General features: G+C 42.6%; 2 protein-coding genes across 2 annotated transcripts; both read left to right on the top strand.

Annotated features, from left to right (window-relative positions):
* Positions 1-11,521: 11,521 nt before the first annotated feature.
* LOC115335232 lies at positions 11,522-22,442 on the top strand. Its single transcript, XM_030000621.1, has 10 exons — positions 11,522-11,866; positions 12,210-12,293; positions 13,034-13,077; positions 13,895-13,988; positions 15,115-15,184; positions 15,638-16,266; positions 17,639-17,765; positions 18,194-18,292; positions 21,486-21,614; positions 22,346-22,442. Exons 2-8 carry the CDS (start codon positions 12,251-12,253, stop codon positions 18,288-18,290), a joined length of 1,104 nt encoding a protein of 367 aa, XP_029856481.1. The 5' UTR covers positions 11,522-11,866; positions 12,210-12,250; the 3' UTR covers positions 18,291-18,292; positions 21,486-21,614; positions 22,346-22,442.
* Positions 22,443-22,491: 49 nt separating this feature from the next.
* On the top strand, positions 22,492-59,542 carry CCDC187 (coiled-coil domain containing 187). Its single transcript, XM_030000976.2, has 26 exons — positions 22,492-23,028; positions 23,396-23,487; positions 23,617-23,715; positions 23,980-24,659; positions 25,490-25,589; positions 30,479-30,669; positions 37,117-37,223; positions 37,632-37,742; positions 38,667-38,770; positions 39,415-39,548; positions 40,060-40,205; positions 40,340-40,527; positions 42,935-43,022; positions 43,817-43,993; positions 44,088-44,266; positions 47,400-47,584; positions 48,147-48,259; positions 48,789-48,957; positions 49,913-50,034; positions 50,296-50,423; positions 51,008-51,087; positions 51,552-54,448; positions 55,376-55,717; positions 56,404-56,547; positions 57,019-57,144; positions 57,443-59,542. Exons 1-26 carry the CDS (start codon positions 22,492-22,494, stop codon positions 57,596-57,598), a joined length of 7,395 nt encoding a protein of 2,464 aa, XP_029856836.2. The 3' UTR covers positions 57,599-59,542.
* Positions 59,543-60,337: the final 795 nt, after the last annotated feature.

Below are 60,337 nucleotides of genomic sequence, written 5' to 3' on the forward strand. Positions count from 1 at the left end.
CAATATCTTTCTTTGGGGAACAGAACCCTGCATGCATCTGGAAGATTTAACAGGTCTAAATAAAACTGCTGTGCTGTACAGCTTTTTTTCAGGACCTGGGAAGGAATTACAGTTTTCAAGGGCTTTTGCAATCCTTCTTTCCACTGAATCTGGTCCTAAGGCAACAAAACTCCTCTGTTCAGAGGGTGGGACTCAGTGAGGAACCATTATTTCCTCTCCAAAGTAGAAGCACAAAAGGTTATTACAATTTCCAGATAACCTGTAATAGCGACTCTCAGCCAGGAATATTATTCATACCTGAAATAAGGAGGATCATCTGAGAGTGAAGAGTTGCTTTGCTGACTGTGGTTGTCTTTTTTAAAACCTCTTGGAGCACAGAGACCCGGGAAAAGCTCTGAGTAACAAGCTTCTCTGAATAATTTAGTTGTATGCATGCATGCCTGAAACAGCCACAACTGCAAGGCAAAGCAACCCTCTCTGGGGCTTACATTCACACCCAGAGCTATGCTGCCCAGGCTAGCCAGTGGTGTGGTGGGCAAGATGCCCGTTGGGCAGTAAAGCTGGATGCAAACCCCTTCCCAGAACCTGGGTAGTAACACAGCAATAGTGCTCTTAGCTTTCGTTCCCTGCCCCAGGATAAGGCCCTCATGCCCACCCCTCTTCTTTTGGTACAGCATGAAAACACACATCAAGACCTTAACAGTTTTCACAAGTTACATTCCTTTATGTTTGGGCGCACACAGCAGTTGAAGATTTGTGCATATTTATATATCCTGTGTCTCTGATGTCCCTGAATTTCCTTTTCATTAATACCCCTCTTGGCCTCAGAAGAGACAAACAAAGAGGCAGAACTCATCCGTTTCCTCTAGCTTTCAAGCTTGACTGAAAATGCTTCATTAAATAAGTAGCAAGAGACCCCTAAAATTCCCTTGCCCTCAACTTCATAGCTTGTTTGATGAAATGAAGCCCCATGGCCTGGCACTGGCCTGCTTGGTAGATGGGGGTTTTTTAGGCAGGGCCAGAGGGGACTGTCCTGACTTCTTTGTGCTAATGCCATGTATGCCTTTTATCCAAAAAGCCAGCACCTCCTCTTCAGCTGAAATCTTACTCTCTACCTCAGAGCAGAATGACTGTTTGTACAGAGTGCCTGGGAAGGCTTTTGAACTCGGCAAGTTTTGAGTACAGGCAACTGATGCATGTTGTAACAGCGTTCTCCCTCATGCCAACCTCCTCCTCTGCCCTGGCATTGCTCTCCCTGGATGCAGCTTGCTGAGGGGAGACTGGCCCAGCTTGCCCTGGCACCGCAGCCCCAGTGCTGCTCTGACCCCAGTGCAGGGTGCTCAGGGGCTCTGCAGACACACTCATCTTCCTCCTTTCCTGGAATCAAAACTGGCTGCTGGTATGGTCCGCATTTCAGCTTGGCTTTGCCATAGCCATGAATTCCCTGAGACCCAATCTGACTAATGGGCCTAGAGGGAAAGCTGGAGCTGACAGCTATATCCAAGATGGATGATGTTAGGTAACCAGCTGGGGGGGATGTGAACTGCCTTGGCATTATTAATTGCCTCTCACACGTCCCCCCAGGCATCTCAGTGATGTTTGCAGCAAGCTGGACATGCTTGAGCAACACATGGATTTCTGCTTCCTTTTCATCTCTTGGTAAATTCCCATCGCTTCTCACTGCTTGGGGGCACGTGCTCTCGCTGTTCCTGCGGGACAATTTAACAGCCTGCAAGGTGCCTACTTCAAGAGATCTTCTTAGGACTTCAGCCAAAACCCCAAGAGGGTGATGGGAGTCTCGCTTGTGGTTCATCAGAAATATGCTGGCTTTTTTATGGGCTTGGAAGACTTGAATGGCAGTAACAGGGAGCTTTTCTTGGAGGCATTTTATCAAAGCTTTATTGCTCAGGCAAATACCCCAGAGCTCCTAGTCACAATCAGCTTGTATTTACAATGATGGCAATGGGTTTGTTTAACCACCTTCAATTTCCAGTAGTCAACAGACAAAAACCCAATTTCTCCCGCTGGAAGTCTGGGAAAACCTCCTTTTAGCATTAACTGAAATAACAAGTAATCTTTTGTTATACTTGAAAGCCAGGGGAAAATTACACACTTTCACCTTTGAAGGGGGCTTTATTTCCTTTTTAAATTGTAACTGTTGGTAATGACGTTAATTACAAGCAAGCATGTTTGGGTTTGTTTTTAAAACAGATTGCTAATATTTACACTTTAATTGCATTGTTTAGTCAAGCTTCTGCAAGTGCTTTCCAAACACTCACCATGTAACTGACAGGGTTTATTTCTATTTAACTGACCAACAACTCAGAGAATCAGAGAGAGAAGGAGCAGAAGGAGCTGGCAAAGTGACTCTGTGTCACCAACCACACTGCAAGGTCACAGAGGCTCTGGCAGTAGCACCAGACTGCATCGCCCCTCGCAGTCCCCAAACCAGCTCTTTTGTGACAGGAAGCACATTCTGGTTGTAACCAAAGCTGCAGTCTAACCACATAGGCTTAGGTCTAAACCCATCAATTTCTTAATCAGCTATGAAAGGCAATGCAAAAATATCACCATTTACAGCTCAACTCTGCTAAGTGTTTATCGCAGGATATACAAATTTTTTTTCTACATTTCTTCCACTTGAAGATAAGTCTGTTCTTATCAGTCTAATAGAATATTAAGACAATATTATAGCAACATTCAGCAGAATTTTCTGAAAGTAATAATTCTCATTTGGGGACTGATAACTGGCAAACACTCTCTGCACCATTAATGCTGGGTTTTGAGCAAATAACAGAATACAAGAAAAGTTTCAAAGGTCTGAAAAGAGACTAATAGCGAACCGAAATATTTTAGAAAAGTAGCTGGAATGACCCAAGTAACTTTAGCCTCATGAGTCCAATACTGTTGCCATGCTAATGCAGGACACAGTCAAAAGGGCTGTGGAATGTCAATCCATTGCTCCAGAAAACTGCTTATCAAAGAAGCAATCTTTCTTTTGAGGAGATTATAAATTCAGTTAATAAAGGTAATTCTGCTGACATAATAGACTTAGACTTCCGCAAAGCAGTTGACTTAATCTTGCATGACATTCTTTTAAAAATAGTACTCAACAAAATCAATGTAGCTTATATTAAATGAATGGAAAATTTGCTAACATGCATCTAAAAGTAATTATCTGACGGAGGAATTTCTAATGTGTCCAGAAGGATTTACTCTTGGTACAGTGTTATCCAACATTTTTATGAATGATCTAGACAAGAAGTATAAAGACATTGCTGGTAAAGTTTGTGTTAAAAAATGAAATTTAGAAGAACAGCAACAATTAATTGGAGAGGTGGGATTGGTTTGTTTGGTAGGGTGGGACGCTTTGGGGCTTGCATTCCAGAACAGCCAAACATCACTGCATATACAGTTCTGATTACAAAAACAAGATGAAAATGTACATGCTGAAATGAAGGGGCTGTGAAAAGGCTACCAGGGTGCTGAGAGCTAACAAACCAAGTGCAAGACCACAAAGCAACACTGTAGCAAACACCGTAAATATCAGCTACAGGAGTGATGCAAAATTAGCAGGTCAATTGATTTAGCTCGCTTAAGTGAATTTTAAGGTATGACTTAATCTTAGGTGACAGTTAACTTTATAGACAAGAAAATTTCTGGGAATAGAAAGCTTTCTAGTCTAGTAGAAAGTGGCACATCCACAACTTGCAGCTAGGCAAATTCAGACTGGAAATAAGATGTGATGTTTAAATGTAAGCAATTAAACAGTGGAACAGCTAACTTCTTAGGAACAGAGCGCACCCTGCATTAGCTGATACCTAGAAGAATGGTGTTTAAATATGCTGCAGTTCAAGCACAAGTTCTGGGCCTCATGCAGAATTCACCAAGTGAGAGTGTTTACTCTGCATTATGTCAGAACTCTAATTAGACAATCTGCTCTGTTATCTGTAAAACCACTCTTCTTGTTTTACCTATTGATCAGTTTTATCTACTGATATTTGATATTTTTCCTGGGTTGGCAAATCTCAACATTATGGTTGACATGATAGTGGTGTTTTTAGTGTAACATGTACTGCAGTATTGATCACACTATGTGATTAACAGCCTGTATTGCCTAAGGGATGAAATGAATATTAACGTTTGCTCAAGTTGTCTATTGAGATCAAATATTTGTGTCCTTTGTTGATTGCAGCCTGAAGGCTCCGTTGGCCTCTTGGAAAAGATCAGAGTCCTGATTCTGAGTGAAAGGTTTGGGAGTGGCAAAGCACAGTGTTAGTCTACGTTTACAATGCCATCCCCTCACTTTTCCTTGGAAAAGCAAAGGGAGGGAAGGTAGTGGCTTTGCTCCTCAGAACCATGTGTCTACCTCCAGGCTGCTGCTTTTGACTTTCACTCGAGAGCCGCTAAATGATGTTGTCATAGAAACACAAAAGGGGCATCTGGGAACCTTTCCAGTCTGGGCTACGCACAGGACAGCACGTATCTAGATCTTTACAAATGTAATACCTTTTTACCAGACAGCACAATGTCCACGTTTTCCTACCAAACTCTTGCGTAGTGGTGGCGCTCCTTGCTCACAGTGGCTCAGCCCCTAAATAACCATCATTTCCAGGTGTCCAGGATCTGTTCTTTCTCTCAGTGAAGCAACATGTCCACCAACTTTGCTGCAAGCAAACAGAAATTCCTCACTGTCAGCTTCTCTACTTACATAAGCTGGGATAGCTCTGTTTACTGGCACAGGGCTGCACCACTTTACATCAGCAGAGAATTTAGCCTTCAAACATATGCTATGTTTATTTTCCATTGGAGATGGGTATGCAGCTAGTATCTATTTTCCTTTGCACTTAGCTCCATATAGATTAATTTTGTCAATAATAAGGCAATATTTTTGCTGGTTTACAATATTATCCAAAGAGACGGGGGGGGGGGGGGGGGGGAAGCCCAGACAAACAAATTCTGGTCACAGTCATAAATGGTCTTGGGTTAAATAACTGTGCTGTGTAGCATCCCAGGGGATACCAGCAATGAAACTCTGGCAAATCTGAGAGCAACCTGACTTGACAGAGCATAACAATACAAAAGACAGTCTGTTGTGGTAGCTTACCCTGCTGCTTCTCCATTGACAATATTTTGGATTGGCACTTAGTGGTAAAACATATATAATCAAGGAGAAATCGGGTGAATTTATGAGCAGAGGGTCAATGGCCCCAGGGGCTGTTCTTAGTAAGTGGAATGTATAAAGCTCTTCTGCTCTCATAACCTCTTGTAGTTACCCGTGCTGGGGTCCCAACCAGGGCTGAGCAGATCAGCTCTGATGGAAGACAGATGTTGTGCATCACACATGAGCTGTCATGGTGCATCTGTACACACCACTATGTACTAGCCTGCCCAAGAGTTTCTACCTAGGTAATTAGATAAGCTTCTCACTATGTCATTTGCAAATGCTGCAGGTCTGAGATTAATGGCCTGCAAATCACTGAGTGGAGATAAAGACCTGCAAGGTGGCAGGAGGGATTTTTAAAGGATTTTTAAAACATGCAATAGGGAAGTGGAACTCTGGCTGGCAACATCTGCTGTGTGGGCAGGACTCTGGCAAAGAAACAGGCAGCAGCAGAGGTAGTACACAGGAGGACCCGACTCCCAGATTTTGATTGGACTATTTGGATTTTGAACATATAACTCTTCTTGAAGGAAGAGGCTGAAATCTTGCCATTCTTGGTAGCTTTTTGATGCTTTGTTGAAAGGTTGAAGCAGAACAAAGTAACATTTGAAGAAAAAGCTGTGGAGCACAGTAAAACATGCTTACAGAGTGTACAGAGCTTTGAGTCTTTGCTGCCAAGGTCTCTGCATTCTCCAGCTCAAAAGGAATTTTAGGAATTTTACTTCTTATATTTAATGTCACAAATATACCCAGGTGTGTACTAAACTGCATAATTAAATTCAGTCACACTAAGCCCAGGATACATGGTAAGTCAGGAGATTTTGAGCGTTGTTACTAGATATGACAACAAGGCAAGTTACTTAAAAGCATGCAGTTCTACAGGAGCTAATGACCACACTGGCCATGTGGTGTTTCCATGTGAGTTAGATTTAACCACTGCCCTTAGCTGGGAGCAGGATCAGGCAGGTGTGTGGTGTCTGGTCCAGGGGAAGATTGCGTGGCACTGTCATTCAGGTCTTGGTAATGTATGGTGATGAAGGCAGCACTGAAAAAATAATGTTGTTGCTGTCTCACACCACTCCATATATCACTGTGCTTGAATGTCAATAAATGGGAGAATCTGAAACCAGTAAATCATTCCCCACTCATCTGATCCCTTGTTACAGAAGCACTGTTTGTGGCTTATAGCATACTTTGTCTCACTTACAGGTATAACAAGCTGTGTTGGGGGCCTTTACCAGATGGACTCTTCCCCAGCTCCAAACCAAAAGCACAAACCGGGCAGCATTCCTGAGCTGTGGGGTCTACCATCTGGAGGGTTGTGCAAGCAGGGAATAGACTCTGCTACTTCTGTTTGAGTTTGTTGGGCACAGGTACGGTGCACCCTTGTGCCTACAGCTCTCTTTTGGTGCACAGGGAACATAAGCCTGCTCATTGCATGCCTAGTCCAGCCTCCATGAAAAGCTGCAAGAGTCTTTGCATCAGCTTCTGCAGGTTTTAGGTCAGGCTTTAAGACACCTCATAACTTTGTACTCCTGTAATTCTCCCCACCCTCCTACCCTTCCTTTTTCATTTTACAGTGCATGGAGACAATGTGCAAGGAAATGTGCCATTTTACCTGTAGACTGTTGATTTAAATTGCCTAGTCCCAGCCCGGCACTATAAATCCTCTCATGCAGCTGGAGAGCCCCGTTTACTGTAGCGGGTTTCCATGGCAATCCTGCGCTCTCCCACGTTCAGCTGCACAGTGCAGGCAGCTCCCCCCCTTCTTCACTTCAGATTCCATTCACATAGTCTTCTATTGATAGGAAAAAAACCCAAATGGGCCATGGATACCTATTTCCTCTCTTAACACACTTTCCCCCAATAACTGCATGATAGATATGTATTTTAGCACATAAAGAGAACACTTGCCCTTTTCCAGACATCATTTGGCATGCAGCATAACATCCAGATATTCCGAAGGTCTAGTTCTTTCCCAACACACATTACTCTCGTTATTTCAGAACATCAATAGGAGAATACAAGCTTAACATTTCCTTCTGTTTCTGGCTGTAATCACTGCAAAGGAATTGTATCTCTCTATTGCAGCAGATCCCTCCCTAGGCTTGGGGCAGCCTCACAGTACCCTCCCATCTGCATTTGAGCAGTTCTTTGTATAGCACTCAGTACAACTCAGTAACTGAGTGTATGGCACAGACCTTGGGAAAGTATCTGCTTATTTCTAACAACATGGGAAACAGCATGAGCTGCTAGGATTAAAAAAAAAAGAAAAGAAAGAAGACCAGTGGTACCCACAAAAATTCTGCAGGCAGGGTCAGACTCTTCTCTCTGTATCTCTGAATGTTTTACATGAATATCGCTATTCTACAACGTTACCTGTGGAGGAAGAAAATTGTGCTTTATCTCAGGAACTGTGACAAGGCATCGTTAATGGGGCAGCCCATTTATCTCAGTCTTATTATGCTGCTGATTTGAGAGACGATAAGTACCCTTAAGAATTACTTCAATATGTAGTGGTCAACCCTAAGCTCTTTGCAGGTTCAAATCAAATCCCAATTTATTAAGTGTCTTTATCTTTGTCCTTTTTAACTTCAGCTTGTGTTCTGTCACAGATTTCAGTGGGTGCAGGATTGGCCACTTGGCTGTCAGACTTCAGAGCAGTACACTTTTGGTTTTTTATCAGCTGCCTCTTCCCCACTATATGCTTACTACAAAATTCATATCACATCCAGCTTGCAATCGAAGTCTAGATTTGTGCTTTGATTGTTTGCTAACTGAGAATTGCTGTGAAAAGTAGTTTACAATGTAAATTGCTTAGTAAGGCACTGCAAAAAAAACAACAAACAAGTACCATTTCCTTTCCTTTTAGCTGGACATATTTCCCTAAAGTGGGGGAACTCACAACACTCTCACAAAGCTAGGCACACAGAGAAAACCAGCAAGAGAAATAAAGGAGCGTGTCTGCCAGAGCTGTGAATTATTGCTTATAAGATCCTAGGAGTGTATCTGGTGGGCACAAAAGTACAGCTGCATGATATGCAGCTCTTTCAAAACACAGAGACTTAGGAGGAATTTCTGAATTCAGTACTTCCTGAATTTTGCTAGGCCTTGTGGGTTATTGGTTTAAATATTTCCTAAACAGTGACTGTGCATAACAGTGGAAACTGAAGCCTCTGGGAGGTGAGCCTGCAGCCTGAATGGTGTCAAACAATCCTCCAGACTCCAAAGAGCCTTGTACATGGTTGAGCAATTACCAAGCCCGCTTGCCTTTGCCTTGCAAAAACACCAGAAAACCACGCTGAAACTCAGAGTGCCACAGTGTGGCAGAGCTGGGCCCTTCTTGTCCCACTTCATCATTGTGCATCCAAGTGTAATGGTAGTGGAAGCTGCTGGTTGGGAAAGAGCAGAGACTCGTATCTGGACAATATGCTCTCTGTGGGATAATCCCATGCAATGGGTTAGCAGCATCTCTCTTGGCAGATTCTTAGCTACAAGAAACTTTGCAATATCCTTTCCAGAAAAAGCCTAAAATGACTTTTGTAAAACCTCCACTGAGTACGTGAGAGCCTGTAGTCTAATTTGCTAAAACAAGTAGGTGGTAGTCTGAGTACCTCTGTAAGGGAAATTCAGTGTTTGAGGGCTGATGCATCATAAACGCCATATGAGTGAAAACACGGGGCCTAATTCTGTCTTAGTTCCATGTGACAGGAGCTGTGGAGTGAGCAGGCCAGAACCGTACATGACTGGCTCATTTTGCTCATACAGATCTAAAAAACAAATCCAAATGGATTTGCTCCTGTCTGCCTCGGCTCACACTTGGCTCCCTGACTTGGGACTTTCACACACTGCAGAAGTGGGATTTGGCCCAATGATAGGTTTCACTTCATCTCTCAGCAGATTTGTGGTCTAACACTCCAAGATGTGCAGCATAACATGCTGGCAATCTGTCACTCTCCTGGCTCTCGTCAGCTCCAACAGCTTGCTGAGAAAAAACAGTGCCAAAATAGATGCCAGTCCGACCTGAGGGACTTGGGAAGCATAGCCTGTGCGTAGCCAGAACTCCGCCTGTCACAGCACGTGCTCCTCCATCAACCCAGCAGGCTGGGACCAGCCCTGGGCTTTGCTGGTTCCCGTCGCAGTTTCCCATCTTACCAAATCTTCACTGAAAGTTGCCCTCCTGCTGCTGAGGTTTCACATTACTGTTCTCACCCTTCGGTGGACCAGTTCACTTGGCATGGTGGCTGCCTGTGAACCCGGAGACTGCAGTTAGGGCTCTTATCACTTGCGTACCCTGAATAGCTGTGGCTCCCCTCTTGGATGAGCTCTGCATTCCTAGCACTGAAACCTCTAATCAGGCCAAAATGTTGGCTTGGAACAGCTTGAAATGGGAACTTCGTGACTCCAGTCTGCAGCTCAGGAATTCCTTGTTTGGTTAGACTTAAGAAGCTGAAATGCTGGGGATATCTGAGCACAGACTGCAGTGACATTTATTAGATTAGCAGTCTGAGTCTGTTTCTTCAAGGGAACTTCTCTAGAGACCACAGGGACCCATATACATGAAAGGATGTGGTGTCGGTGTCTTGCTTCACCATCTGAATACTTTCCAGTAATAACGAACACTTACAATACTGACATTGCTGCTTAAAGCAAATCTGTAGAATTATAAAGCATGAACAAATAATTGAGGACATAAACCAGAAAAAAAAAGCCAGATTGAATATAAGCCAAAATGCTGATGAGACAGTACATCAGTCTCTGCTTTATAGTGAGGTGGGACCCAGAAGAGGATACAGAGCCTCTTCTCAGGGGACTTACTGAAATTCAACCCATGACAGCAGTGATTGCCACTGCTGTAGGGTAACAAGAAATGTGCTTTATCTCTATTTGTTTGTCTGTCTTGTATTCACACACCTTCCACGAATAGCTGAGGCAATGGCAAGTATAGCCTTGGGACCTGCAGAACTTCAGCATATATGAGAGGATATTTGTGGGAAGCAAATTTACAATTCAGAAATGGAAAAATTTCACAGGAAACCAATGTCTAAGGACCATCCAACCAAGGAAGAGAAGCAGCATTGAATTATCAGCCTAGTCTTGGCCATTATATGTTGATTGTAGTAGTTTTGGTTGTAACCACAGATCCAGGAATTAGCTGTGAGTAACTCTGGGGCAAAGAGTTGCAGAAACCAAGTCTCCCAAAGCAATGCATGGGCAACATGCAAACAGAAGGCAAATTCGCCAACTGAGATACACCTTAAGGGATGCTTAGCCTTCTGCAGCCATAATCTCGGGAGGGTTTAAGAAATGCCCTGGCAGGCCTCAGTCCAGGATGTCACTGCCCATTGAAGCCCATCAGAAAGATGATCTGTGAAAAGTATGAGAACGAAGAGGAGAGTGAATCACTGCTATAGCAAAAGTTTTTCTGCTGCTACCCATTCCAGGTTGTCTTTGACCAAGGTGGCAGCTGCCATTCTCCTGGGCTGTCCAGGCAGAAACTGGGGCCCAGAGCCTCCCAGCACTGAGAGTGCTTCATCTCCTGTCTGCGAGCTCAGTTTGCCCTCTGCTGTTTGCTGAATAAACTGTTCCCTCTGGTTAATCCAAAATGGGAGGGTAAGAACAGCAGGACTTGAACAACCAGAATGGTTACCCCCAGATTTCAAATACTTAAACTTAAAAACTGTGACACTTAAAAAAAGTGACAAAGGGGGGGAAAGCCTTATCTGAGACTTTAGCATACACTGACTTTATATTCTCAAACTTTTCTTTACAATCACAAAGACCAGAAACCCTTTTTTTCATTTCCCCCTAAATAAAAGGCAATATTCAGAATTAAACCCCCTTCTCTCTTGAGACCAGGGATTCAGGTGTGACAGAGAGTGCTTCTGAGAGCAGGATCAAAGGCTGATGAACCCACAGAGGAAGGTGTGAGGAGAGGTGCCCTAGGATGACAAGAGGTGCTCTGCAACGAGGAAAGGTGCCCTGTGATGAGGACTCAGATAGGTCTGGTTTCTCCCCCTGCTCTGGCACCATATTCTCTCCCCATCCCAGAATTGCAGAGCTGCTTCCACCTGGGCCCCAGGTTGGTTGCCCTGCTCCTCTGCTGCCCTGCCCTCTCCTCAGCAGCCATCCAGCCCTGGGAGCGGTCATCGCCAGGATGCCGGACGCCCTGGAAAGGACGCAAGGGCTTGTCAAGAAAGCTGCTGGCATCTTGCCACATGTTTGCAAGCTGAGATCAGCCTTCAGGCTCCTTTTGCTGCTGTTTGTTTTCTGCTCTGTTCCTAACAGCCTCTCCCTGTGCTGTCGCTACTGTCGCCCTGCACAGAGGGGCTCAAACAAAGGTGTGGCGACGGTTGATGGCAGGCTGGGCTGGTGGGACTCCTCTGGACGTCGTCCCACGCCTCCCAGCACTCATGGGCAGGGCAGGGACTGACCTGGTGCTTGTCTCGGAGGAACTTCTGCATTCCCAGCTGGTGCCGGGGAGCTGGTTCCTGTGGATGGCTCAGCCCAGGGAAGGAGCAGCAAATGGGATGTTCAGTGCTGACATCTTTCTTATACCTCCCTTTGGAAGTAGCTTCTGGGATTAGCCACTGCAGAAAGACTGCAGCCCTCTCACAGATCATCTCTAAAGTGCTTCTCTACATGCTTTTGCACAGCTCCTAAGTGGAAACTTTGTTCCATGCATGGATAAGGCTTCGAAAGGTAAGTGTTCATCAGGCAGTAACGGGGACATGATCATACAGTCATTACCTCAAGTGAGTGCACTAGACTCCCGAGCTCCCAGGGCAGTTCTTCAAGGTGTATTGGTCCAGAGCAGGACATTTACCAAGTGTGTCATATCCCTGTCTCTCCCCAAGACTCCTTCACAAGGCTGAGGAAATTAATAACAACAGGTAACATTTGCAAACACCACAGAAATGTAAATGATGAGGGTCTTTATGGGCAGTCAGCAATTATAGATGAGAAAAAACATATATAGGCATAAAAATTGACCTAGGCTTCTCAAAGGGCAGCAATGACTAGTCCTTTTGCATGGTTATTTCAGACATGGCTATCCAGTAAGCAGAGCTCTAGCACAGCTGGAAGATGGATAACAGTTTCGCATCTGGAGAATCAGATCGTCTAGCTGGTACGTGGCTAATGAGATTCCATTTTCCTCTGTACAGTCATAGCAGAGACTTGAATAACTTTATTTTAAACCAAGGATTTATTGCTTATTGAAAGACTTTAGTGCTTAGTTTAATCTGGATTGCATGACTTCAAACACAATGGAGCAAATATTTTGAAGTTTGGAGAGTGCTGGACAGTTTTGTAACTGTGCTTGTAGCTCCTACAGCAACACCAAAACTCCCCATTTCATGCTGCTTTCTAACAAAAACCTGCTCTATGAATCTTCCTCAGCCTGAAGTCGTCAAGACTCAGTTACTGTTGGATGTATGCAAAAAGTTCACACTAGGAGCTTCTCTATATCTGATGTGTTGCTTTGTTTTTTCTGTAAAAAGACATGAGCCATTCTTACTCTCACAAATAATCCTGTATGGGTCTTTTTTTGTAAGTAACCACTACCAAATAGGACTGAATTGGGAAATTCAGCTCAGTCTTTCTTAAATACATGCAAAACCACCAGCTAATATCAGTGAGGATTTTGCTGAATAAGCACTAACATAGCTTAAAGAGCATTAGCTCTGACAGAACTAAGAACACACTGACAGCAAGCTGTATATAAAAGCAGTCCAGACACAAGTTTTCAGGAGCAGTTCTGTGTTTCAGCCACCAGCTCTATAATTTGTTCTGGCTTGGGGATGAGGGGAAATTGTCTATATGCGTGAAGAGATGCTAAAACGTGTCTTTCATCTCTTGCTTCCACAGATGTGGCCTTGGCTTGGAAGAGTCTTCAGAAAGCCAAAGCAGTGGTACGTGCGGTTCGGGGAACACTTGCTGTCACATACTTTTATCACTTCCTGTCAGCTACCTGTGCATCACCTCCACAGAGTTTTCTTTCACGGAAACAGTGTTACTGAAAGCAATGTAAACGTGCCATTTTGTTTGTTCTTTTGCAATGAACATATAACCCCTTTAATCATTTGCTAAATGACAAAAAGAGGATAAGGAGAAAAGCAAGAAATCTTAACAAATTTCACAACACTCTTCAAAATTAATGACAAGAACAGATAAAGGTTTGCCTTGCTTGTGATTGAAGCCCTGAGCAGAATAATAGCTGACACACACTGAGCTGGGACACCCTCTGAATTCTCCCTGTCTTATTGTCCTCTTAGTAGGAAACATAATAATGCTTATGCCAGGCACAGCAGCTGCAATTGTAATAGTGAAATTGCTTGGATGAATATATAATATCCAAATGCATGCAGTGTTGCTTGCGCAGTCAAGATGTGACACTAGTATCACACTGTTGAAGTTGCTATTGGCTGGGGTTATTCCCAGCTTATGCTGTTTTTAAAAACATCAGAGCAGCTCTGGTAAAAATCTGAGGCACACATACATGCAAAGTGTAAATAATGGAGAGAGGTGATTTCATCTCTTATCTTCCCAGTCAACTGCATTCTTTCCAACTGTAGGAAATACCACATGGAACATGCTCAGACATGCCAGTATTTACAGAGTAACTAGGAGCTGCAAAATTAATCAGAGAAACAGTGTATGCCAGCAAAAGGCTACCACAGAAAAAAAACCATATGTCTCCCTTCAAAAGAAAAATCTGCCTTTTCACAGCTACAAAGGATTGAAAACAAATTTTATCATCAAACGTGGAGTTGTGCCAAATCACAGGCAGCCAGAAGAAAGCTTTGGCATGAAAAAAGCTTTGGTGAGTTCTGAGCTACTGGGAAACTGCTGAGACAGGGGGACTGCTTTGGTGCTGGAGGGAAGGGAAGGTGACAAGAGATAGTGAAAGGCTCTCTTTATTGATGAAAATCAATCAGCTTTCTACTAATGTTCCCAGAAGAATATCACAATGCACAAGGAGTCACACCTTGCTGGAGAGAGCTCAGGCAAAAGATGCAGCATTAATACCCAGCAGCTACAGAAAAGTAAAAGCTACTTGTGCTTGTCCTCTGAAGTTTTTTTTCCTAGACATAACTGAAGTGATGTAAATACAGCATTTTGTTTGTTTACTTTGCAGGAAATACATAATGTGTTTAAAATCATCTCTAAAAGACAAAATGGGATAAGAAAAAAGCAGGAAATTTAACCAAATTCCAGAAGACTCTTAAAAACTAATAACAAGAACAGACTTCACTTGTTATTTTTGCATCTGCTAGGTATTTGGTTTTGAGATGGCTTATTGGCTGGGAACAGTTTAAGCTGCCAGCCTTTAATATTTATGGATGCTATTTCCTCCCTAAGCAGTAGGGCTTTGCACCATGCTCATGGAGATGGCTCACTGCCTGGGCCCCAGTCTCAGTAACAAGGATAGCAAGAGAGGTGTGTTGAGCAGATCTGTTAAAAGCTTTTCTGGAGCTTGTGGTTTTGCATGTGAATCTTTTTTCTTGCTCCCAAGCCATTTGAACAAGGGAAGGAAAGAGGAGATGAATGTTTCTCACTGGGTTTAAATGACGGGGCATGATGTGACCTGGTGGAGCACACTTTAACACCATATACTGTGGTACTCAAGTAGCTGGGACACAGGGTACTAAAGGTAACATGGGTTTCTGTGCAAGCTAGTAACCAAATACTCAGTCTGCCCTGCAGACCAGGGTGGCATGGAGACAGTGTACACAGAGATTTTTACACCAAAGAACAAACTCTCACTTTTCCATCCCAGAACTGCAATGCTGGCAGGCTCATTACCAAGTACAAATGAAATCGTACCCAGGTATCCAAAGGGCCAGATTAGGTTGGGGAATAGTCCCCAGTAAAAGGAACTGTTTTAATTTAAAGGTTAAGGAACATTTTTGACATTTTGACATTGACATAATTTTGCTATGGTGTAGATGGCAAGAAGAACAAAGATGAAACAGCCTCAAATGAGAAAAAGAGCAATGAGATTCCTCCAGCCTGCAGGTAAATAATAACCTTAACGTACAGCATTTGGTGGATGAAAAGACGAAGGCACACGTGAAGGGGTTTAACATTCTGGGATGTAGGACTTCAGAAAAAGTTTAGCACCTTACTATTTATTAGAAAAAAAGAAAAAGTCACCAAACAATTTCACCCTTGGAAATGCTGACCAACAAGACAGTGGAAAAGCCAATGCCCTGACATGAATTCTCTGTGTTAGTCTATCTGCCCATTCTTGTAATAACTCTTGTCAGACCACTGTTTGCTTTGCACTTCCCCAAATATTATCTTCATTTGCCAAACTGTTGGTAACTGGGAAAATGCTGATCCTTTGGAGACACTGAGATCACCATCGGAGCATGTTGCAGAAATTCAGCTGTCATTCATATTAGCAGTATATTGAACAATTTCATAATACACCCCTACATATTCAGTCTTGTTTTTCTTTTTCTTAAGAAAGGGAAACTGTGCTGCTCTCTCCTCTGCTTGGTCACAGACCTGTTTCCTCGAGAGCCCTGCTGTGAGCTCTGACCCATCCAGAATGATCCCTCTGTTCCCCAGGGAGGACTCACACTCATCACCTTGCAGCCCTGCCAGGAGGGAGGCTGCAGATGGCAAAGGCACACTTGGGACACAATCACCTGCAAAGAGCCTGTACCGACCAAGAGGGGACAATTTCAGGGAGCAGGCAGATTCAAGAGGTCACACAGTACAAAAGGAAAAATCTCCCTGCTCTCTGCATCACCCACCTCACTCCCCTGCAGGGAGCAGTCCATTCTCAGCTGTCCCACCTGGCAGCAGGAGCAACACTCCTGTGCCCACGGCTGTCTTGCTTCCTACATGCCACCTTTCATCAGCCAGCAAGCCCAGTGATCAGGAACTGGAAGAGTTGGGGAAAAAAACACCTCAAAATAAATTAGAGCAACTCAAGAAGAGAATCCAGGAGCAGAAGCAAAAGCAGCAAGTAGCATCTCAGGAGCAGAAGTGCCTGATTTCTGCCTACGCTAAAGAGCCACTGCAAAAAAGACCCCTGAAGAGAAAGGTGTGCAAAGTGGCGTCTGCTCCTCCTCCTCCAGTTTACAGAGGTCAGTAGTAGTCTGGCATCTATGGAGAAACTGTGTATTACCTAGCAGTGCTTTGGCACAGCTGAATAACTAACCACACAGCTACCACCCCACACTTTGGTATATGTGGGGCAGCAACCATGTTCATGTGATAAATTCATTTACTTCTGCAGCCCTTGGGGGAGCTATAAACATCCCTGTGCTATACATATCAACCTGCTTACTAAGTTCACTTCTCCACTGGATTTACTCCCCAGCATGCACAAATTTATAAATTTCTTTCCACAAAATAGTAAAGAATTTGCTGCAAATATATTATTTTCTCCCCTTTCCTCCCACATTCTTCCTTTTGCCACATATAAAGCATGAAATGGAAAACAGCAGCACAGTACTGTGGAGAGGCACCACAGGTATTTAAAGCAGGAATTGTGTAGTTCAGAGGCATTACAGGGGATTTAACAGTTCATTCAGTGGAACTAGTGTGGATCTGAAAGCAAATATTATTAGACTTCCTTATCCTGCTTTGCTGCTAAATTTGGGCCTGAAGAACCATTCATCTACAGCTGTCACTTTAGTTTAGTGTGATTTAAGATCTCAGATTGGTGTGAGTAATGCATGGACTCAAGAGCAAGGACTGCCTACGGCTAGCCCAGTTAGCCTGCCCGCTTGGCAATCTTTTCAGCCAACGGGGGATTACTGAGGGTATATTAGACTAGAGAAGACGAGCTGAAAAGCTGTACATAATAAATCTTATTGCTATAATGGCATTAGTGTTAATTCATTGGGCACTATGATCCCTGTCACACACCACAAGCTTCCACGGGCGTTTCCCTTAGATTTGCTCCAAATCACCTTTTACAGCGATGTATGGATGTATTTTATGGTGCTTACCTTGGGTCTGTGGGAGCACACATCTGTGCTGCCGTCTCCTCCTTTCAGCTGAATCAGGCAGTGCTTTCTGTCATCACTGCACAGCGTTACCCCTCCTAATACCCAGAAGCCAAAGCCACAATCCCTGCCGAGCCTCTTTTGAACATTCTCAGGGGGAAGGCTAGTTTAGTTTGTTTTTAACCCGGATCATTTTATGTAACTGAGATAGGGAACTACCAGACAAACAGTTCAACTTGCAGAACAGAGGCAGAACAGAGGCTGAAGATTAACAGCTCCAGATGCTCGGTTCAGATGCAGGTTGTTCAGTTTGTCTGACTGTACTCTACCACTGAAAAAAGTGTGTCACAGCTGCTTTGCCAGATACTACCTCTGTCAGATACCTGCAGTCTGGCCTAGGAAGCCTGCTTCTGCTTTTCACACGTACAGGTGCTCAGTGCTATTGGATACCAGCATTTGCACTGCTCCTTATAGCCTAACAGGTTTAAAGTATCTGTTTTTCTAGGTTTTAGTGCTGTGAACCTGAGGTCTGTTCTCTCCTTGCCTGATGAAGTTCACAGAATACCAGGCAGAGAAGACTTTACCATCCCTGGACAAGGGAGGGGTTATAACCCCCCCCCCCAAGATCCCAGGTTAGCAATACTCTATCATAACAGTTTGTTACAGGCAACTTGCCCAAGCATGCAGTGTTTGTGTACTCTGCAGAGGAAGGTTAGTCTGGATCTCCAGAGAGATGCCAAGGGTAAAGGTGTCCCATTGCACCCACTGGATGTGCCAGTTAGGTTAGGGCTGTTTGCATGGTACGCTGTTGTACGGGTAGATGGTGTCACGGACGTAACCTCAGGGATCCAAGCCAATGTTTGCTTTGCTGGGACATTTCCAGTGCCACCAGAAAATGTGTCCTGCTTGTTCAGTGACCAGTGTCATTAAAGACACTCCCACTTTTGCATTCCAACTGAATGGGGCTGGGTTTGGTTTGTTGTTGACAGCAGTCATGGCTGAAGTTTTATTTTAACTGCACACTAAAACTTTTCTGTGGGTTTTTTCCTCCTGATTAAAGACCAAAGAGAGAGAAGATCAGCACAGAGAATTCAAACACAAAGCCAGAGACAGCCTTCACCCAAGTCCTTTGTTCTGGAGAGAGCAGCAACAGGTAAAGGTAAGGATGAAAATCATGAGAAATTACACAGACCAATGGACAAAACTGCTGGAGGTCAGTGGCATCTGGGCACTCACCTGCCAAAATCTTTAGCTGGTTATTAAAACAATACCAAATCCTAGGATTCCACAGTCAAGGACCAGAGCCCAGTTATACCAAGCAGGTAACAAAGAAAACCACTGAAGGAACAGACAAAAATCAGTATTTGTTCAAGGAGGCAGAAGATGACCACCAGCAGTACAAGGACACAAGGCTTAATTTCTGGGTTAGCTGCTGGTGAATCATGCTGAGGCCCCCAGGTTGGGGTATCAGACTGGCCACTTTCTGTCACTGGATTTTTGGGTAAAGCTTGGCAAGTCACTGCCATACACCCCCCCACTGCCGGGCACTCCATGTGCAAAGGATTTGCTGGATGCTTCGTGCCTGTGCCCACAGGCATTACCCAAGAACCCACCTTTGTCCAAGAACCCACCTTTGTTACCTTTGACAATTTGTCACACCATTGCCTGCAGCAGTTGAATTCCAGACCTGCCAGGATTAAAAATCATCAGAAATGAAAAATAAGCCATATGGCCTAGGTGGGAAGAGCTGTCTGTCACCTGTTCAGTTCTGTGTTCCCTAATGAATTAAGAGTGCCACCAGAAGGCAGGGATTTCCTGGCCGCAAAATGGGGACCAAATCAAACTAGTGAAAAGTCAGATGAATTATCCACAACCTTACTACAAAGTCAACAGCAGGAACAGGAGTCCCAGTCACTAGTTCTCAGTTTTCTTTGACCCGTATGTCTAAGTGCACATTTGAATTACTGGAGTAATTTTGCCCATTTAGTGCTATTACTTTGCCTAGGAAATGGTTGTATTCAGACTTTGTGGGGAACAGGGCAGATAGTGGAAGTGCTACCTGTGCTGCTCACTCAAAGCAGTTGTATTTTACACTAGCCAAGGTACTAGGTATGTAACTTGTGTGAAACAGAAAGAAAAAAATCCAAGCTATCTAATACCATGCAGATGAAATTATGAGCATAGTGGCATCGTGTGCTCTACTACCTAAGTGCTATTTAAAATGCATGAAATATATAATAATTTCATTCTCCCTCCTTTTTTTTTTTTTTGTTTTAATGGATTGTTTGAAAAATGGCTTGATCTTCCTCTGAGAGTGGGTCATAATAAGACCATGCCACATGAAGCATTCATCATTGTAACTGCCAGTGTCATGGTATCTTTATTGGCTATTAGTTTCTGTCAGTGAAAGAGCCAAGGCAGGGCTATGAAGAGATGAATGAGGGGCAGGGGTCAGAGCTAGAGTACTCAGGAATTTGATGAATTATAAATTTGCTGTAGTTAACAAAAAATTAAGTCACAACAGCTATAAAATATTCATCTGTTCATAGGTAGAAAAAAACCACGAGAATATTTATATCAAAAGATTTTCTTCTAGCAACTGTTTTCATCAGAAATGCAGGCTGCTCTTGAACTTTAGCATAATAGTTTCTGTAGTTAATAAACACTGTGTAGATAAAAAAGATTTAATTGAAATCAGACAACATGGTGAAGTAAAGGTTGTTAGATCTACATATTACTTTGTCAGTTGCATTCAGCAAACCTAAGACAGCATACCAAATAAATGCATCCTGCATTTTTAATACTGCTAAACTAGAAAACAAAGTAATACAGCAAGGTGTTTCATTAAAGACACTGATGGATCTTAGCCCTCCTAAGCCCAACAGATTCTGGCAATGCCATCCATGGTTCCTCCTGTCAGACACTGAACAAACTGCATAGATCTAGTGAATAATTCCTCCGAAGACTTCCCAAGTAAATCCACATGATTATAGGAAGTGGCTTCAGCCCCACAGAGAGCGAAGCTCTTCCTTGTCTGAAAAACATCATTCCCTTGTGACACGGCCTAAACTGCATGATTAAGATGCGCCTCCAGAGCATCTCAGAGTCTGCTGCAAATTCAGCTGATGTAAGTGGCTGTGACTCTATCAGTGGCGATGGTACAGAGCCCAGGACTGTTAGCTGAGAAGATGTTGCCTTATAGCTGTTGTTCACAAAGCAAAGGGGAATCTCAGGACAACCCCATTAACCAGTCAGTCTCTGAAAGTGCTTCGTGTCCAACAGATGATTCTCAGAGGTGCTGCACACAGTCAGCTCAGCACATAGACAAGTTTACTGAACAGAAGCTGGAAAAGCCTGACACAGTCAGTTGACTGAACCACATCTTTGAACTGAGGCTGATACTGACTTAAGAGTAAAATCTTTTCTTTAAGAAAAAGCTTTAATTTTTTCATTGGGGGAGAATTTGGTGGGGACGATTTCCATGCAAAAACCAAGTAAGTACTTGTTTAGTCACCTTCTGCTGGAGAAGTGGTTGCAATAAATACATAATTATGCCAGTGCAAGTATTGGCATCCTGTGAATGCAATCTGAAATTATGAAGTAAAACAGTGATAAATGTTGTCTATTATGTGACACCACCTATTAAGCAAGAATAATTTGTTTGTGCTGCATACTGCATCGTTTATTTTTGCATTATACATTGTCCCTCGTCCTGTATCGTTCATTGATTCTTTCACACTGCATCCTGCTGATTCTTACCAGTTTAAAAATGAATTATTTTACTCTAGTGAGTTTGAAGTAATCACAAGGAAAATAATATTTTCACTATCCCCCTCCCTCCAGGTCTCAAATCTGTTGGCACCCAGCAAGTACCAGCTGTCTGCAGCTGCTATCATAGAAGGATGCTCTCAGATGCTCTCAGGTCGATGTCCCGACCTCTTCTTAGTGTTCTTGAGGACTCTGGGAGTCAAGGGTTTCTCAGTAAAACTTGTAAGAACCGTGTGAACATGCTACAAGTGTTAAATTATATAAATGCTAATGGTAATGCCTTAGGAAATCACTTAACCTTCATTTGTTGCCCTCATCTGATTCATGAACCGGCTCTCTGTCAGTTGGTGAATAGACCCTAGCAGAGTTACAGCCTCCAAAGTTCGAGTGCTTTAAAACCTTTTTGTTATCAAAGTAGCATCAACTTTTTTTTTAAACCTGCTCTGACTGAAACTTTTTAGATCTACCCACACCTTGAGTCTGATTCCTGGAAAACACCATCAAAAAGATTTATAATACAGTTACAACTTTCTTTCAAAGAACATGTGAGGGTTTAATAATTAAATACAAATCCTCTGTTTCAGGTGTGAAGGTACCTGGTGCTTCTGCATGGAGAGAAGGTCAGAAGTTAGCTAGAAAGTTGCTTGGTCCACTCCCTACATTTCCAAATCTGAGGAGCACAGCTGAAGAGCAGACCACAGCAAATGGCTTTGGTACAGTTGCCTCTCTACAACACTAGTAGTTCTGGCACACAAACAAAAAAGTGGTTTATTAAAACTAGTTGAAACAAGACGTTTCAAGGGCCTATCTTTAATGACTTTGCAATAGCTCACTTGTCAGGTTAACAACCCCCCAGAACAATTACTAAAGCTGTTGTCCATGGTCAGCTGGCACATTGAATCCATTGTGGTTTTGAAGAGACAATGCAAATGTACTGTGTCCTTAAAATAAGACTTGTCTGGATCATATCACAGGTTATGTCTCCCCAGCAGAGATACAGCATCAGCTCCATATCCCACACATACTAGCATACTCTGCTTTTTAGCTGTGTCGGTTTGCCAGACGCAGCTGTAGAGCTTCCTGGGGTCTACCAACAGCTGAGGCTGGCCACTGAGTTCTCACTGTGCTACACTGACAAGCATAAGAGGTTTATGAGATAAATGGTTTCACTGCCCATGTATATTAAATTCTATTTGTATTGAAGGGCCACAAAGTACACATAATTTGTATAACTGGCCACTGCAACTTCAAATTTCACCCTTACAGATTTATCTTCTTCCTAGAACATTGCAGATTTTACAACAGACGTACAAGCCTGGGCTACACATGCAAATAGTCCTCAGACCTATAGTAGGAAGCATGTTTTGAGATCACATGATAGATACAGGAATTGGTACATCTCTGAAGTAATAACACCACTGTTGTTTCCAAATGCTTTCCACAGAACCTGGTAAAGGATTTGAATTCAAAAGCTGTGTGGTTACCCCCAGCAACACTATTGAAAGGGGCAGCAATGCACCAACCAAGGATACAAAACAAATACTCAGGAATTTACACTTGCAAAGCCAGTATCATGATGAACACAGACATATGAGGCTCCCAAAAGATACTGCAAAAGGAAAGGTAGAAGTTCTGCAGCAATACCTCAGGATCCATTCTCCTTCACCTGGACCTCGAGGCATAACTCCCTCTGCCTTCAGTGGGGAAAAGATACAGTCTTCATTAATGAAAGATGGGGCCAAGCCCAGCACCTCAGGAAACTGCAGCAGAGGAAAAAGCACATCTTCTCAGAGACAGAAAGGCTCAAGCAGCTCTGCACAGAAAGGATCTGAAAAAGAAAACCTTAAGCACCCTTCAAAGAGGAGGGTAAACATTAAAAAACATCACTCCTACAGCCCTGAAATTGTTCAGGAATTTATGTATCGAAAGAATCAAGAAAGAAAGAAAAAAAGCCTAGAAGAGAAAAAGTCTTTGGTGCAGGCCACAGAGATGAGAAATAAGAGATTGCAAGAAGTATACAGGAAACAGAAAGAAGCTGTTGGAAGGAAAACATGTTCTGACCAGATGCGCAAGTTCATGGGGGAAACAGCTTCTGCCAAAGGAAGTCCTCAGTGTAAACTTAAGCAAGTAAGTCATAAAGAAGTGGCAGATTGAAAACCCTCCAATCTTGATCAGTACAGCACCATGCAGGAGATGAAACACTTCATACAAATGCTCTGAAGTGTCAGGGAGAAAAAGTTTTATCTGGAAAAATAGAGCAAATATCTTCTAATTATGGCAAGAACTGCTGGGCTCATTAGTAAGGCTGGAACCCTTGACTTCAGGGCCAAAAGCCTGGAAATCTCCATTGCTTAAGCTAAAAGAGCAGGTTTGTTGTTTGGTGCATGCAGTTTTCCAGTTACATGAACCAATTATTAAGTGGAACAAAAGCCAGATATTACCCTCATGTTGCCTAGCTATTTAGTGCTTACACTAATGGTCACTTCTGTTTCAGGAACAAACCAGTGGTGGAATCCTGGAGAGGAGTTTCATGGCCTGGGTGGATAAAACATCCTGTACTCTATTAAGTAAAGATCACGGAGGCAGGTACTCAGACATAAAAAGCATCCTAGAAAGCTTCTTTCTCAGGACACTCTGCAGACTTTTCACAGTATTCTGTTGTAAACCATACATAATAGAGCAATGGACTAATGTACTGTCATATCTCACCTTAAGGTCAGCCTCACTGCACCGTGGTCCAGAGAGGTTACAGAACCTGGGAGCACCTGGGAGCGCTTTCGAACATGGAAGGACACCGATGCTCTGGCTCTCCAGGTTGAGGCAAACTTTTCAGCCTACTTTTATGTTTTCTGTTTTTAAATAATAATTATTCCTTGCCAGCCCCAGGCTGATTTTTCTCCACATCTGTCAGCAGTTCATGTTCCATCCTGAATCTATCATTTGACAAATGTATCTATAGACAGAGAAATCTATTTCTTTTTCTTTTGAGAAGCGCTTGAGCTGAGGATACTGGTCTGTGCAGAAAGCTACTGTTACTTTGTCTTTATAACGTGACATTTTTCCTTTTTGTTTAAACAGGAATCAACTTCTAGAAACAGTTCAATCACCTAAAAAAAGAGAGGCATTAGCTTCTCCAGCACCACTGGAATCCGAATGCTGGTTTCTCAGTCCTCTGAAATGTCAAGACTTGAGGGACTGCTCTCCCCCAGCTCTGCATACACCTCCTCTGAGCTTTTCCCTTCCTCAGAAAGATGCAAAACCTTACTCCAAGGACTTGACTTCTGGTCTTTCTCCATACAGAATTAAACATGAGCGAGTGAAAGCCATACGTAGTCTATCTAAGGAACTTGCAGAAAAGATTGAGATGGCAACTAAGAGACTGAATGCAGCAAGCTGGATTAAAGAGTCTGCTGACAAAACATTGACAGAGACAACTTTGGACATTTACAATGAGTCTTCTTCTGTCCCAGAGCCTGAGACATCCAAGGATGAGCAAGACAGGACAATGACTATACAAATGCTTCTGGACACCCCAGATCCTGATGTGTTATGTGTGTCATCAGATAGAGAATCTCAGGGACTGGGCAGGATTAGCCTTGTGGATAGCACTGAGGGAGCAACAGCCTTGGACAGACAGAAGGAAATACCCGCTCCTTTGCCTGGCAGGAGTGCTGCAAGCAAAGAATTACCATGGATCTTTCGTAGCGCAGGACAGAGGCATCTCAACGCTGGGGAAGACCTGAGCAACACATTGCAAGGTAGATCATATTGACACAATGCAACAGTGAGACTCAGATGCCATAGCCCAAGTCTTCCAAAGCTACAAAGCAGTGTTTAAGCCTGATCTCCCCTTGGCTATTGAAAGCATTGTGTCTTGGAAAATTCCTGAGCAGTGGGTCTTCTAGGCTGTATCCATACTGCTCAGAGGGAGCAGTTGCTGGAGCCTTGAGTGTTTGCAGGCTTGTTCTCTGCACAGCTCACAAATGTACTGCCAAGAAGAGTTGCAGGTGCCCTCAGCAAGCAGCACAGGCAGCCTAGGGACCCTCTGGCAGCAGCAAGTACGAGCGCCACTCCATATGCTGTTCAGTATCTTTAGATCAGTAGGGCAGAACCATGAAATTCCAGCAAATCTCCTCAGATTGGACAGTTGCCAGGATGTTAGTAGCGACTGACTTTTCTTATATGTCCCTTTGGTTAGCCCTGAAAAGTCCGTCAGTCCCCCTGTGAAAGGAGAGATTGGACTGAAGTAGAGGCTATCACATTGAGAAGTAATGATCTAACTTGAGTAATGATCTAATTACTTTCTTCTCCTCTCATTGCACCTGTGAAACTACATCTCTTAATTTTATCTGTGGTTTTGCCACTGATTTTGGACACCTCGCTTCACCTTCTGGTGCCTAGGCTTTCCCAGAAGTAAGAAAGGAATTATAAGCCTAACCCCATGTACTTAGAAATCTGTGGATAAGAAGAGCTATATGGAAGTTAAGTGCTCACATATAAGTAGGCAGAGAATAGATGCCAAAGATTGGGCCATTTCATTTCTACAAAGAGCATATCTATTAAATGCCCTCATTTGTCTTTTTAAAAGGTTTTCCTGTGAATAAGGGCTCTGAGGTGGACACAAGCCTATTGCATGAAAAGCCAATAACCAGCCCAGCCTCTCCATCTCACAGATTCCTCACTAGAAGGTAAACAAATTTGGATATATTATTCTCTGCTAAACGCGCCGCACACACACGTAGTTAAAATAAATAGCGCCAATTCAGCACGGAGCCAGACTGCTCTTTACTCCTTACCCAGCGAATTGCCAAGTAGGCAGATTTTTGACACAAGATATACTGAAAGAGGGAACCACCTATTTGTAGAGAGCTGGAAGATCAATAGGAAAGGTTCAGCCGGGGTTTTTTGGAGCCGTGGAGCTCCCCTACAGTACTTTTGCCCTGGCTGCAACCTCCCGGCAGCCCGAGGAGCCTGGGAGCTGAGGGGGGGGAGGTTTCTCGCCACGCAGCCCAGCCCTGCCCCGCTTGCCCGAGGGAGCTCTGGCTCTCCGCCCCTCTCCGGAGCGGGGGCAGCCCCGGGCGGGGTGGGCGGCGGCGGCGGCGGGGCTGACCGCCAGGGGGCGCCGCGAGCCCGCCGCCAGGGGCGCCCCTCCGCGCCTGCGGGGCCGCTCGCTGCGCCCGCCGCCGCCCGCCGGCCCCCGGGAGCGGGAGGAGCGGGAGCGGGAGCGGGAGGGCGGCCGAACCCCCCCGGGTCAGACCTCCGTGTCTGGCACCTAACAGGCAGCCCGTGCCTCCCTCCCCGCCCCGGTAGAACAAAACCCTCAGTGTTTTAACGTGTGGCGTTGGCGGGAGGAGAAATTGATTGTGAGTACCTAGTTAAGTCTCCACTGATCTCCTTTTTGCAGGGGATTAAAGAGTGATTTAATCAACTGAATACTAGAAATCCATTTTGAGTAATTGTTTTCACTCACTTTGCCCCAAAAGTGGGTGAAAAATTCCAATTGCTGCAGCTCTGCAGGTTGTGTGTATGTGGAGCAACACCTACTCACAAACATCAAGTTCCCATGAACAGGACGCACGTTGGAGCGTGGTGATCATTACGGAAAATAGGCTTTGAAGCAGGAAGTTTAGAAAAAAGGGATTACATTAACGCAGGTTGGTTTTGGTCAGCCTACGTTAATTAAATATTTAATGTAGATGGCAGTCGATAGAAAACCCTCTGCGTTTAGCCTGTATCTTAGAGTGCAAAGACATATTTGTGTAACTACCCCAGGTGGGTCATCTCTGGTCACAGGGAGGACCACGAAGGGACCCGTTAGTTCAGACACAATCGCTAACTGCAGACCAGACTGTGCCCCTGTCCAGCCACAGAGAAGGACAAAGCTGGAGTCCCCGCAGGGGCCGCATGTCTCTGCAGAGAGGTCTTCCCTTAGAGAATAAATCCCCTGAGCCCTAGATTAAATATGACCTGGACAGGCATTACCAAAGAAAGGACATATGTGCAGCAAACTGGCCACTGCGTCCCCAAATTCCCGTTCAGAGCGAAGGAGGAGGTGTTGGTGCTGCAGGATCCCTGCCCAGGCGGGGATGGAGTAGCTCTGCTTAACGGGCAGTTCATCAGATCCTGGGACCAAGCAGGCTGTGCCAAACTGCTTGCAGTTAAACTGCAGAAAGCTCTAATGGGAAGAGCGGTTTGTTTAATTGAAGGCAGGAAAGGCACAGCATTCTTTTTAAGAAGATTGTTTACAGCTTTACAGTGCAAAGTAAACAAGAGGAAAATGAAAATTGGAGAGATAAGTCCAGACAGCTCAGCTTACCAAAGTTATGAAGAGTAATTACTGGAATTACTGAGAGTTAAAACCCTGTTCTTTGTGCGCAACTACCACATTCACAAAGGCTGGGCTGATTTCTGCTCTGAGAGATCAGTTGCAAGGATTATGGAGCTGTTCTGTCACAGAAGATGGCAAATGTATAAAACATGAGCACTCGGCACTCAGAGCGTGCAGTGAGGTGTCAGAGCTGCGTACGCACTGCACCTTAGAGAGCACAGCCCACCAGTCTGGAGAAAATGGTGGGGTCCATTACTCTTGTCTTGAAGCGTGCGTGTTTATAGGCAACTCTAATTCACGGTAATGGAAGGTAGGTGCAGAACCCCCTTGGGGCCCGAAGGGAATAGCCCCTCCGCTGTAATGGACAAGCATCAGACAAAGTAGAAATAAGACAGATTGCACTGATCTCCTGAACAATGCAATTACTGAGAAAGCAAAGCTCCCGTGTGTTTGAGCAGTGGAGTCAAAGTCCTCAGAGTATCACAGAAAGAAAAAGAGCAATAAAACCTCCCAAACAATAAATCGCAACCCTGTTGCGAATGCTGTTTCAAAAGATGAGGAGAGCTACTTGCAGATAAAATATCACTGTATTTAGAGATTAGAAGTGGAAAGTGTTGCTATGTTGTGAACAACTCCAGACTCATCTCCTTGGGGGTTGAGGGCTCCCTCTAATGCAGCAGTAGTGACAGTAAGGGGACGATACAAAGGAAAGACCACCCCATGTCTGACCCTTTCTTAGCCTTTAGTAAAATAGATAATACAAAGGTTCAGTGTAAAAGCCTGTCTTTGAGTTGTCTTCAGCTTTTATTTGCATATGGTCTAGATTCTAATTTTGCACCTAGTCCTGAAGCCTGCACTCTCACTCATGGGAAGCAAAAGTGGATGAGAGTCCTTCTGTACACACCAGTAGGCAGCACATGCCAGTAAGGACAACATGAGGCTTCCATGACCAAGCTGTTCCTGAAGTTGCTCCGGTACCAACTGATTCACATGCCTGCTGAGGGCATACATCTATGATCTGATCAGAGAGAAAGCCACGTGGTAGAGGAGCACCAGTGTGTTAAGGAGGTGGCTGAGGAACATGTTTTCCAGGGTCATAATTCCTCCTGCTGCAGACACATTTGCACTGTGAGTGCATGAACTCCATATGGGGGACTGTTAGTAGGGAGTGAAGGAAGCGTGTCTCTTCAAAACTTTACAGGACTTGGCTACCAGGTGGGGATAGTGCTGTGTCTTAGCCCTTGGTAAATCCATGCCTGTGTAGCTCATCACCGGTGTAGCTAGAGCTAGGTTAGAAAATATGATAGTGAAAGCAGCTGAATTGGGTCTATGCTCTGACTTCCACTGTTGCTACCAGCAATAATGAGTTATGAGTCCACAGTTGGCTACAATGGATGTTCTCTTCAAGAGTTCATCTAAACCAAGCCACCTGTTAAAAACTGACTGTTTGCTGGCCTCATTCACAAATACGAAACATCCAGTGTTACAAAATCAGCACTCTTGAACATGATCTTATCCACAGCCAGTTTCGACAACACAGTTTTGTGTTTACATGTTTAATTATAGCTGTGAAAACAGTGAGTCATGTTCATGCAAGAGATCCTGCAGGTGCCTCTTTCCATAAGAAATGTTCCCATTTCATGCACGGCTGCTCTGCAGTCCACAGGGGTGGCTGACGGAGATTTGTTGCTAATGCAAATGACACACTGATGGGAATTCTCCAAACTGCCAGAAAATGCGTATGCAATTTCCTTATTTTGATTCAGTTACCCATATAAGTGGATTTCTGTTACACTCTTGAGAGTCAAAAAGACCATAACACTTTTGCCATAAGTTCAGTTTTGAAAGTGCACTTTCAAAAGGGCAGCCTCACAGGCTAGGGCAGAGCAAGCAGCTGCCAGGCAGAGGCCTGATGTGCTGAGACAGTTAGCTGTTAGATCACAGCTCTGCCTCCTACTGTGGACCCAATAATGCTTTCTCTTTAGCCAGTGCAAATCCAAAGAGCCTCATCTGGGAATTGTGATGGTTTATGCCCACTGCAGAGCTGGCTGTGTCTGGAAGAAAGGGGTTGCTGGCCACTCCTGTGTAATCCCAGTATTTTCTGTAGAATCTGCATTGACTTTCACTGATGTTGGCAATAGCCTTCCCAGAAAACAAGCAGGGTTGGATTTGGACCTTGGCATCAGTCTCTCCAAACAGAAGTAGGCACTTCTCAAGAGCCAAAGAAAACAGTGGCATTGACTAAAAAACTATCACAACACAAATGCAGAGACAATACTCAGTGCATTTGCCCAATGGATATTAGAACTGCTTCTTAAGAAATCTCTGCTACCTCTTCTCTTTCTCTCTCATCCACCTCTGCTTCCACTTTCTGAAGACTACCTCCAAGACATGTTAGTGGAAGCTGTTCTAATCGTTTTAGCAGTTTCTGGGTCATGAAAAACAAAGAAAAGCTTATTAACGAGAAAAATGAGATAAGATTTCCCTAAGCTGATTGCCAACAAAAAAAATTTTCCACATTCATTTTTCTGTATAAAAAAGAAAACATCTGTCACCATTTCAATGTGTCTCAGTGTCCCTGCATGTGTTTCAGCTGAGGCTTGATCAATAAATGCCCATTTTCACACCTTCCTTCCTAATCTTTTTAGTTAAGCTCAGATAGTTAACAGATCAAAACAAAGTAAAACCAGTTAGCTGTGATCTTCATCAGGACTGCGGGACTTGGTGCTGACATTGTTTTGAAATATTAAAGTATATATATCAATAGCAAATGTTAGTTGGGCCACAGCCATGCTCAGCACAAGTCCCAGAAACACTGGAACAGAGATCAGTACTTTGTGTTTCTAAAAAGATTTCAGATAACTTTGCCAAGGTTCAGAGCTAGATTGTGCAACAAAGTCCTAACAATGGCACGGATTGTACAATGCAGCCCTCATAAATTAAGCTTCAAAACTGCAAGGTGGTTGTTTCTATTTGCCACTAGGTTGAAAAATATCCAGTTCTTCAGAGCAGTAATTAGAGTAGGTGAAGACAAGTGTTGTGAGCTTTCCTGACAACATCAAGGTACAAGAAAGGGGATTTTGTACATTGGCAGGTATGACTTTTCAGTCAGTCTTTTGTTTCCATTTAACAAAATTTAATAAATGATAGCTTTGTTAAAATGAAATAACCATTTTTTTGTTTAAGAGATTGCTTACGCACATGCAAGATCTCAAAAACTCTCTAATTGTTTTTGTTACCTTGACACAGTCCGCAGAGAGAACTCACAGCTTGGAGGAATCACTACCCATGTAAGACTATTTTGAAAGTTCAGAATCAAGAGGAGATTGCCAACCAGTGTCCCAGAGAGAGCCTGAGGACACCGAACAGCCTCATATTACAGCCCTCTGATGCTCTGAGCCCTGGAGCTGAGACTCACGACACCTTTGAGCGGGACTTTGGTAAGGTGGCATTCCCCAAAGTGTCACAGGGCGGTGGTTACTCAGTGCCCTCCCAAGGTGCTTCTTATTGTATTGCAAAAGAATGAATAGTGCTTCCTTGCAAGAGAATTCTTGCCAAAGGTTCTGACTAGGACTGAAAAGACTTCTAGGGTGAGGGGGAATTTCAAATAGCTGGTTCATGTTCCAAATTTCGAAGGTGAAGAACAAATGTATGAAAAAATGTCCCCTCAATTTTCATGTCCAATTTAACAGATACATCCCACTAAAAAGTGCAATAGAAATGCTTTGCCTTTTCCACGCAGTGCTGTGCTGTTTCACAGGTGTGAATTCAGCAGAGCGACACCTCACAGGTTGCTCCTGTGCTGAGTTACACACGCAGCAGCTACAGACGGCCCCGATGGAACAAACTCCCTTCAAATCAGAGACATTTTCAGCACCCTGCAGCTTCATCTGAAGGTCTCAAGGAGCCTTGCAATTAATTCTTCATAATTACCACATCAGATAAGTGTTAGATATTATCCTACGGATCCTGCAGGGCTGGACAAGGCAAGAGTGGGGTGCAGGGCATCACCACTTCTGCTCAGAACAAATGTTTGCATAGAAATAAGGGAAAGTTTGTGGCTGAAAGGGTTAAATGGCAAACAGTAGCATGCAGGCTGCTCTGTCTGAAGAGATCTCTGCTTGCTTCCACCAAACAGTAGCAGATGGTGCATTGTTTTAAGGGCTTTTCCGAGACAAAAGAACAAGATCAGATAACCTGTCCTCAAAGAGGGTACTTAAAAAAAGCCTTTGCTCTTATTAAGGATTCTTATTGTTTTCCCCACAAAATTTTATACATACTGGATTTTGAGGTGGTCGAGAAGCCAACCTTGTTTACTATGCTTCTCCCCACCCCCCAGGGACTAGAAGGGCATCTTACATGATTGGACAGTAAGTCTGTTGTCTGAAGTGTTTACCATAAGCAGAAGACAATGTATTTATTTAATATTAAATAACTAAGGGCCCCAATTCTGGACACTATCTGGCAAAAAGACCCTGCCGTCTACTATTCACCACATGAACAACAGCAACTGCTGCCTCTTGTGTATGCCAGGAGAAACCTTTACCTTCTCTGAGCATTTGCAGGAGCTGACAGCTTTTGAGTGTGCCCAAGCCCAAGGTTTGACTGTAAGCCAGCAGTTCTACTATGGGCCATGTTGCTGCAGATGAGGCACAGAACTGTCATGCTGAAGACAATGTGGTTTTGAAATATGGGTCACAAGTGGATCCGTTCACCACTCTTATCAGGAAAAGGGCATTCAGACGCAAGGCTGTATTGTCTGCTATAAAGCATCACACCAGCAGTTGATTCTGTTCTCTTTCACAGAACACAGAAGTCACCGTGCACATGCAGCATAATGATGTGCAATTATACAACTGCTGCAAAATATAAATATTAATATAAAATATAAATATTTACCTTTGAAAGATACATGCATCCCCATAGCTAATTGCTATGCCAAAGACATGACAAATTTTCTGTAGTAAACATACTTGGCAAAATAACAAATTTCATTTTCAAACACAATAAAGCACAGTATAAGAAGCAGATATTCACAAAATATTTGTAATTACTGCCTGGAGGAAGACAGTGAATCTGTCCTGAACTGTTGAATTTTCTTTTTAAACACAGCCAGTATAAAATCCAGAATTGCAAATGCTATAAGAACATACTGTGATGAACACAAATTGTCTCCACAGGCATCACTGGAAAGTATTTCATGTAGCTCTTATATGCATCTCTAATTGGTTTAGGCACAAAACTTGCTATAACCAAGTGAGCTGACGAGGAAGTGGTTTGCACATTCTGCTTATCTCGGAGACACAACTACATAAAATCTTTCCATCATTCCTGCCAGACCACCAGGTCTCTTCCACAGGGAGCTGAGAAGATGAGCTATACTTCCCTTGGTACTGCAGCACACCCTCTGAATATAGCCCACAGTACCCAAGTTTCTGTATTGCTATTAAATAAGGGAACTAGGTGATTTGAAAAAACATTTTGCCTGTGCCCCTTCGTACAGCCTTGTGATTGGACTATGAGCCAGATTGGACTAAATGAGCCAGAAAGCTCATTTCATCGGGCCAGGCTTTTGTTTCGTTTTTGTATTTGAGAGCTAACAAGGTTTAAGCTGAAATTAATTGTTAAAAAAGTATTTTCTAAATGTTGAAGCTTAAGCATGACTACTGGTTTAAAGTAATTTGCGTTAGGAAAGCAAACTGAGTGCTCTTCATTATTCTTAAAATGCAGAATTTTAACATGGATTACAAAGAAAATATACATAACATCTTTCCTCTTGACTGCTGATTGACATATTCTCTCGTATCACTAGAGGGAGCTGCCTTCTTGCTTCTAGCAGAGGGAGAAATTATTACATTAGTGGAATCAGCAAAGTAGTGTGACAGCATGGTTTCAGCTAATTGTCCTCTGATTGATAGTTTTGAGATAAGACAGCTCTTCGTGTTTCACTTCAAAATCCTACACTGTCTTTCGTATTTTACAAAGCTTCTGCCTGGTGAAGCTTCAGTGAGCTCCATCATCAGCCTTCAAACATCTCTAAAGTAGCCTGCAATGATGGCAGCGTTGAAGCATAGCATGCTTCTTGACTCTGTGACAGGCAACACGAGAATTGCTCTTGAGAATTGCTCTCATTTCCTTTGATACCAGTTTTCTTCCTCTGAACTAGTTTCTTTCCATACCCACAGAGACTGTGTTTGCACTGCTTATTAGCTGGCTGATAAATCATCCTATTGCCTGTGTGTGCACAAGAAATGAGGACTTTTTCCCTCTCCATGCTACTACCCCATAGTGTGCTGTTACTCGTAAAATAGCACTGCAAAGCATGTGGACAAGTGTGCATTTCTTACTCTGTGGAGTCCAGTGTTGCTTTGCCACATGGGTTGGGGCTTTGGTTTCCATACTGCAAGCGTAGTGGATTGAGGGAATTTAGTATAATTGGTGAGCTACAGAAGGAGCATTCCATGGAAATTTAGGGTTCTGGTTAGGTCCAGACTCAGGCCTAGCTCTCTCTTGCTAGCCTGTGGCAAGAGCTGCTCTGCTGCTCTGCATGTGCTATGCCACACGTGGAAGGGTCAGCAGCAGGGTGAGGTATTGCCATGTGCTGCAACATCTGGCTGGAAGCTGAACTCTAGCCAACCCTCCGCACTAAAGGATTTAGACATAAATACAAAATATGCGGAGGACAGGAGCAGCACAGACCACATTAATCCCCTTGTTTAGCAAGCAGCTACTCTTCAATGACAAGTGGGATACCAGATGTATTCATAGAGGAGAGAAGAAACTGATTCAGCAGTCATGGAAATACAGATTCTCCAAGGTACTCAAGAATGCAGATCAGCCCCTTGGCTTTCCTGAGTAAACAAGTATAACCTTCAAGTTCAGAGTCTCTTGCGTAGGGATTGCTCTTGGCTCACAGGTCTTGCTGAAGAAGGGCCAAACAGCCATCCTGTTCGCCCATGCTGCATATCTCAGCTGGGATCAGGAGTTAGCAAACCTCTCTTCTGTATCTTCAGTTACTTGTCATCACTACAGCTCAGTTCCTGCATGCTAACAAAGTACTGAAATGCCTGGGTGGTATTTCACCCATCCCTTCACTTACCTGAAGAGCATCCTAAAATAATAAAGCAAATGAGCTAGCCCAGTAATTCTGGAGGGGAAGGATTCCCCTGCCCTGGGTATCAAATGGGTCAACTCCTTCTGGGTCTGCTGCACCATTTTACAGCAACATTTCAGGACTCTTTACACCCCATCTTCATACACCTCCAGGCAATAATGTAGTCAAAGTTATGCTTACATCTGAAGTTGCAAGTATGTATTTTTGTAATAACTGGTTTGGACTGATTGCTGACATGGGCAGAAAGAGAAAAAGCTGTCCTTGAGTAAAGCAGCAGTAAGTGCTTCTGCCTAGCTTCAAGTGATTAGAAAAATGAGACTTTTAGCCTGGCTTTTTTAATTATATGTCACAGAGATTCTACAGGGCTTTACTGAGATTCTGCAGGTGCAGCGGAAAGTGATTTAATAAATAGCATTTTTTTTAAAAAGACTGAGTGTATGTACATTGAAGCTATCTGGGTATGCAGTAAAATGCCATTCATCATAACATAAGAGGACGTGAAATTTAGCCAGATGGTATTTTCTTTAACGCAGGATACTGCAACACAAGAAATGCATCTGGAAATAGCCACAATTAGGAAAACTATGTTCAAAAGGAGTGAAAACAGAACAGAACAAACTTTTTATTCACTTTGAGATCAATACCACTGGTCAGGCTTTGAGCAGAGCAATAACATTTTTCAGTTTGAGGCACAAATTGAAAATACTTGTCAGTTTTAAACTATATCCTAATACATTACCATACTTCAGAATGGCCCAGATATTAGTATTAAAAGCTACTCAGACAACTTAGTGTCAATACATTTAGCTTGTAAATTTTTTTAATAAAATGACCTTATTTGTTAGTATTGAAGGAGGCATCCTCATCTGGCTTTTGAAAGTGATGAACTGTCTATATACCCGCTGAAGAACTGTTCATTTGTCTTTTTTCTATTACATTGCTTAAAAACAGTAATAAAACTTCCCTGTAGAAACAACAGCTGTTTCACCCACAGCATTTTCCTAAATATACCATTTCACAAAATCATCTCTGGTAACTACAAGTGTTAAAGAGTCTGAATCAGTCACCAAATTAGAAAGATTGGGGCAAAACCAAGACTCTCTTAAAATGGATGAACTCTTTATTGGGCATGTGATTTCTAGGTAATTCAGTATGATTTTGCCTTTTCAAAGAACCCTCCAGAACCAGGAGATAGGCATTACAGAAATAAGATGGGATTTTCATCCAGTCTCTTGATTCGGAAAAGCAGGGGGTTAAGAAAAGCCTCCTATAGTAACACTGTAAGCGGTAAGTGAAATTTGCAAGCAGGTCCTTTATAAAAACACAGCAGCATTCTAATAGAAAATCTTCGTTGGGCTTGAAGCATTAACATTTTATTTCATTCACAACCACATAAACAAAAAAAGCATCCTGGCATGCAAAGAAGCCCACATCTCTGATCCTTCCATGTTAAAGATCCTTCAGTATTTAAAGCGAAAACAAACTGTGCATGTTGTGGGCTTATCCTGAGGCATGGGGTAATATGCATTCAGACAATCTGGATAGGGATACAGATTTTATCTCAAGTTTCCAAGTCAAACCTATTTCTATTTATGACCCACACTTCAATTCATTTATAACTCTGGTTGCTGTGACAGTGGCACAGCACAGAGTAAACACGCAACCTGTTTGCATAAGCTTTGCAATTCATCTGAGAAGCTCAAAGCAGCCAAGAACATATCACTGGTAAACATTACATCACCTATACTGTAAAAGACAGACAGGAGAGTTACAATAAGAAAGTAGCAGTGAAATAGGTGCACCTGGAACAAGAGTTGTTTTCCCCACTTAAAAGCGAAAGCTTTTTTTTCACGGGTTTGTCTCCCTGTGACAAAAGAGAGAAATCAAGCCTGCACCCCTGTACAGGGAGAAGCTGCAAGATGGAGGGGGCACACTCGATGCTGCTGGAGTTCCCAAAGAAGTGACCAGGTTGGGAAGCTTTTCTTATTTTGTAACCAGTGGGTCTGACCCTGTTGATGCAGTAAAGGACCCGTGGTAACAAGAGTGACCATAACCCATGCTCTGGACTTCGGGCTTGGAATGGGAATCACTCCGCAGTCCTCCTCTTTCCTGGCATAGGCCCTCTTAAGTCCTACCTCTTCCCCTCTCCCCAGTACTTGCAGGACTTTACGGTAACAGATTTCTTGACAGGATGTAGGTAGTGACATTTTCCTCCTTCAGATATGGTAGAAGAAGTAAATGTATGCAGAGAAGTTATTCCAGGAATAAAGGCAGATGTCAGATTTGGGAGGCTTCCAAAAATAGGCCCAGGAAGGATTCAAAAGGAAAAAGCAGTTAGGAACAATGTACATATATCCCCTTCCCCTTTTGGTGATCCCTTGTTTAAGTCTATATATTAGGATTCAGGCGTGTTTTGAGAAGTACAGTCAGGCCTGAAACACTGCAAAGAATGCTGAGAAGCAGATGCCCTGGTACCCTACTGAAAATACTATGATACTGTTAGATTATTTACAAGGTATACTGGCCTCAATGGTGATCCAACAAGGCAGCCCTGCTGGCAAAACACTTAGCAAATGCTTAAATCCCAAAGGACACTGGCAGTGTAGAAACACATTTTCAGGGCAGCAACGAATCTGAAGAAACCTGTCTCCACTACCTCCCTCTGGTTAACTCTGATACTTTCTTCAGCTGGCATCTATTAAGTGGAGTACAGATTTTTTTTTTTTCTTTTTTTAAAGTAAGAAATGGTGACTGTTAACATCTATTTCCTAAGCTTCTGCAGGTGAGGGAGACCCTAGCTGCACAGAACTGGAAGACAAACACAGGAGCCATCTGAACAATTTGAGGCAAACCTCCCTACTACTGGCTCACAGACTGAAGGTACAGTAAGCAACCTATGCAACAAGCAAAGAGCAATTCAAGTTCTGCTATCCCAGGTAAAAAGGTAATAGCTATCCCTGGATTCAGGTGTGTTTAGGCTATAATCAGCTGGCATCAGCTGACTCTGCATCAGGTTTATAAACCCCAAGTAGCTGTAAAGGAGAGGTGTCAGCCTTAGTTTGTTATTTGGAGGTCCTAGTCTAGCACTAGTGGGCAAGAATGCATTGCTCTGCTGCAGCCAAAGCAAGCAGTTGTACTGCCTTCCAAAGGTAGCAGGATGAGACAGGAGTTGGCTGCGCAATACCGTGCTGCCTCCTCTTGGAGTTTGCTGCCCTTTGCCCCCCACCTCTGAGGAATCATGTGACTTGGTTAAAAATATAATTTATAGCGTGTCATTTGCTAATGCAGGTCCATCAGCTCCAGCAGAAACAGCAGCTTACAGTGCTGAGGGAGAAAGCAAAGCTAGAAGTTGAAGAAAGCCAGAGGTTTTTGACTGACCTGCTTCAGCACAATTTAGAGGTAAGTTATCATTTCAGATCCTGTGCTACTGCTTCTGGATTTAGCAAAATGTTCGTCCAAACCCCACTGGTCTTTTTTTTTCTTACTCAGAATCCCTTAATCAAAAGGAGTTTTTTAACTGATAAAAACTGTAGATCAGGGTATCTTTCTGGAAGGGCCCAGGTCTCCCAGGTAATGAAGTCCCTTAGGCTGTCATTTGGGTTGTTGATCTGCAATCACTTAGGTACTGCAGCTTTTGGTGTCTATGGCTGGTTTTGCTGTAAAATCAAGAGATGGGTTTTTAAGTCCTCAGGAGATAATTACTGTGATACTTCCTCAGACATGAGAGCCTAGTGAGATGCTAATCTTGACCAAAAAGTACCCTTTCAAAAAAAACAAACAAAAAAAAAGTAGCAAGCTGTTTATTTGTTGGTTGCCTTCCAGCCTCAGATTTTGAAGTCAGCTAGGAATTGATGGACTTCAGTGTATATTTGTTAGAATAGGAATTTAGCCCCACATGCATAAACACAAGCTCAAACCTCGTGCAATTCCAAGCTCTCGTTACATCGTTGAAAATATTTGCTTTGGAGGATACTTTAGCTCAATTAATATCTTCAGTATGTTTGAACAGCTCAGACAGAAGTGATCTCTGTATGTTTTTTTTAAAGCCCTTAGGATGAACACAGTACCCTGACTCCCATGAAAGCAGCTCTAAATACACAACAGTTTGTGAGCTGTTATACTACCATACTTCCATATGCCCACACAGTTATTTCACTGTGAGTAGTATCTAGCTCATTTGTTAATCCAAACCTTTAGGAATTATTGGCATATGAACAGCATTATCTACAACGAAGGACTTTCCCAAGAGGATGAGGGAAGAAGGCTTAAGTTCTGCCTTTCAAATAGATCATTCAGGTCTACAGACAATTTCTGTGTTTGCAGGAGTGCAGTAGCTCCAAAGGCAGTTATCCTTCAGTGCCAAGATTGGACCACACAGAGCAAATGTGGAGAGGATACCAATCAGAAGGTGACAATGCAGCTGGCAGGTACAGAAGGCAGTATATAACGAGGCACTCTGATGGTTTAGCCTGTGGTTCGACTATATGAATGACTTGGGGCACTAAAGCATTTGCACTGTGCTCTTTCTAAAATGGATGTTCATTTCAAGTCATTTAAGAAAAGCCTACATGGCCGTCACATTATCTTTAAGAGTATGGCCTAACCATTTTATTCAATCGCATCTCTGCTGTGAAGTATCAGTCTTTGCGATACAGTCTTTCTACTCCAATTTATGCACAAACCATAGTATAAACATCTTTCCAATGTTGTTGGAGATTTTGCATTTTTTAAAAGGTAGAAGCCCTTTGAAACTTGTGGGAAATATAATTTTCCTCATTTTGCTTTACCATTATATACCTTGGCATGAGTGAGAATATTGTATGTGCATGTTTTTATGTTCACTTAAAGTGGCATAGATTGAAGACTTGAGAATTGCTTCTAGATTCTTATGGGTACAATAACCAGAAAGGCACTTTTGCAAAGGTAAAAATTCCAGTATTGCATAAAAATTAGTACCATGCTAGTTTGAAAAAGATTCAGCCTCCAAGGAAGACTTTGCTATGAAAGCTAGAAATTGAAATAGTATCTCTGACTGCAATAAGAAAATACTTCCTTTCTTTCTTACCTTCAGTAATCAAGGGATGCATTCACTGAAACAATCTGCATTGAAGATGGAAAGAGATCACAGTCCAGTGGATCCCAAAATAGTGGGAGAAAGAAAACCTCTGGGAGGAAGGGGTTCATATTGCACAGTGCTTCAGGAAGGTGAACACTAAGTTAAAGGATTTGGTGGTATTGGGCAAACACCACTTTCTAGCATGGCATGAGAAACAGCTCAGCATCCGGGGGCTGGAACACGTAATCACAAATTTCACTAATTTGCTAACTGATTTTGAAGATTTTTACCTAAATACTTATATTCATTATGCATATTTAAACCATAGCAGTCCCCTTTTTTACTCCTGACCCTTCTACAGAAAATAATCTTGGGAGTTAGTTATAGGCCCCTTTTTTTCCTTTTTACCTGTTTACCATGATTTCACTTGAAGGGGAGGTTACTGCTCATAACTTGCTCCTGTAAGTGAACGGCTGTGGGTGACTCTCCTCAGGCTCCTGCTGAGGGCAGCGCGCGGGCTCAGCTGCCCAGTCTTTGCAAAGAAGCCTTGATTTCAGGAAAGGATGCTAACTCACATATTATGGGAACCGTTCTTGAGGTCTTTTTCCTTCTGTTACAGAGAAATATTTTACTTACAGTGACTTTAAATCTTCTCCTTAGGATCCCTGCCAGCAGAGCACGGGGAGCTGCTGCACGACCATGAAACCTCGAATCTGTTGCCACCTCCGGTGAATCTGCTCCATGGGGAGATCTGTGCAGGGGACGACTCTGGAGAGAGCAGCGAACAGGCCAGCTCCGACAGCCAGGTAACACCAGCACTTGTACTAGTGTGGGGGGTGTTTGGTTTTTGGGGGGATTTCTTGGCTTTTAGTCTCCATGTCAAACTTGTCACCCGGACGGCACTTCTCTGATAAAGCACAATGCTTTGCTCTGTCCCCAGTGGAGCGAAGTCGGCCGGCACTATGGAGGTTCCAGCACTTTCTGCCGTTTCAGCTTGGCCATGGTGGAGCAGTGTCTGAGGGGAGAAGAGCTGCGAGCTCGACACCAGGCCGCCCTCCTCAAGCTCCGCAAAAAAGCTCTCCAGGAGAAAGCCAAGGCTGAATTGGCCTGGCTGGGCCACCAGAAACGGTGAGGGGGAGACACAAGGGCAGGACACCACAGGCCTGCCCTGATAGGGACAGATCCTTCAGCAGGAGGTGAAGGTGCCACTGCCTGCTCAAAGGAAGAAAAACTGTCCTGGCTCAGGGGAAGGGAGCAAATGTAAAATCCTTCTCTTACAGAATAAGTGCAGGTAAAGCAGAAGGAGAGGAGTCTGCACAGTTTTATTCTCTCCAGAGCACAGTTGAGCTCCCTACTGCAGCCTCCTTCAGGTGTGGTGTGAGCCCATGCTCCGCGCTGACTGGGCTGGGGCACGGCCAGGGACGGTGTGAGACCCTTGGTGTGAGGTGTCCCTCAGCGCTGACTGGGCTGGGGTGCCCTCGGGGACGGTGTGAGACCCTTGGTGCGAGGTGTCCCTCAGCGCTGACTGGGCTGGGGCACCGCCAGGGACGGTGTGAGACCCTTGGTGCGAGGTGTCCCTCAGCGCTGACTGGGCTGGGGTGCTCTCGGGGATGGTGTGAGACCCTTGGTGCGAGGTGTCCCTCAGCGCTGACTGGGCTGGGGTGCCCTCGGGGACGGTGTGAGACCCTTGGTGCGAGGTGTCCCTCAGCGCTGACTGGGCTGGGGTGCCCTCGGGGACGGTGTGAGACCCTTGGTGTGAGGTGTCCCTCAGCGCTGACTGGGCTGGGGTGCCCTCGGGGACGGTGTGAGACCCTTGGTGTGAGGTGAACCTCAGCGCTGACTGGGCTGGGGCACCGCCAGGGACGGTGTGAGACCCTTGGTGCGAGGTGTCCCTCAGCGCTGACTGGGCTGGGGTGCCCTCGGGGACGGTGTGAGACCCTTGGTGCGAGGTGTCCCTCAGCGCTGACTGGGCTGGGGTGCCCTCGGGGACGGTGTGAGACCCTTGGTGTGAGGTGTCCCTCAGCGCTGACTGGGCTGGGGTGCCCTCGGGGACGGTGTGAGACCCTTGGTGTGAGGTGTCCCTCAGCGCTGACTGGGCTGGGGTGCTCTCGGGGATGGTGTGAGACCCTTGGTGCGAGGTGTCCCTCAGCGCTGACTGGGCTGGGGTGCCCTCGGGGACGGTGTGAGACCCTTGGTGCGAGGTGTCCCTCAGCGCTGACTGGGCTGGGGTGCTCTCGGGGATGGTGTGAGACCCTTGGTGCGAGGTGTCCCTCAGCGCTGACTGGGCTGGGGTGCCCTCGGGGATGGTGTGAGACCCTTGGTGCGAGGTGTCCCTCAGCGCTGACTGGGCTGGGGTGCCCTCGGGGACGGTGTGAGACCCTTGGTGTGAGGTGTCCCTCAGCGCTGACTGGGCTGGGGTGCCCTCGGGGACGGTGTGAGACCCTTGGTGTGAGGTGAACCTCAGCGCTGACTGGGCTGGGGCACCGCCAGGGACGGTGTGAGACCCTTGGTGCGAGGTGTCCCTCAGCGCTGACTGGGCTGGGGTGCCCTCGGGGACGGTGTGAGACCCTTGGTGCGAGGTGTCCCTCAGCGCTGACTGGGCTGGGGTGCCCTCGGGGACGGTGTGAGACCCTTGGTGTGAGGTGTCCCTCAGCGCTGACTGGGCTGGGGTGCCCTCGGGGACGGTGTGAGACCCTTGGTGTGAGGTGTCCCTCAGCGCTGACTGGGCTGGGGCACCGCCAGGGACGGTGTGAGACCCTTGGTGTGAGGTGTCCCTCAGCGCTGACTGGGCTGGGGCGCCCTCGGGGACGGTGTGAGACCCTTGGTGCGAGGTGTCCCTCAGCGCTGACTGGGCTGGGGCACCGCCAGGGACGGTGTGAGACCCTTGGTGCGAGGTGTCCCTCAGCGCTGACTGGGCTGGGGTGCCCTCGGGGACGGTGTGAGACCCTTGGTGCGAGGTGTCCCTCAGCGCTGACTGGGCTGGGGTGCTCTCGGGGATGGTGTGAGACCCTTGGTGTGAGGTGTCCCTCAGCGCTGACTGGGCTGGGGTGCCCTCGGGGATGGTGTGAGACCCTTGGTGCGAGGTGTCCCTCAGCGCTGACTGGGCTGGGGTGCCCTCGGGGACGGTGTGAGACCCTTGGTGCGAGGTGTCCCTCAGCGCTGACTGGGCTGGGGTGCCCTCGGGGACAGTGTGAGACCCTTGGTGCGAGGTGTCCCTCAGCGCTGACTGGGCTGGGGCATCATGAGGTACAGTATGAGCTCCACCTGGTGCATGGTGTCCCACACCGGTCAGTGCTGTGTATGGAGTGCTTGGGAAAGTCCTGCTGCCTCGGGAGAGGTCCAGGCAATATGGCCCCAGGTGAGATGTCCTCTAAGTCTAGCAGAACTTTCTGCAGAGCCCTTCCATAGCTACTGCTGGTTTTACAGCTGCTTTGAGAGGACCTTTGCTCCTATCCCTGGCGTTGTTTTCTGAAGACCATTAAATTAATGGCATTTAATTATCTGACTGTGATCCCCATCCTTCTATGGTCTCCAGCTGCCTGGAAAACCTGCGAGATTGTAAGGGAGCGTCTGCCATGGCCACAAAGCAGCGCAAAATCCTAACGGAGCTGAAACAGGAGCAGGTAATAGTGCAGCAAGAGGAGCTGGATTTCATCTTATAAACAGGGGGAGGTGCCTGGAGCTGCTGGAGCAAGTGGGGTTTGTTTTTTAAAAAATGTCATTGGTGTGACTTCACATGCATTATTCTGCTTTGCTTCCTATATTCAGTGAGGTGGGGGTTTTTGTGCCAAAGTCAGCAGTCTGTAAATCTTGGAGAAAACACCTTCCCCCCCCCCCCGCTACTCCAATGTTAGTGGATTTTTCTATTTGTGCCATAACAAACAGGTCATATAAAGTAGGTTTCCACTGATTTATGCAGATTTATGCTTCTGATGTTGAAATATATTAAATTAATCTGACAGCTAATTTTATAGTCTCAGTTCTCCTGTTACCGAGAGGAATGCTGGGCTCGTAATGATACTCGGTAGTCAGAAAATTTTTTCCTACTCCTTATGTAGTAAAAGTCTCTCCTTTATTTCAAGGAATTCCTATGCAAACCACAAGCATACTGTAGTTTTGAATGACCAGAAGGTAATTCGTTTCCAAAGGTCTCACCACCCAGACACCCCATCTCTCAGGCAGTGAAATATCCCCTTACCTGCCATTAGTTTTCACAGGTAACCCCCAGTCAGCATTAGTGAAAAATAAAACTGCAAAAATTTTCTTAAAAAAAAGGAACAAAACCTGCATATTGAATTTTCAGGATGTTTTGTGAGTAGTATTGCCTTATGTTAAGAAATACTATACACATTTTTAAGTAGGTCTCTTTTCTCTGTTATCTTAGCTCTCTTACGCTTTCTTTTTCTGCTTTGCGTAGGCAGAAATCCAACACCTGCAAAATATCTACAGGGCAGCCCATCAAGAAAGAAAGCTTTTATTAAAGCAGCAAAGAGAAATCTTAATGATGCGGCATTCTACAGCACAAATCCAGGAAAAGCTGCATAATATGGCTGGGAAGCAAGAGGTTATTAAGTCACAGTCAGTAGATGTCTCGGTAGGTTTTTTTGAGTGGGTAATACCTGAAGTCAGAGCTGACATTACAGCTAAGGAACCCAGGTGAAATCTCGTGTGTTACCTTTTCTTTTTAGCTTACAAGGAGCCCAGCAACTGAAGAAGCAATAAAGCTGAAGACAGTGAGACTTATTTCTAGCCCAAAGTTATATTCCTCTTCAGCAGAGTCTACAGCCCACCCAGAAAGGCTTGATCTGTCAGGGAATAGAGAAAGTTGTGTCCAGCTAAAGAATAAACAAAGCAAGAAATATGAGGGGTAAGTAAAACCCTTTCCACAGTGATAGCTGAAGATAAGAAACAATCCAGTGGAGAAGATGGAAGCAGTTATGTCTGAGATAATTGTGTGAGCTTTAAATGCTCCCAAGAGTGAGTTTTATAATGATGTTTTGAAAACCTCTGTGTTCAAGCAGTTGATGCGTCAAGATCACTACCTGTCATTCTGACCAGTATTGCCTCACTGTTTATTTGTGTCCTCCATATGCCCAGCCTACCATCTGGTATCCAGAATGGTAAGCCCCTCAGGGCAGGGACCAGCTTATTGCAAGGTATGTGAACAGCATCAAGTAAACTAAGGTGTCTGGATCCATAGCTGGGGATGCTTTCCATACCACTTACTAAATTCTTCAGGCAGAATACATTCATTGGCTTAATATATCAATAAGAAATAGTGTATTTATTTCAGATTTTTCCATTCTTTAAAAAGAAGTACCCTTCTGTGCAGGGGGGAAAAGTGTTTTAAGTGAAATCTTGAATTTTACCAGAAAGTTACAGGGAGTTACATTGTGATCTCAGTACATCTGTATGTCACAAATATTAACTCCTTCAGTAGAACTAGCTAAATCTGAGCCTTAATCCTGAAATTTGGAGAGTCTGTTTATATATCTCTGTGTCTCTGGACACATATATGTAATCACATAGTACTGTGATTTGGATTTATCTCTAGAAGTTGGACAAGTCTGTTTCATGCTGAAAGAAGCCATGTTGGTCTGCCATCAAAAGCTTATTGCATGGGGAAGGGGCTGCACTGGGTAATAAACTATTTAATCCTGTGTGCAAAAAGTAGTGTAGGATTTGTTCCCTACACTAGGGAATGAAGCAGTTGTGCTTTCATTAGAATGGCTCTATGCTCTTGCATTCAGTGTCACAATCCTCTGTGCTTTAAAAAAGGAAGTCCTTGCAGGCTTTGTATATTAATTTTAAACTCTGTGGGTTTGTGCAAGCAGGTAAACGTATTTCATTGTGATTATTTACACTATAAAATGTTAAGCAGTGTTATCGAAGTCTGTGGGACTGGGGCCTGTCACTGCAATGTTAGGAACAACTGTAGCTTTGACATCAGACCGAAGTAAGACAATTTACATAGCATTAATAACCAGGATATTTTTTTTTTAATGATTTCACACAACTGCTAACAATAGTTCACATTTTCGTGGTGGCTTTTAACTACAAACTCAAAACACTTGCAACTATATATTAATTAGACTTCAAAATACCCATACAGAATGAGTAGAAATGTATTGATTTAATTGGTGGAATTCACTCCTTTGTCATCCTCTGGCTCTAAGCCTATGTATCACTTAATCCCTCAGAGCAGGTTAGTGTTTCACTTAGGATTTAACCACAGAAGGCTTTTGTACTACACAGGGCTCAATTTTATGCTTAAACTCAAGCATAGAGGTGTCATGTGAAATGTCCAGTCAGAGGTAATTCAGGAGTTCAGTCAGACTGTTCTAAAAGCGCTGTATCCCCAGCATCCCTGTTTGCTTCCCACTGAGCTGGCGGAGCTGAGCAGTGCAGATGAGCACCCAGCAGTATCCACACTTCTCAGAACAGCAGTCTTCCAAAGCAGGCTCAGATGAACAAAAATCTAGTTTGTTTCAGGAAAAAAAAATATGCAGTTAAAGACAAATATATCTATATGAATTAAAAAAAAAAAACCAACACCTTTCATTCAGTGTTACCCAGCCTGTTAGCAGACTGGTGAGTCAGGTTTGTGCATTTACTTAAGTCCCCACAGGGAAAGGCTTTCAAATAAATCCCTGCATGGAGCTGATCTATAATTCATGGTGTTATTGATTACAAGTCACAGAAATCTTTAAAAGGTTTCTTGGCTGTGCTTTCACTTCTTATTACTGACAAGCCTGCTCATAGGAGAACAGTGAATATTAGCGTCAGTCTAGAGCAGACGGGGAGGGCCTGGTGGAACTTGCAATGCACCCAAACTCTGGCTGCTGTGTGATTGTGTACAGATCTCTGTCCTACATAAGAGTGCAGGGTGGTAATTGTGCTATCTATCCACCAGTGCAGGTATGTTCATGTTTTATACTGATCAGGAAGATGGTTAATAAGCAGGGCTGTAAGGGGATGGAAAGGGTTGGGAAATACTTATAAAAATGAAAGCAAACTGAAATAATAAATAAATTGCCAACATGCAGAAAAAGCTGCTGGTTTGAGGTTTTGTTAATGGATGTTAAATACTAGAAACAAGGAATACAGAAACTTGTAATTATTATAAATGGAAAAGCTTTTAGCTAAGAATTGGGAATACATCTTCTGAACTGGGATACTTATTTTTAAGTCCTTAAACATTAGTGGTGTTGAATGCTATATAGGCCTGCTTTTTTCACATTTAAAAAAAATTGAATAGGGAATTAGCTTCTAGACGTTGTCATATTGTTAATTTTAATCTATGCAAGAACATATTTAACTTTATAAACTGTTACTATAGTAAACAAACAAACCAAAAATTAAACAAACAAAAACTCCAAAAAGCCCACATGTAGATCGCTGCTTTTTCTGGACAGAATAACTTACTCAGCTGTGTATTCTAGAACTTGTACCGCTAATGGAAAAGCCTGTGAGTATGAATTGTGTTGCCTTGTGCTCTTGCAGTAAGGACACTGTTTAGAAAATTCGAAGTCACCATTGCAATCTGTATCTAATGTCCCAAATGTCCATAAGGTTGCAATGCTGTATTTAAAGTGGAAAATTAAATGAGATCTGTTGGAAACTGATACAGTATCATTGATTGGAAATGGATGAGGCATACAGGTTCAGAGTTTGACCCTGGATTTGCCTTTTCAGTGCTGATGATTTCTTCAGTCTCCTCCTATTCTTGTCTATGAAGATTAGTAACCTGACTATATAAAATACAGTATCAAGTGAGAGGGAGGGGAATGGAGAAATAAATACATGATTTGGCGTGCTTCTGGCTTTACTAATTTGCTGGTTTATAAACCTATGTGCATGTGAGCACTCTACAGGTACTATCAAGCACTACCAGAAGCGTTTAATTCATACCTTTATTGACTTCATATAGATTTGTGATGATTAACTTGGGAACATGAAAACAACTCCCAATCATTAATTCCTTGTCTAACTGTTTACAGCTTTTCTACTGAGAACAAGAAAACACCGGTACAGTACCAGAAACAGGCAGAGGAGTCCCCAAGTTCGGAGCAGTCCCTTGCTGTGCAAGGTCCTGATGCGTCTGAGATGGTGGCCGAGAAAATGTGTGGTGCTAGTAGTCAAACCACAGGCTGGGTCTTTATGATTAAAGATTGCAGAAACACAGGTACCCAATAAAGACGATGTCTGTAGCAAACCATGTTTATGACCACTTAGTCAAACTGAATGACTTAAGGCAAAAGTTGAAGTCTCAGCTGTTCTTTGGAGCAGTTCAAATGATCTTTTGGAAGAGGACTGTCAAGCTAATTAGCCCGTGAGAGAGAACTTGCAATGTTGATATGTTCCTTGGTTACCTTCAGCGTGGGTTTTGGTACCAGGATCTGTTCAGGATTAGCAAGAAGAAGGTGTAACAAAGGTGTAAGTTGTTTTGTTGACGTAGCAGCTATGCATAGATGAAGAGAGAAAGAGCACAGATATTTCTGGAAGTGAGCTTTCAAGTTGCTACTGTGTAACTGGATGGTAGGTAAGGTAATGATTAGATAAATAAGGTCATTGGTCCTTTCAGCTTCCGTTGGTGTGAGAAGGAATGTGTAGGGCAAAACTAAGTTACTCAAACTATAAATATCTTTAAATAAGCCTTTTTGACTGAGCTAAACAAAAAGCTATAGTCAAGTTATTCATGGAAAAAAATGCAGCATTGGAAACTTGTAACTTGTTGTACCTTTCAGAGTTTAATGCTCAGGATCATGTTTTATTACCTCTGGAACATGCAAATTCAGCTAGAATGGATGAACCTATACCCACACCCATTACAAGAGAAGGCAGAAAGTGTGCATTTCTGGTAAGGATCACTTCTGGAATTCCATTTCTGCCTAAAGAAATGGTGCCCCAGGTTGTATTTGCCTTAAGATGGAACCAGCACAAGACTCATTTGGCAGTTATGAACATCAAGTAGAAATCAGTCTTGTGTGTTAGTTATGTGCATTTTACCTAAAGAGTAAGTTTTGACATGGGCTGGTTTACCACAACTTTCCTGCCCCTTCCATTTTGTCTATGTTGTTAACTGGTGACAATGTGTTTAACCCATCTCCTGTGGGTAAGTGCTGTGCTGCTCCAGGAGAAACTAAACCTGTCCTGGAGCAGTAAAATATTATTTGTCCATAGCAGCTGCAGAGGCTAGTCCCTTTCCTATTTCCTACATCAGTGACACAGCCCCAACATGGGTATATATGCACTGGCGTCCATGTGTGCTTATGTATATCTTAGTGTGAACATGTAGATTTAATCTCTGATCTCTTAACTATTCTTTCTGCCAGCAAAGTCCTTTTCCCTTAAGACATTAACTCTGTCTCTTCATATTTACATTCTAGGAATCTGTTCTGGAGGGAAAGGCACTTATTTCAAACCCAAAGATAGATCCTAAAGACAATGAAGATATTAATCCATGCGACAGCAAGTTCACAGTGAAAGGCTTGGAGATGCTTTCTACTTTGTGTAACTTATGCCTGGTTCAGGCAGAAAATACTCTTCAAGGAACTGGTAAATCATATTTAATGCTATTATGTCCAATCTGTTTCAACCACTTCAATCAAACTTTAATCCAGACAGAAAGAGAGACAATCTTCTCATTTATTACCTAAGTGTCTTGCTCACTATACCCAATATATAAATCACTGCCAGGAAAGATGGTGGAGATCTCTCAAAGGTTTATTATGAGATATGATTATACTGCTTCCTCAGAACAAAATCATAACTTATTCTGATTGTGTCATTAACAATTTACTCTCTTTTGAGGCATTTTTTAAATAATTTAAGGGTGTTCTTTTTAAAAGAACATAGATCAGTTGAAGATAGACTTCAACAGGACATGCTGGAGTTATTTTTGTTTCCAGGTTTTATCCTCAGTTCATATTTCTTGCTCTCAGTAGGACATATAAAAAATAAAACTGGCTGTTTATATATGAGCCAGTTTTATCATTTACATAGTTCTGAGTATGCATAATCTCTGTATTACAAAATATTGCCACAATATGTAAATATTTATATTTGTGTTGCCCTTCTAATGAACTATCTTTCTGCATTTATTCCTAGATACCATAGTGAGGGAGACTATAGATTTGTGTAACTACAACTTAACCAGTGGTCTTGGTGATAGAAGTTTGGCATGGGCTGCACCTTAACTAGATTCTCAAGCCTAGCTTTGAGCATGTGGATGTCAAATTGTCTGAAATAAATCCTGTCCTTCAGGCAAAGAGAAATTTTTCCATGGACTTCAGTGGACCACAATTTCACCATTAGCATTTTGACTTCATTTTTTTATATTTGGCGAGGAGTCTTGTGCTCTTTCATAACTTAGAGTGTCAGAGCATAGGCACTGCCATAAAATCTAGTAGCAAGCCTTAGATCCGTGTAGTCATGGCTACTTTGTGGGACTGAGATTAAAAAAAAAACCACCTGTATTTGCCTTCTGTGCTGAATAATCTGTGTATTTCAGGTGATGCTACATCATCCTTAGAAGATCTAGAGAAAGAGTCTCTGATAGTGGAGAAAGCACACAAGGAGCAGAGAAGTCATAAAACTCTAAGAGAAGAGCAGGACCCCTGCAATCTGTTTCAGGCCTGTGGCAAGCTTATAATTTTTCTGAACTGGGTTTTTCTCATAAATTTTTCAACAGAAGAAATCCTCAGTATTGGCTGTCATGGAGATACTGTGCTTGGAACTCAGCTTGCAGGCAGAGAAGCTGAAGTTGTATTGAGGTTTTGTTGTACCATGTTAAAATATTACCCTTAAGTCTGGGGGAAGTGCAGTAGCAATTCACTGTATATTCAGTGATTTTTTTTTTTTTTTTTTTTTTTTTTTTAATCACACACTCTGCAGGCTGGGAAAAGGAAGAAAGCTCTTTCTGATGATGATGAAGATGAGGAAAGAAGATCAACACTGATTTCAAATGAAGCTACATTAGTGAAAACCTGGTTAAGAAAAGAAAGGTCATCAGAAGAACAGAGGTACTGTATCTGTCAAGGCTGAAACCTTCAGTTCTATCTCCTGATTCTCTTTCTGACATGTCAAACCTTGCCTTGCTTGTTTTATGCCCGTGGTTGCGGTCCTCTTGTGGAAAGAGGAGACAGACCTGAATTATGTTAGTCTGGGATTTTTTTGTCTTGTATAGCTTAAAAGAACCCAAACAAACAATAACCCCCCCCCCCCCCCCAAAAAAAAAAACCCCAACCAAACAAACAAAAAAACCCACCCCAAACCAAAAAACTCCTTTTATAAAAGTTTGACAATACTTGTCACGTTCATCAAACATTGCCTGCCAAGTTTTCTTAGGCAATCTAGTTCTTTGGAGTCAGTTGAAGGGGTGTTGAAATCTGGATGGGGGGGGGGGGGGGGGGGGAATTGTCTTCAGAAGGCTTTGGGCTAGACAGAAAGCATCTGAAGTAACAGTTAAAACACTTTGCATTATGCTGTCTGTAGGTAGCGAATACACCCAAAGAAATTTAATGTTCTAGTCAACATTCTTGAAGGACAGTGCATACCATATGCTTCATAATTTCAGTTTAACCCAACTATAATGTTGTATTTTCAGATTCAGCACAGACTCTGAGGGAAAACTGGAAATCACACATATAGATGAAAAAGCACATACTGAAATGCCTTTGTCAGAAGGTAAGAAATACCTTTTCCCAGTAGGGTTTTTGTAGTTATTTAACATACAGTCTGCATAATGGCTCTTCCTGGAGTTTGTCCATAGAGGATAATAGCCTACTACTTGTACCAGGCAGTAAAGCCACTTATTGGGCTAAAATAATAGAGATCTTAATGAAAATCCCGCATTCAAGCTCTTCTGATCAGCTACATTGGACGCTGTTGTATTTGCTTGTTTGCTACTTTACTGAGTTCCTCATCTTTATTTGATAAATCTGATTTTTTTTCATTTTTTGTACAATGATATTAAAAATAGTCCCAATCTTTACTGTGTATTTAATGCTACTGTCTTCTGAATGCAATTTACAGCTGAGGATTACTGGATTTGAATCTTAAGTTACCTGTTAGCAATCTCTTCTATAAAATATTTTTTTCTGAAATGCTGATTTTTTTTTTAAAAAAAAAATTTCTTTTAAATGTTCCAGTTAAAGAAGTGGAAGTGCCTGTCCCTTATGAGATCTATCAGGTGGATGGTAGTCAGTGTTTGAAGCATATGGACCATATTTCTCATGAAGCTTTTTATGAAGAACTAAATTTTAAAGCATTTTCCGAAGGATTAGCTTCCACTGAATCATCGTCCAAGTCAAACAAAATCTCTCTGAGATGTGAAAGTGCCAAATCAGACTCTTCACTCCCAGAATTTCAGAAAGTGTCTGCATTTTGGATTGACATCTTGGAAAGCTCCATTTCAGACTCTGAATTAGAGCTGAAAAATGGAGAGGACACAGATGTCAATATCCCAGAAGAGTTTGTCTATGACAATGGTGATGCATTTCCTAATGTTTCAAAAGAGATGCTAATAGCAATAAGTAATGGAAAGGAAACATTACCTAGTGACAAACACTATGAACATGAAGTGCCCAAAGATGACAGCACTGAGACTTCATCACACTCCCAGAAATACCCTGGAGATGTTTCAGATCATGGCTGCACTGATAATTTGCTTGCTTTCATTCCATCAGACAAAGCAAATGCATTCAAAACAAAGTCGGCAGATTCCTCCCAATCTGATAACCCTGCCAAGGGAACGGATAAGCCACATCTGGATGCCTCAGAAAACCACAGTAGAAACAAAACCTGTTTTCAGGAGATCACAAAACAGGGTAAAGATGCAGTTGCCAGTTCTTCATGCAGTAATGATATTTACTCACCCAAGATCTATGAACAGCAGAAACCTAGTTCTACAACTAGCAGAGTGAAAAAGGATGGTGGAATTAACAGTTTATTTGTGGATCAAAATAGAGACCTAATGGGGTTTCCGCTGACAGGTTCTTTGAAATATCTAGATTTGGCTACTGACCAGCTTGGGAACACTGTCTCCTTTCCACCTGACAAAGATACTACAAATAACAAACTATTAGCATGCCTAACTTCAAGAAACTTCTCAGTTTCAGGAGGCAAAAAGAATCATGCACAGCTTCTGAACAAGAGACTCGCATCCAACAAATTCAGTGAGATTGTATCTCTGTCCACATCCATGCCAGGAATTTCTGAGGAAGTCCATACAGAAACCAATTCATTTGAGCCTTTGCAAAGGGTGGCCACAGGAAATCAAAATAACTCAACAACTGAAAGGCAAGCCATAAAGGAAGCAAGGAGGGGACTGTTTTCTTCTGTCTCCTCAAAAAAGCAATTGTTTCAATCTGAGAACTGCTCTTCCAAAGGTGAAGATGATACAATTTTTATTAGTGATGAGGGTCTCCCTCCAACTGATGAGGATACCTTGTCAGAAATACTGTCTCCTGTTGATGAAGTATTGTCCTATGGAAGTGCTGACTTGCCATCCTCTAATAAAAAGGATTTGTCATTTCCAAGTGAAGATCTTCCTCCTCCCCCTTTAGGTGCAGATGCAATGAAAAATGATGATTCTACCTTCAGTATGGATGATTTCCCATCTCCACCAGAACAAATGACAGTCTCAGAGACTAGACAGTGTATGGATGAAGATGTATCACTGAAAATGGATGCATTACCCCCATTACCTGATAACTCTGTGCCTGAAGAATTTCCCCTGCTCAATCAAGAGACAACTGATGCTGTTTCAACTCAGGATGGTAGTCTCTCAGAACAACCTTTAGTTAAAGATATTTCCAGTGCAAAGGAGGGCTTATTAGAATACCAACAAGGAGAACATGAGACACCTTTGCAGCATTTGGAATTTCTGCCTGTGTCAAATCCTATTTCTTCTGGTCAGGCCAGTAAAAGTCCTGACTTCACGATGAAACAATGCAAACCATACTTAACACTGCCCAAAGCTGAGGAGGACAGTGATGACCCATTATTATCATTTGAAATTGGGGACAGAGTGTTAGTAAAACAGACCCAACCTGGAACCCTAATGTTCAAAGGACGGACTTATTTTGATAGTGGCCATTGGGCTGGTGTTGCACTTGACAAAGCTGAAGGTGATAATGCTGGAACTTACAAAGGGGTGAAGTATTTTGAGTGTGCTCAGCAGTGTGGTATCTTTGTCAGACCTGATGAGATTTCACACCTGTTGGGGACTAATGAAAATGGTTCCAATTACACTGGGGATGAAGACTCTGACTCCTATGATGATGAATCCTTCAAAGGAGACTGCAAATACTCTGATGAGCAGGGAGGAGGGCTTACAAAGCAGAAATCAGAAGACAAAAACAGTGCAGGTGGATCAGAAATGAAAGAAAACCAGTCTAGGTTACACATGGCCTTGCTGTCTGGAAAAGGGCAAAAGCTTCCACATTCTGACTGGTGTAAGTGTAATGAATTCCTCTGTCAAAATAACTTAACATGCTTGGGATCAGATAAAGAAAAACCAGGACTGACACAAATAAAACAAAGGATGCTTGCAGATGTGCTTCCAATGAAAAGTCAGACTGGTAACACAGATGAGGTAAACACAAGCAGAAATATTTGTTGCGTGGTAGAGGATCAGAAAAGAAATAAACTTGCTGATGATATTGCAAGTGAACTCAGTAAAAAACTTCTGTTTGACACTTTAATTGCATTTTCTGAAACAGCTCAACACAAATATAAAAGTGCCTTTGAAAAAGATGTGATGAATAATGGCAAAGGCCTAAGACAAGAAGACAATCAGAAAGAGTTTCTACTCAAAGAAAATTCAGCTGCTATCTTATCTGAACAATCAGCAAAGGTTTCTGATGTTTTACTGTGTGATTTTGATATGCTTAGCATTCATGGTTGTCACACAGTAGCAGAAAGAATTGTAACTAAATTTGTAGATGATGCAGTTAAAGAATATAAGAAGATAAAAAGAAAACATGGATCAAAAGCAGACAAGATATTTCATTCATCTTTGGAGACTTCTCCAACCACTTTGCCAGTAAGTACAGTGAGAAAGTTTTTGTCTGAAGTGTTGGACCTAAAACTGGGTCTACACAGGCAAGCATTTGTGTTGTCCAGTTGTTTTTCATCACCCATAAAAATTATATCATGTCAACATTTGGAACGAGATTGCTCACTTAATCTGACCCATTCCTCATTTAAGGAATTATCCTGTAGCCAGTGGACAGCATGTGTATGGGGGGACAAGGATGAGCAGAACATGGGGATAATGACTACAGCTAGTCCAAACAAAGCAAATGGAACTTTTTTTGTTGGAATTTGTCAGTTAGTCAAAACTGATAAATCTGCACAAACTTCAATTTTTTTTATTAATTTCAGGGCAAACCTGGACACCTGTCAGCTCATCTGCCTGATTCCTTTGCAGCTCCTGGCTGTGAGACCTTCAGCTTTCTAATTCTGTCTTAGCTCTGCAGGCAGCTTCTAGTAAAGTCAAGACTCAGAGCTGCCGGACTCTCACTTTTCTTTCAGCCCCCTGGGAGACTGGAACCCCAAATGAAATGGGAGCTTTTGGTGCCTGCTGCTTCCAATCCCACAGTGTCTAGTTTTTACTTCTGAAATAGTCCATCAGGAAGTACTACCACAGAAAGTTTTAAAAAAGAAAAGTTTTGCTTTGGGGGCTTGGGGACAGCAGTCCCAACTTAGAACAAAAATGTTTCAAAATGTCAAAAATTTTCATAGAACTCCAAATTCAGAATTCTTTCTAACTCTGAATTCTGCCAAATATAGTTAATGATTTTTTTATGAGATATCAGTAAGTCTTTCTTTGAGCCCATGAGCAAGAAGATGGTTTTAAGTGTAACCCTACTCAGCTGCTAATAATCTCAATATTACCTGCTAATACCTCAAAAAAATGTGGAAAAATATGTAGTATGTCACCTGGCTTTTCTTTTTCTCTCTACTGAAGTTCCTTATAGAAATCCTTGATGCTGGTGTTTTTGGAAGCTCTGAAGACTTTGATCAGCCTAATTCTGACCAGCATATGCTGGTGGGACAAACACAAAAGCAATACTTGTACAAATCAGATCAGTGGCACTCAGCTCCTTGGAAGAAAAGTGTGGAAGTTTCTCTTGTGATACCACATAACAGTTCATACGTTAAGAAACTGTCTGCATATGCTGTAGAAGAATTATGGACCCCAGAAAACATGTATTCAAATTTCAGGAGAATCAATGTGCCAAAGCACTTCGAATGTAACAATCTCCCAGGGAACGATTTGGAAACAGAAAGCAAGAGGATGTATAATCAGGTATTTGTAAAGTGCTAACTGTTATTACACTTTTCTAGTGTTCTGTAGGCTGACTCATATTAGCTAGTACTTAATATTATTCTAACTGCTAACATTAAATATAGCGAAAGGAACACCGAAAGAGGTATTGCAAAATACCGCTTCTGGTAATCTATTGCAAAATAATTCTACTAGAATAGATGTCCTTGCTGTGATACAAGCCTTTTCCTAGAGCTCTTCAATCATAAGACCCTGGACACCTAGCCCGGTGTCTGTTTTGCGTCTGTTCAGAAAAAGCCAAGCTTCTTGGAAAGCTGCAGTCTAGAGAATCCAAGTCTCCTGCCTTGGATGTCCTGCTGAGTTTGGAGAGATCGTCATGTTCCTCAGCATCCCGAAACTATTGAGTTTTGTGGACCTCTCTACACCAGGAGATTAAAGGATCCCACAGGGCCTTTTGTATAAGACTTCTGTACTTAGTGTTCACGCACTACTGTCCAGTATCTTCTGCTGTACAGGTTTACATGCTCTCTAGGCAATGGTCATCATGATATCAGCTATAGGAACATCAGGTATGCAGGTGTTCCTGCACTGAGATGCAAATCTCTACTGTCACCAGCCTAACATCCTTCAGAAGTGCTAAGAAAACTTTTGAAAGAGTATCAGTGAGAGATTCTGTTTGTGTTGGTACTGTGGTTTTCTTGTTACAGGTTATATTTGATTTGACCCGTGAGTTGCTACGTGCAGAATATCAAGTGACTGCAAATCCAAATACATTTCCATGGATGAAAGAAAATTTGGGATCTTGCTGTTCCAGGCGTCTTTGCAGGAGAACAGATGTCAGTGAGGTCAAGGTACATTCTGGAAATGGAAAGTGTACAATAACAAGAGTCAGTGAAGAGAGCAGATATTGCAATGGCAAAAAGACAAAAATGTGAAATTTGGAAGGATTATGGCAGTGTAACTGAGGTGATTAGAGAAGAAAATAGCATTGCTCTGAAATGCTTGAATAAACATAGACTGAGCTGATTAGTCTAAATATTCCAAGCGTATGGAGTTCTGTAGAGGAATGGGAATTGGGCTTCTAAATCTCCCTGGTCATGACTATCTTGGGTGTAACCTCTAAAGTAATCTTACGTTTAAAATGTGTTGTAAATATTTGTTGGCCAGTATGGATCAACTGCTTCTAGATCAGTTCCCTAAAATTTGGAATGTTTCTGGATGTAAAGCTGGATCTTCATACTAGCACCTGTCACTCATTTGCAACCTTCACAGTGACAGAGTTCCTATGAGAAGAATTCTTTTTGGCCTTTCTTATTTTGTAGACGTTTGTTCAGGGTGAAATTATTAAAATAATGAACCTGGAAAAGAATGACTTAGAAATGAAAAGGAAATTCCTTAATATGACCAAGTATGGAAACTGTAAGAGAGACAGAGTGGACCTTATGCTGGTAAGCAGACTTCCAAATGGACATTTGTTTACTTTCTCTAGGTTTAAACTAGAAATTCTCATGCTTTTGTGAGAATCATGTTTACTTAAAATAACTTCAGAACTTCAAGTTATTGCCTTCCTTTTCAGTATACTTGCAATAATAATCCAGTATTTCCAGTTCTTGCAAGTGGTTTAAATAAATTAAATTAGCAATGCATATATAAAGTAGCTGGATTAGGTACAGTGTCTTAGTACCTTTCAGAACTGACCATGCTCTTATTCTTGAAGTAAACATGCATATATCCATGTTATTTCAGATTCAGGAGCTCCGCAAAGAAGAATCTTGGTGGACTTACTATGATGATGATGAATTAACTGTGAAGATGAAAATGACTGAAGACATATTTGATAGCTTGATCCTTGATACAATCAGAGTTCTTAATATGATTTATCTGAGAAAAGCCTGTGATTAAAAGTTTTCCCTAAAAGGCCCTAATGGAGGAATTTTAAGCTCTGATTTTTTTAGGCAAGAAATGCATCATTTAAGAATTTTAATTCTGAACTTGTACCCAATAACACTGTGGCCTTGGCCTAATTTGTATGTTCATGTTTACAATGAAAGGATGTAAGCAGAGACTTAATCAGATAGAGAAATATAACACAAAATATTCTCCTTGTGTTTTGTGCTTTGGGAATGCTCAGTAAGATCAATGGTCGTTTTAGACTGATGTCACACAGAATGTAAAGGGTGGAAATTTTATTCTTGTCTGTTGGGTTTTTTTTGGTCAAGATAGCACTTTATTCACTTATGCATTTTTAAGAGCACAACATGTTTTAAAATTGTATACAAGTCAATACAAACAGGGTTCAAAACCATTCTATGTGTAAATTATTTTATTCTCTGTTATCATGTTCAGGTTGTGAATGATAAGTGAATCATTTTGAAAATAACATTCAGAAAATCGTAGGTGACTCTCTTAAGAATGTAAATGTGCAGACAGAATTAAATCTAGAAATTGAATTGTGGACCTCTGTAGTTTGGAATAAACTCCCCTGTCTGGAACAAGTCTAAAACCTTTCCTGATGGGTACAGCAAAGTTAAAGGTGACTGTGTGCCTTTTTTTTTAAAAATTTTTTTAATATGCTGTGCAACTGCTTAAAAGTAGCCTGGAGATGGCTTCAGAGATGTGGCATATGGAATGATTGTGCCCTAGCAGGAGCTAGAGTCAGACATTCAGCTGTAATGTCTATAACTGTATGTAAATGAGACAAATACTGATGTAATGCACTTTAAATGGGATACTTTTCTATCAGTAACTCCAATTTCTGAAAACTAAATATGTGCATGTGAATTGCATGATAAATAACCTAACCACGAGCCCTTTGCATTCTTACAACATCTAAACATAGGGTGCTGAGTATGTACTTTAATTGGCAAAAGAGAGCAAATCAATAATCCTACTCTTTTGTATTGGCAAAATTGGAAAAAATCAAGATTTTTAACAAGGAAATAGAAGCATTCCCTGAGCATGGTAATTGTTCACTATGTATATTGCTGTGGTCCAACCTATTTTGCATTGAGAAGACCAATGATACTTTATTTTTTAGGGGTTTTTTTAAGTAAATACTGTGCAAATATTTCTTACTGGAATTCAGAAACTGTTCATTACAGTAGATCTGATTTATTCAAATCCCATTCATTCGGGGTGTCTTTCAAATAAAAAGAAAAGCAGGACAATCAAGTATAAACTATATATAAACTTATATTTTAAATAACAATATTTACAATCTGCTTTTGGTTGGAAAAATAGAAATACATTTAATGTTTCTATTTTTAAATACTGATGGCTTAACTGTTTTCATACTGAATTGTTTGTTTTCTGAATAAACAAAATAAACCCCCTGTATCTCATTTTTATTCCTTTTACTGAAATTGATTAGAGTTGCAGATTATACTGGACACACTGCTGTTCTCATTAGCGAATGGGAGTAGTTTTGCAGACAGCTCCTGGTGATGTTAAAAAGCCCTATCCTGCTAGTTGCCATATGAACAGAAATAAAAAGGCAACTTCTGCCCCAAGTGCATTAACTGTTGATCTTATCCTATAAACTATTTTCATGTCCCTAGTGGTACATATTCTTAAGTCTCTGACTTTGATCCTCATTGATTAATTAATCCAAATAAGTTATTTGTTCTAAGATTAATGTTTTCTTGTTGTCAGTTTATAGTAGAATTTAACTCAATTTTTTTTCCCTGGACTTATAGACAAATTGTTGGATACAATGATAAATCTATATATTGAAGCACTACAGTTTTTCAGTTTATTGTCACCATGGTTTTGCAGCAGCAGCAGGTTTCTTGTGTTCAGAATGAAAGCTATTAAAAATATCACTTACGAATAGTGATAGTGAATGAATAGTTGAAGGACTCATTTTATTCAGACTGGTGCCTTATGTTATGCTATATGTTACACCTGAGGAAGATAACCATTATATTTGCAATTAGGTTTGTGAGTGAACCCTTGCAAGATGCTATATACAGAAGGACATAGCTGTAAAGTAACTACTGCTGATGAGAATAAAAAGTGTATACACAGAACATGTCAGACATATTTAATATCCCCCACCATTCTGTGTTCAAAACCTTAGATTCTGGCACCCAGATATATTGACCTGTTCAGTCAGTGGCAAGACTTCAATATCAAGATTACTCTCCTTCAAGGTCTAATATTTTGTTTGCCTTGGTTTTGATCAATATTAACCTCCTGGGTCAATAAATCTTGATACTAGCCTCAAGAGGAGTCATTATCTTTCATAGAAAATGATTATTTCTCAGTTAAACCCTACATTTAATTTTCCTGTAATCCATCTCTTTCATCTTCATACATTTAACAATTCTTCTGAATAAAATGCACTTTAAAATATCTTAGGCACTGCAGATTTTTAAAATCCTAATTAGCAGCTGCCACAAGATTTTCTCAATTCTTTGAAGCAGTTGGACTCTGCTATTGTAACCATCTAATTTTGTTGCTTACAGTACCCAGGAAAAATAGAGACAGAAAATCCCTCAGCTAGGATGTGATACAAGCAACCACATAACTGATAGCTGTGGATATGGATGCAAAAGATATGTGACTGAACCACTTCAGATATTAACAGTCAAGAAAAGAGAGGATCAGGCAAAAATAAAGGCAAAGGTGGCAGAATCTGTT

Source organism: Aquila chrysaetos, chromosome 24 (genome assembly GCF_900496995.4).
Source record: "Aquila chrysaetos chrysaetos chromosome 24, bAquChr1.4, whole genome shotgun sequence".
NCBI classification, from domain to species: Eukaryota; Metazoa; Chordata; class Aves; order Accipitriformes; family Accipitridae; genus Aquila; species Aquila chrysaetos.

Bases quoted from the DNA above. Each gene is read 5' to 3' on its own strand.
- LOC115335232 (XM_030000621.1), top strand. From the start codon at position 12,251: ATGGATAACAGTTTCGCATCTGGAGAATCAGATCGTCTAGCTG. The intron at 13,078-13,894 runs GTACGTGCGGTT...GCCTTTTCACAG, and splicing joins TTCAGAAAGCCAAAGCAGTG to CTACAAAGGATTGAAAACAA. The intron at 15,185-15,637 runs GTAAATAATAAC...CTTTTTCTTAAG, and splicing joins GAGATTCCTCCAGCCTGCAG to AAAGGGAAACTGTGCTGCTC.
- CCDC187 (XM_030000976.2), top strand. From the start codon at position 22,492: ATGAGGCTCCCAAAAGATACTGCAAAAGGAAAGGTAGAAGTTCTGCAG. The intron at 23,488-23,616 runs GTACTCAGACAT...TCTCACCTTAAG, and splicing joins AGTAAAGATCACGGAGGCAG to GTCAGCCTCACTGCACCGTG. The intron at 48,260-48,788 runs GTAAGGATCACT...TTTACATTCTAG, and splicing joins GCAGAAAGTGTGCATTTCTG to GAATCTGTTCTGGAGGGAAA.